This window comes from Phocoena phocoena, chromosome 3 (assembly GCF_963924675.1).
Source record: "Phocoena phocoena chromosome 3, mPhoPho1.1, whole genome shotgun sequence".
NCBI classification, from domain to species: domain Eukaryota; kingdom Metazoa; phylum Chordata; class Mammalia; order Artiodactyla; family Phocoenidae; genus Phocoena; species Phocoena phocoena.
The window spans coordinates 126,409,203-126,470,150 of NC_089221.1; the positions used below are offsets into that span (position 1 = coordinate 126,409,203).

General features: G+C 38.0%; 1 protein-coding gene across 5 annotated transcripts; it reads right to left on the reverse strand.

Moving 5' to 3' along the window:
* Positions 1-10,800: 10,800 nt before the first annotated feature.
* Positions 10,801-59,915, reverse strand: CSNK1A1 (casein kinase 1 alpha 1). 5 transcript variants are annotated; one of them, XM_065874955.1, is made up of 11 exons: positions 59,200-59,915; positions 58,471-58,577; positions 36,696-36,822; positions 33,342-33,440; positions 30,842-30,925; positions 26,343-26,482; positions 24,883-24,961; positions 23,833-23,907; positions 20,634-20,740; positions 19,437-19,549; positions 10,801-11,678 (listed from the first exon to the last, which is right to left on the reverse strand). In XM_065874955.1, the coding sequence occupies exons 1-11, from the start codon at positions 59,320-59,322 to the stop codon at positions 11,671-11,673; spliced, it is 1,062 nt and encodes a 353-aa protein (XP_065731027.1). In that variant the 5' UTR covers positions 59,323-59,915; the 3' UTR covers positions 10,801-11,670. The 5 variants fall into 5 exon arrangements, with proteins under 5 accessions (XP_065731027.1, XP_065731028.1, XP_065731030.1 ...); XM_065874956.1 differs by lacking the exon at positions 30,842-30,925 and having other exon boundaries at positions 19,401-19,549; positions 59,200-59,742; XM_065874958.1 differs by lacking the exon at positions 30,842-30,925 and having other exon boundaries at positions 59,200-59,722.
* Positions 59,916-60,948: the final 1,033 nt, after the last annotated feature.

Genomic DNA, 60,948 nt, shown 5'->3' on the forward strand with positions numbered 1-60,948 from the left:
CTTAAGTTTTCAAGTCTGCTTAAAGGGTCAGCACGGTTTGGAGAACGAATAAGAATTAAAATTGTCAGATTTAAGCAGGCCTGCAACACTGACCCTTTGAAAACATCCTTAAACACAACACACACACACACACACACACACACACACACACACACACAGACACACACACACACACGCCCAAGATCAAGTATGGGTAAAATTCCTTTTAACAGTCAGGGAGATTATAATTCTATTTTCAAGAAGCTTAGTCTCGAGAGCTTATCCTGGTCTCTTTTGGGAGTAGTATTGATTAATGGTGGTCATTTAAAAGCTTTGATTCTAAAATCATCAGCAGGCAGGCAAATTTTTTTTTTTTTAAATGTCCAAGATAGATGTGGCTTGGCAACAGATCTTGGAAAGAGACATAATGTAGGGTTTTGGGTTTTTTAAGTAAATTTATTTACTTTTGGCCACGTTGGGTCTTCATTGCTGCACACGGGCTTTCTCTAGTTGCGGCGAGCGGGGGCTACTTTTTGTTGCGGTGCACGGGCTTCTCATTGCAGTGGCTTCTTTTGTTCTACAGCACAGGCTCTAGGCATGCGGGCTCTAGAGCTAAGGCTCAGTAGTTGTGGCACGAGTTTGTTGCTCCGCGGCATGTAGGATCCTCCCGGACCAGGGCTTGAACCCGTGTCCCCTGCATTGGCAGGCGGATTCTTAACCACTGTGCAACCAGGGAAGCCCGATAATGTGGTTTTAATTGACCACAAATCCAATGAATCATCAGCATTCTACTGCTGAAAGAAAGCTAATACTATCCTGGTCTGCATTAACATTCAACAGCGGTTTTACTGATCATCTCCTTGTACTAGACTAGGGATACAAGGGAAAAAAACTTATGGCTTCTGCCCTAAAAGAAATTCCTGTTCTAGCAGGGTAGATACATACATACTCTTTTCTTCCTTATTCCTATGCCAACATGGAGATACAGCCCCTGCAAAGGTCAAACAGCTGTTGGTCATTTATGGGAAGGTTGCAACGTTAAACCCTCAGCAGATACCCAGATTATTTCTTGCTGTGTTTATGTATTCCCTAGCAACAGTGACTTCATGGCGTGTTTTCCTATGTGACTAGCCCTGAAAGAGAAGCGAGGAACCTGTGCCAGAGAGCCATCAGAGTTTATTGGCTCCAGGCTCTGTCTTCCTGAAGATCTAGCCTGGCTATCTGAGGTACAGAGGCCAGAGTCTGTTCTCTGACACACCCAACTTTCTCTATTACAGTACTTGCAAACCACTTGTGCCCCTGCATTTATAAGCCTCCTTTGCAGATACAGTGGGCCTGACTAGTTCTGGACAATGGTCTGTGAAAAAAAGTGACACGTCAATCCTGCTGAGGCAGTTCACTGCCGGTGTGTCTCCAGCAACTGGGCCCTGCTGCATCAGCTTGGGAGGATGGAAGCCTCCTCTACTCACACCGAGAAATTTTTTTTTGCATACAGCCATTATTCTAGACTTTGTTGCAGCAAGCAGCATGAAGCACCTTGACTAATAAACAATATAGCTTCCTTCTTGACCTCTTCATAGAACACTGATGACTTTCTGGATGTCCTCCTTTGTGACTACTCCCCACTTTTCTTCAGTAATTCATTATTCTTTATCCTTGTATCGCCCCAGAGTTCTGTGCTCAACCCTCTTCACATCCAGATGAAAAGCTGAGTCTGGAAAAACTCACCTAGTCCTGGAGTTTCAACAATCATCTCTGATGCAGTGGTAACTCTGTAATCAACACCTCTGGCTTGGGACACTGCTGGCCCCACGCCTTAAAGCTAGTCAAAATGTGTGCGTGTGCGCACGTGTGCAGTGCTTCACAGGATTCATGGACAATTGGTTTAGATAAAGTGAAGTCCTGTTAAGATGTATAAATCAGATTTCTCTCCTAAATTAACACTTTTTTAAAGTTTCCAACTTAAAGAGATTCTACCTCAATCATTATAAAAGTAATTTTAACTCAAGATGTGAGGACAAAGAAACTTGATAAGCTTTGTAATCTGGAACCAGTGGTAGGCTGATAAACTGATAGGGGATGGTGGGAAAGCCCTGGTATGCAGGGTTTTCTAATTTCCCACCACAGCTTTCAAGTCACCAACATGTCACCAAATGTGGAGTTGGGAGGAGATGCACAGTTTTCGTGAGCTAAGAGAATGCTTCAGCTTTCCACAGTCAGTGGCAAATCTTTTACCTATGAAGCAGTGTTACTCATGCTTTAGTGAACATGAGTTGAATACTTATGAGGTCTTCCTAAAAACACAGATAGCTGGGCTCCATCCCGAGTTCCATTAAGTAAGTCTGGAGCAGGGCATGAGAATTCACATCTCTAGCCAAGTTCCCAGCTACTGCTTCTGGTTCTGGAACTCAAGAGAACCACTGCCCTGTGCCCAGAGTGGCAATTTAGTGACAAGATGCCACAGCTGGGTTCTTTCCTAGCTCTGCCACTAATCAGCTCTGTGATCTTGAACAGGGTATTATTCCAAAGGAAGATCAGAGCTTCAAGATTCAATGACCTTATTGTTTACTTTCCATGCATTGCTGTTTTCTTGTTTATCCATCCTAGCCTGTTACCACTCCATGTATAGTATCTAGAGACAAAAAAAGCAGAGCTGAGTACCTCCACATTTTGCAAGCAGCAAAATATATCCACTAGGCTTAATATTCTCCTGGCTGACAATGCACAGTATTACGGTATTTTCCTTCCTAATGTTCAGTTATAAATACACCACATTTTCCTCTAAAGATAAAAACTGTAGACAAGTTGCATTTTTAAAGACATTACAATGTATTTATCTCACAGGGACAGATTATCAACCTTAACATCCTACAAAGACTTGCTTTAATATGCAATAGAACCCAAGGAGTCACCACCACTGATTTATGAAACCGTTATTGAAGCAACTTAGCTTCATGAATAGGACATTGTAGAGGGTTGAACTTGGTACAAAGGAATGAAGAAGATACTCTATTGTTGGGACTGCTCTGAAAACCATCCTATCAACAGCCCACCCTGCCCAACACATTTCCTTAAAGTTGAGTTTATGCTTGCTGCTTGGATTTTCTCAACTTATCACTCTCCTCTGCCCCTACCACTTAAGGTCACTTATGTCATCATTGCTCTCACATCTCCTCCTTGATGGCAATGCAAGGGCTTGTATAACTGTCTGGATAAGGACATGGCTGCATGGGACTTCTCCTACTAAACTTATGTATTATTTCAACTTTTTGTAGAAAAATTACATACGATTTACATATTACTCAGGTTATTTCCTTATCCTTCAAAATGCAATCCAGAGATTATCTTCTCCGATTTCCATCTGTTCCACTAGTATTGAATCCATTTTGGTAACATCCCATATTGCATAGCCTCATGTGAACTGTCACCCCTGAATTCCCAGGGAGTGGCAGTGTCTGGCACTTAAAGAGACTCATTAAATATTCCTTAATTTTAATCTGTTTTCAAGTAAAATTAATCCCTATTATAATTTTATCAAGTAAAATTACTTGATAATTTTAATTACTACTACTTAATTAGTAATTACTAATTTCTACTATTAATCTCTATTATCTATTAATCTCAAAACTTGCACTTTTGTACTCAGGCTTAAAAAATTATGCACACCATTATATAACATTCAAGATAAAGCAATAACTTAACATTCTTCGCCATTTTGCAAGGGGGCAGGATAGTCAAGGATATTAAAAATTGTCCAAAGTATTTACCTTCATGTTTTTTGGTAGACACACACACACACACACACACACACACACACACACACACACAAAATCTAGAGGCTAATTTATTCGTTTTACTGTGTCTAGATCTAGACTAAAACATTACATTTTTAATGGAGTTGCATGTTAGCACAGTGCAAATCAGTTTTGCAGTTAATAAAAAAATATTTACTTAGCAACTGTTGAGAGCAGTTTCTAAAAATACCTACCTCCCACCTTTCTTCCAATCCCAAAATTCTAATACAGCACTTCACCACCACCAAGATTTGTGCCACTGTCCACTGGCAGAGAACCAATGGATGGTTGCCTGACAAAATTGTTTCCAATGGTTATACAAACTATTTCACTTCTCTGCATCAGTCACGGTGACTAAATATGGTAATGGTAAGACAGGGCTATATTTTTCTACGTAATACATTCTACACCATAAATGAAATTATCAGGCTATAAATGTACTATGATACTAGCGGGTGAGAAAATACTAGTACATTAGAATAACCTACCTCTATAAACCTGATTACATGGAACTGCTCCAAAATTGTAAATGAAATGTTTACAACCACAGGCAAAAATAACTTGATCAAATTTATTTTTTATCCAGAAGAATGTGAATTTTATTTTTTAATATTTATTATTTAATTTTTGGCTGCGGCATATGGACTTAGTTGTGGCATACACGTGGGATCTAGTTCCGACCAGGGACTGAACTCATGCCCCCTGCATTGGGAGCACAGTCTTACCCACTGGACCACCAGGGAAGTCCCTGAATTTTATTAATGCATCCTACTTACATTAGATATGGATAACATCTTAAACCCATCCAATACTAACAACCTCAATCAACAGTTTTAAGCTGATTTTTAAAAAATTAATTTCAATTTTTAATAACTCTTTAGCAGCAAAACTGGCTGACAATTTCTCTTCCTAACAACACACAAGTGAGGTACTTGGTGATAACTAGGTAAGGATTGGCTGATAAATGCAATATATATATAAGAATCACTCTGGCTTAATGGCAAGTGCCACTAGGAAAACCTTTTTTTTTTTTTTTTTTTTAATGTGAACTGTACTGTTTGGCCTAGGTTCTAGTCTTGGTTGTGGGAACTTGAGCACGTCTGTACATCTTTTTGGGCTCCACATACATCAATTGATCTCTTAAGAGACTAGAGAATACAAGTTCCAGTATTTGGTCCTAAATGTGGACTCTACTAACAGCCCAACAGTTAAGTGGATGACTTGTTTATGAAACCCTTCCTATCATATAATTTTGGATTTTAACTCTGCTGATACCATCCTGTTTGGTACTCGTTTAAGACACACAGACAATATAAATTATGTTAAAAGGGGTATAGTTAGTTCTCATTTATGAAACCAAGAGTAACAGAAGTACCTCCTCCAACCCTCTGCTTTGGTATCTTCAAAGTAAAATGGAGACAGGACTTACCTTAGGGGAAGCTGTGACAATTAGGCATATCCAGGTAAAGCGTTTAGAAAAATGCTTAGCATATAGCACTATATAAATAACATTACCAATCTCTAGGTTTAAAATGGTGAAAAATGGGAAGGGACACCACTGCTTAACAGTATGAAAAACTAAATAAAATCAGCTTTAGGTTCTGGCTCTGCAAAACTTAACTCTTGCCTAAGGTAGTCCTACTGTCCTCAGTTATCCAATGGGAATAACAGTAACTGTTTCATACGATTGTTAAGAGAATTGAGATGATGTACATAATTTTGAAAATGATAAAGTTCTACATAAATTCAAATCTGCAGGACTTTTATGAAAGCTTAGTATGCCAATCTTTAAAATGGGGACGATCATTCCACTTTCAAACTGAGAATGAGGTTCAAAAAAGGCTAAGAATATTTTCTAAGTGTTCAAGCACTCAGTAGGTAGGGAGACACTTTTAAGACAATGTGAACGTTCTACTAGTCAAACCTGCGCTTGCCACTTTTTGCTAAATGACTTTTCTAATGCATCATTACTTTCACCTTTATTAGCTGACTTTCTACTTCCCCTTTTCATTTTTTGTATCAATATGTAAATCATGTGTTCTTATTCGGTAAGTTGCTATCATTATTTTGCTAATGTAATTGATAGATTTGGCCAGTAAGAACCCTTCAAGTGACTCCTGTGTCCCTGCCAACATGTACCCATCACTTTTTGAGATTTCCTTTTTTTCTGGCAGAAAGAACGTTTCAGGTTCATCTTGTACTTTCTCTGCCCAGCCCTGAAGTCAAACATTTCTCCAAGGAGCCATGGTTTCTTTTAGTATTTAGGAATCAAGATCTAGGTGTTAGGTGTGCTCACTGCTACTGTAATACCATGGATTCTAGGCAAGCCCTCAGTGAACACAGCTGGGAAGTAAATGAAACATTACTACATAGACACACACAAATACTAAACTCATTAAAGACAAAGGGTGGGGAACTGTCCCCAATTAAAAGACACTACACAACCAAAGCACAAGAAATGATCCTTTTGTTGGATCTGTGACAGAACTCGAAAAAAAAAAAGTTATGAAACACACTGGGGTAATTGATGAAACTGAACAGACTGGACTAGAAAGCCGGGTCAATATTAAAAATTTCTGATTTTGATAATCGCACCATGGTTAAGGTAATAACATCTTAGTTCTTAGGAAATTACACTTAGTGTACAGGGTCATGATTCTGCAACCCACTCTCAAATGGCTAAATGTATGTTTAAAGAGCAAACAGTAGAGTAAATGGTGCAAAATATTAACAACTGTTGAATCTGTGTCATGAGCATAAGGGGATCACTGTACTATTCTTGTAATTTTGTTTTAAATAATATCAGGATAAATTACAAAATGAAAAAGCTTAAAAAGCACCTTGTCAACTAAAGGACTATATAAAACACAGGGTCTTGACGTGGTTCACTAAGATGACCTAGTATTAAGCTCTTGCTTGTCTTGCTGGTTTGAACAATGACTATATTATTTATTTAGTAGATAAATGGGCAATTTATTTCATCAATGAAAAGAAAAATTTTTATCTTGTCTCCTGAGTATAAAGTTAAAGCAATCTGTGTTAACATTTTTAATGGCATCAAAGAAATGTAAATATGAAACACCTGAATTTTGCTAAAGGCAAATAGAGTCGTTTTTGAAGGTTAGCAACTCATAGAACTGCTAAATTTCATCTTAAAATGGAATGACCTCTTTCCACTTCCTCCAAATGAAATACAGTCACCATGTTGGAGAACTGAACCATACAAATGCCTCTAAAATACAACCACGATTCTTACTACTTTCAGCAGGTAAGATGCTTCACCATTTCTCATATGATTTTTACAGCACTTCTCATGATTTTCTAAGAACAATGGGAGTTCAAACTCCGTCCTCTTTTCAGTCCCAATGAATGATCTAATCCTCCCTTGCTATATTCTCTTTGCTTGGACTCTCTGGATAGGTTAGTTTCCTATTCAGTCACAGGTATTCCACAATGCTTTTCCTTTTGTGGAATGATCCTGGTCTCTTACAACAACTTAAATGGGTTCCCAACCTCCAATTTATCCCTCAATCAATACTTAGTGGTCCTTCCAAAGGGTGCTTTCAATATTGTCCATTCTTTAAATGGCTCTGTATTTTATTCTCTACCCGCCACACTTACCTATCTGTAGTTCACATCTTTCGTTTGCTGCTCCCCATCTAACGAATCTGCTCCCACACTTGCTTAGACTTCTAGCCTACTCTTCCAAAAGCCTTAAACAACGCCAAGAGTTAGATGTCCCTGCTAACTGCTCCCACAGCATCCAAATGCTCACTCTTTAGTAATGGTAACTTAGGGGCACAAAATTGCTATCTCCTCTACTACACGGTGAGTTAAAATGGAATTATCTTGGTCACCTTTGAATTCTGCAGCTGGTGCAGTTTCTGACATCCTAAAGTCAAACTGGAAGGTGCACTGTGATGGAAAACAGCTAAAATCATTTCTTCAAACTCTTCTTACAAATATTTACCTATGAAAAATGCACATGATTGGAATGATAAATGGCCAGATAAAAATCCTTAATTTAACTATCAGATGAATAACTATGATTTATATTGCTCTGGCTAGCCTCCGCACGATGAAGGACACAGATATACTGGTCTCTTTAAGACTCTCTCCACCTCCATTTTACTCTTCTGCTCATGTAGGAGTCATCTAATGAGTTAGGTGCTTTGACTCTCAGGTCCTGGGTGGTACTGACACCAAGTATCTCAACATTGCTCCCAATACTAAAAACAATCATTAATATTACAAACATTTCTTCAAAATTTCAATCCAGATAGATGTACAGGAAAGGCAACAACGTAGTAGGAGCTTCTTGAAAAACCTCTTTAAGTGATCTCGTTTGGTAAAAGGTATAATGAACAATTTGCCCCACCTGGCTGAAAAGGAGCAGAGACCAAACAACAGAATTAAGTGTGAATTCCCACGTCTCTCAAACTTGCTGCACCTTTGTTCTCATCGTAGAACTCCAGCCACCGTGGGTCCACAGCCCCAAGTGACAGAGTGAATCTGACCAACTTAAAATGTGTCTTGGGACAGCTAGCTTCTCTAACGGCTCTGATAGTGCTCAACATTTCCACTATGCCATTTGCATATGTCCTTAAAACTGGCCTAGCATGTCATTTCAAAATATAAATCATTTTACTTCAACAATATACTATCTGATGAATAAATACAAAATGCATAGCCTGATTAGATCAAGTTACACTCAATTCATCGCCATCTTAGGCTGTTTGAAAGATGAGAAGTGCACTAAAAGTTTGTCAATAAATATATTCCAGAGAAGAGTGGAAGTTTTTTTGGGGGGGGAATCCCCCAAATGTTGTGAGCAACCATCACGTGATTATAGTATAGTCTCACTTCAAAAGGAACAGCACATCTGAGATACCTAAAATTTTTATGTTTGTAACATTTTACTATACCTCACGGACCTACTTACACATTGGTCACATGGTTATCATTGCCTAAAAACTGACAAAGAGAAAACCTAAAATACTGCTCTGCTATCAGTCTGGCTCAGAAAGAGTCAACTATCTCACAAACTACTGGCAAATTTTTAGGAGGTAAGCTGAAAATATCTAGGCCACCCCCTCCCATGGTTCACTCTAGTCAAGTTACAAGAACGTTAATCTCAATATTTCAGCAAATGTTAAGAGAAAACTAGCTCAGTGGCTTGGATTCTAAAATCCTTTTTTTTGGTATTTTTATTATAATGGAATTAAATTTATAATTATTAAAGTATAATCTGCTCAAAACATTGCAAGGACTAGTAGAAATAGGAAAAATCTCTTAATATTTGTTGATAGAAAATAATAGTAAAAGCAATCCTCCAAAATTCCACTTGCAGGCCGTAGGAGCATGAGCACAACCATATGGGAGGAGATAACCAGTCTCTCCCTTCATATATATTCTTTTTTATTTTCTTGTTATACCTTCCCAAAACAGACATTCAACAGTAGTTAGAATGACCATCTCCCAACATTTAAAAAACTGCACCCCCCAATGGGTGAACAAAGTAAAGAGCAGTAACCTAGAGTTCAGCTGAGTAAGCCACTGCGGAGCCTTAAGTGGTGAGGTCTTCCAATTTCAGAGCGATGTGTCTTCAACTTGTATCATCATTTTAGTGGAAAAACATAATTTAATTTTGGTGAAATGAGATTCATCTCCCGACAGGATTAGTAACAGCATTCACTGAATTTCACATTCTTCTTTTGTGAACTGTGAAGAAAATGAATGGTAGCTAGAAGATCAATGGTATTCCAGCTCCAGCTGCAGATGGAATGACAATATACCAGGACAAAAACACCTATACTTTGATTTACAAAGCTAACAGCAGTTTTAAATCTGCAACTTAATTACAGACCAACTACACCACAACCTTTTCAAATGGCAAAAATACAAAAAAGTGTTACAAAAATATTTCAGAAAAAGTGCATAGTCTAAGTGCATAGTAAATAAAAGCACTGAAAAATATCTTGCTAGAGGGAGTTCAGCTTGGAAAAGTTATTACCAAAGCTAAACATTTTTATTTTACACAAACTATACTCAAAAATAGCTTTATGAGACTGATTTCTGGCTAAAAGTATCAAAGGGTTTATTAGTCAAGAAACAAATACCTTAACCAACACGGGTGGATAGAAAGGAAACAAAGAAGCTGCCTACCCCAAAGTTCATACTCATTAAGATTTCTGCAGTATGATGGTGCTAATGTATCTTTTAATGGCAGAATGTGGTCATCACTGAATTAATTATTGCTAACGTAGTTTTCAAATGAAAAGAAAAAAAAAAAAAAAGGAAGAAAACAAACCTGACACAATCTGACCAAACACATGTCAATTTCAAGGTTATTTTACAAAATACCTGCATTTACACAAATAGGCGCCTGGCAGCATTTTTAGACAAAAGTTCTTTTAACTTATCTTGATGTGCTATAAATGAATAAATTACACTAATGAATTAGTTATTAAGCTTTTCTTTCTCTTGGGTCAGAAAAAGAAAAGGGCCACACATAAGACTGAGCGATGAACTGCAGATAATTTATAGAAATGGGTGGGGGATAGGGAGGGTCAGCAATCACAAGAACCTCACAGGGTATGATGCTCTCCAAGGTTAGGAGTCAATCAGCTTAGAGCCAATCAACAAGGAATTTAAACAATAGTTTTATTTTGTAGTTAAACCCTTTAACGCTTTCATTCTTATTCAAAATCAGTCCAGCTGTTAGTCTGAGGCTGCAAAAGTTACAATACCAAGTGCTGGCAGTTGCAGCTGCAGCACTAGGTATTGTGCCTACAAGTCATAAAAAAAAAAAAGAAAAATGAAAGAATGCCTTTCCGCTTCAGGGAAAAAAAATATTTTTAAATAAAAAATCTGAGAAAAAGTCATGACACTAAATCTAAAATGATTCGCAAAGGAATATTACATAACAAATGACTTGAAGTAGTCTATTAAAAAATTGGGGAGATTTTGATTTCATAGTGAGTCAGCAAGGCATTTTTTTTGTTTAAAAAAAATCTCATTTCCTTAGAGAAACAGTTTATACTTTTTAATGAACTTGTAAACAAAAAAGCTCCCGTTTCAAAATAAAACAAAATCCCAGATCATATAGATGTTTACAGTGATTACATTTATCTAAGCAACATACATACATGTTCAGTTTAAGATGTTAACTAAATTTTTGTGACAAATATGCTTTTTTCTTGTTTTTTTAATACCAAGAACATTATAGAGTTAATGCAGAGTCCTAAGGATAATCTAGTAGTCACTAAGTTTTTCTTAAGTCTTCACTTTAGATGCTGTTATTTCTAGCACAGGTAAGCAGGCAGAGTCTTTCATATGCTCAAACACTGGAATCTTTGGTTGCTACCATTATCAGCTGGCTTACAAACAAGAAGCCAACCATTTTAAGAATGTTTTAAGTGAACAACTTGCAAACCCCAGGGATGGATAAACCCTAAGAATGCACAATTGTGAGCATTTACAACCATCACAACTGTGGCTGAAGACTGTTCATGCCGTTCTTCTGAAATGAGATCTCAAAGCAGTATAGTTCAAAATAAAAGATCTTAACAAAAAATTGGCATATGCACAATTTCTCCACCAATTTGTGTGTCAACCATTTAGTTAACTTTTCCACTTGAAAAAATGCAATAGAAAACCGGACACCATGTTTCACTATCTCAGTTAATATTCACAATTACAGCGGCTACAACTCAGGACACAGCAACACCAGTGCTGCCCAGAGCCAGTTTATACTGAAATTAAGTTCTTTACACCAAGTAAATGGTTGTCCACAACCACTGGCTAGTGTACATAATGAACTAAAATTTCTAGATTTGGGGAGAAACAAATGCTGCTCCGATCATCTGCTCTGCTTCTTCTGTTCCTTGATTCATGCTTAGAAACCTATTAAAAAAAAAATCAAAACAGAAAAAAAGAATGTTAAACTCCAAGTTAAAAAAATTTTCTTAACCACACCCAAAGTAGGGAAATAATTACTTTAGAATGGTAACTCATACGTTATTTTCATCTATTTGAAAATCACTAGGTCAGGTTAGCGTTTAAAATAAAAAAACCCAGAAACTTCTGTACTGGATGCCTCTAGGCAGGAGTGGTATACAGTGAATTAAAGCCTTCCCGTCCAGCATACAGTTCTCAAGAGAATTAGTGGTAATTCCAGTAAGCCTGTTTTTGTTTACTTCTGTATTTCTAGTACCTAGAATACATTGTGTTTATTAGTCAAATAAATAAAAAATAAGATTGCTTTATCAACTAGAAAGTAATTTTAATCATACTGTGAGCAGGAACTTTTCTGTACATTATTTGATACAAACGAGGAACAAAAGGCTTTAATAATAAATGTATTCAAGGCATAATTATCTGAGTTATTCCACTGAACACAAACCTGGTAAGTATATGATTTTTATACAGAAACCTTAGACCTTTAAAAATTCTTTATGTCTATCAGTTACACTAAAGAGACTAGTTTTTTTTACCACAGATTTGAAAATGTAAACGAGGCTTTCTGGCTTTACTTTCAAGCCTCCCCACCCTGTAAATACACTTCTCTTCCTCCACAAATTAGACCTCAGGGCTTCCACATAAAGGCAGGTTTGAATAGGAGGCTCAGGCAATAATAGCTGCATGTTCTATCTACAGCTGAAGGCAATCAGAGGAAATACACCCATTTCTAATACCTACAAGCTTTATCTATAGCTAAAGGGAATATGTTGTCTCAACATCATGAAAATCTCATCAGCACCTTCTCTCACCTACAGGCCTCCTTTAAGTCATCAATGACCCTTGGTCCAATCCCTCCTCTTATAGCCAACCTATATAGCTCATTCTAGCTCACTCTAATCACTCACTTCCTCAGCACAAACCATGTTTTTGTCAATCATAAGCTGCTCCTTTTTTGATACTTCAACATTTGCAGGATCATCTCCAGCAGGCTTTGTGGGATAAATGAAATAGTTCTGTAATTTACTTTTCATGCATGTATGCCTTGGTTTTTTCATTTGAGGGCAGAAAGTCATCTTCATTCATTTGAAAACTATATTGTGACAAGCTCCGAAGACAAAGATGTCAGTGTTATACTTCTGTCTCTCCACAATGCCTTAACAACAGAGTAGGTGCAAAACAGGCTTTTGTTGCCTGTCCTAGCACTAAGTTCATAAAGCAAATGCCAAAAGTGAAAGATAATGAAATTTTCTGAAAATGTACTTTGCCACAGGAATACTACGTTTCTGATGCATGTTATTAAATAGGATTAGCAGTGTAAAACCACAAAAAGAAAAGGCTGTCAAATCAAACCTGAATTAAATTTTTAAAAATCTGACCATATACTGTAACTTAGTTCCAATGTTAAAATACAGGAATATTTTAAAGCAAATTAAAACTATGGATTAGCTAAATAGCAATGACCCTTATCCTGAGGAGCATTTGGTTTCAAGTCCTGCAATTATCATTAAATACAATAAAAATGTTTTCACAACCACTAAAATTGTTGGGTTTTCTTTTACTGTAGCTTTTTTACACAATTACACGATACTGAATAATTACTGGTATCCCCCTACTTTTCAAAAAGTTCGCTTTATGCCACTTCACATTTTATGAAAGGCCTACATTAGTACCTGTTTTCACTAACCAAAGATTTTTTGCTTTTACGAAAAAAGCAAAAATAGCATTCAGCGTTTCACAGCAAACCTAGAGGCAGCATGCACCCTGAGTAGTGATAATGGCACTCCTGAGGAGTGATAAAGGCACGGCCAAGTTCTTTCCCTGGGAACTACCATCAGCCTCAAGCCGCCACAGCTTTGAACTGTGTCCGTTAGCATCTATGCATTATCTCAATTTATCAGCAACATGTATCCTAAGGTAACTGCTTCTTTGCTTTATGCCATTTTAGCTTAGGAGAGGTTTCGAATGCCCTACTTTCAGACAGGGGAAACCTGTACTATGTTGAATATCCAAACAGAATTAAAATGAAAACCACTGTCACTAACAAACTACAAAGAAAACATAAGTTACATTGTCAGTCAAAATATTAGAAAACTCTTGTGTCTTTAATAGGGATAAGAATTGTATCTGTTCATCTTTTAATCTGATATTTGAAGAACTGCTGGGTCAATTAATGATTACAATTGTTTAGGGGCTGGTTAAAGGCTAGCCTAACAATATTCCTGGTAGAATAGAGCAGTCAAATCCAGATTCAGACTGGCCAATGGTAGGATATTCCACCCAGGGATCAATGTTTTTCCGGTGAATTGTCCTAAAATGTTACAGATGCTTGTTTAGGAAAAATCTCAATAGGAGCATTCAGCAGGTATTCAAGATTCAATCTTCAAGTACTAAGTATTCTTTTCCTCAGTGTGCAATTAGTCCTTGGTTTGTCTTGTAGTTTAGGTGGTGTCTCCTGGTTTCTAAAGTCCAAAAACCCATCTTCACTGCAACAGTTAAAATAAGGAATGAAGGAATGAATCCCTTTGTTCCTAAAAAAGAGGGGGGGGAGGAGTTAAAACAGGGTTGGAGAATTAATGTGACAAATTCAGGACTTAATAGATACATTTAAGTTTTCTTTACAAATCTGCAAAAGGAGAAAGAATGTTTATTTTTATACAACTAACCAGGAGATCCTATCCCTCAGTCTGAAATCTGGAAAGTATGTATCCGCTCCTATCTGTAAATTAACTTCAGATTAACTTGATTTTGTTTTTCAACAGAACCACAAACTAGTTCAAAGATATATTTATGTAATAGTAAGGCTAGGAAGTTTGCGATGAGCTTTTAAAATTTAGAATCCTTTCACAGTATAAGACATAACTTTTAAAAATTAATTTTGACTATAATATTTACATTCACTATGCAAAGCCATTTATATTAACTAACTTTTCCTGTAATATGCTTGTGTGGTTTTTCTGGTTGTATAGAATCAGAATCAAGCTTGGAGAATTCTGAATCAGACTGACAGTATAAAAGTTGAAGGAAAAAACAAAAACTAAAATAACTCTTCCTTTTCCACAGAAATTAAAATAGCATTTAGTTGGGAAAGATAAAGGAAATAAATTTTATTTTTATCACTACAAATAAGATAAATGACAACTTAAGTATAGCAGGTACATCATCCCTAAGCTGCATTAAAAAAAGACTGATGACCTGATTTCTTTTGTCTTCTCTTTTACAGAATTAATTCTGCTACAGATTTCTAAGGATGCTGAATTTTAAAATACCTGTTACAACTGATTCCTTCCCCAACTGGTAGATGGTCTGCATTATACACCACTGAGTCACAGCAACACTGTACTCTTCTAGGTCTTCTGACAGTTGTTTTCAATCTGACAAGTTGAAAAGTGTGATAGGTCCAGCAAGCCTTTGAGATGTGGGCTTCAGATTACTTCAAATCAACTCTTAAGCACTCATCTTTATTTCCTGTTGGGTTATTTGGTTCTTTTCTCTCCAGCTTTATTGTCCACAGTGAAAAAAAGCTGACAAAAATTTCAGCAAACAGATGCAGCTCCTCGGCACCTCTTTGGATTGAGAGTATTCGGAGCAGAGCAGTCTCTCCAGATATTTCAAGGTCTTCCCCTGTGATATGGTTTACGTTGCTGAATGACCAGCCACGTTCCTAGCAGCAATTGGTGAAGTCAGAAAAAGTTAAGCTAGACATAAATGGTAAGTGAAGCCCAGTAAATACTGGAAGGTAAATCAAGGAAGACCATGAACATGTAGGATAATGTGATGGAAAAAATATTTCTAATCTATTAAATGCCAACAATTTGACATCCATGTATATTATGATAAAACTATGTTTAGTAGCAATGACTGGAATAGTGAACAGATGGGTTAAGATGATGAGAATAGTAGAATTAGGAGAGGATCCACCTTTGGCTTCACTACCTTCTGCAATTCTCCCCATCTCTGCCCTCAACTAAAGAAATGGTGAACTTAAGTGAGTTCTGAATGTCCTAAAAATATTTTTTTCCTTTACTTCTTATATGTCTTGAAAAGTACTTTCCTTATAATCAAATATAGTTGAAGAAAAGGGAGTGAAAATGAATTTGGAAGTGTATCAGATGTATTATCTTTTGCTTTCCTCTTTAACGTGTATAAAAACAGTAACTGTAGTCTTGTGGTACCTGAGCACTTAAAACCAGTACAGATCATAGTGAGCATTAGTGGAGACGCCTTGTAGTCTTTTGATGGCCTTCAAAATGGAATATTTCAAAAGATCTTTTCTTTAGAAGAGTAAATACAAGTCTATTACATATAAGTCCATCTTAGCTGAATAAGTCAGACTTTAAAGTCTTTGCACATTCTTATTAGTTAACTGCTAAAACAACTTATAGCTTTCAATGGAAGAAGCATCAGATAAAGATTTTTTCCAAAATTATCATAGAAAACATATTAGTAAAAGCGACCATTTGGGGGATTTTTTCCCCAGGAATGTATGTGTCTGCAATATAGAGATTTACCTGCTGAAGATCCATTTAAGATACTGAATCCTCTGATGTGGAAACCCCTGAAAGGGTAACTCGTGAATAACAAATGATATATTTAAAAAGCACATCTAAAATTTTAACTAGAAAAATGTAATACGATTTTTTTTCATCACCACGGAAAAGATTTCTTGAAATCAATGAATCATTGAGCTCTTCCTTGAATAAAAGCTTACTGTAGGGAATCCTAAGAGAATATGCTTTCAAACACCCTTATTAGAGACTGGAATCAGGAGTAAGTAAAGCTAGAGCAGTTATTTTCAAGCTCCAGGCTTCACAGGAGATTTCTTACTGGATGACCCATATAATGGGGTTGGGGTAGAGGTTAGTTAGCGGAAATAGACTCCCCATACTTATTTCACACCACCCTCAACTGTGCTATGCTTTCATGGCTTTATATATGGGGGGGGGGGTTGTGTAAGAGTTGTTTAGGGCACTAAGTTTTATATCCAAAATAAAATGAGTCAAAGATTAAAAAGAATTTTGTTCTTTGTATTGTTGAGTGGCATGTTTTTTTTTTTTTTTTTTTTTTTTTTTTAATGCGTTACGCGGGCCTCTCACTGTTGTGGCCTCTCCCATTGCGGAGGACAGGCTCCGGACGCGCAGGCTCAGCGGCCATGGCTCACGGGCCCAGCCGCTCCGCGGCATGTGGGATCCTCCCAGACCGGGGCACGAACCCGTGTCCCCTGCATCGGCAGGCGGATTCTCAACCACTGCGCCACCAGGGAAGCCCCGAGTGGCATGTTTTAATTGCAAGCAATATTTTGCTTAAGAGTCAAAACATACTGCCTGGAAATACATTTCTGAAAGCAGTCAGTGATATGTGGTGGGTTTTATGAAAAGTCCAAATTTTCAAGATTTTACAAATTCATGTCTGTATATTTGTATAACCCCAGTGTCTAATAATGCTATGAAATTTTTATAAGATTTTAAATTGCTTTTATGAAAAATACAATACAAAATAAGGATTAAACTTAAGTTTAATTACAGTTTTTTCCAATGAAACATACTAACTCAGTGGATCCAACTTCTCATCTTTAAGACCTAGATAAGGCAGGACAAAAATTTTGCTTGTTTATTGAGTAAGAGACACACAGTAAACTAACAAGGAAATTAGCTCAAAATAAGGTAATTCTTTCTGAAGGCTGAATGCCTGAAGTGCAATGTTCTAGGTCAGATGAGATTTCAACCTAATTTTCGTTCTAGAAACTGCAACTTGTGATGATCCTATTATCCCAGCTAACTTTAGTCAAAAACTGGTTTCATTTTGTGAGAAAAAGCAAATACACTGTAGGTGTCAGGTCCTCAGTTTAGAGTCTATGTGGTCTTACCTAAATGGCAGGACCATTTCTCAGCAATACTAGCCACCTACCTCATTAAGAACCTGTTGACAATATGATTAGTTATATAATGATTAAAACATTCAAAAGGGACAATTAAATTCCAACTATGATGCAGAGGTAGAGCACTGGGCAAGCATTAGTGTTTGTTATCTTGAGTTCAAACTTCCTCATCTAAGAACTCCCACTACATTAAACCTCCAACTGTGGATCCTTCCCAGAAACGTGGAAACGAAGTACCTCAACTTCATTCCTAATAGATGAGCTGCTGGGAGGAGGATGACATCAGTTAACTATACTACTTGAAAAGTATCCTCAGATTAGAGCCTATTTTTAAATTATAAAAATTTTTAATTGCAACAGTAAAAATATGGGCCAAAGAAGACCAAGTTCAGATCAGAGCAGTGATTCAGAAATTACGTAATTAGAAACCAAAAAACAAACCTTATCTGCCCACCACTTCCAGGAAGTAGGCAGGTATCAGGAGGTAAGCCCCAGAAAGGGGAAAAGAAAAACAGACAAAAAACATAAAACACAGGAGTTGAACTGTATGTATGGCAACAGTGATAAGAAATGGCACTGTGCCCTAACAGTTCTACTCCTTAGTAGCACTAAGAGTGCCAGAGAGATATAGAAAGGAAATAGACTAGCAGCTCAGTGGCATTTGCCCCAGTTTGTTTTTTTTTTCAATTTGCGAGGAATAACTGCAGAATTCAATTCTACAGTAGACCCCTAGACCCTGAATATTTGTACAATTTATAAAAAGTAAAAAAAAAAAAAAAAAAAAGTAACGCCCTAAGAAAAAATCATTTTGAAATTAAGAACACATGTAAGCTAAGCAGCAACTAAAAGAGAGATTTATTTTTGTGATAAGTAAGGATATATCGAGCTCTTCAGTTATTTGAGCATTTAAGAGAGTAAATGAGGGCTTCCCTGGTGGTGCAGTGGTTGGGAGTCTGCCTGCTAATGCAGGGGACACGGGTTTGAGCCCTGGTCTGGGAGGATCCCACATGCCGCGGAGCGACTAGGCCCGTGAGCCACAACTACTGAGCCTGCGCGTCTGGAGCCTGTGCTCCACAAGCGAGGCCGTGACAGTGAGAGGCCCGCGCACCGCGATGAAGACTGGCCCCCGTTTGCCACAATTAGAGAAAGCCCTTGCACAGAAACGAAGGCCCAACACAGCAAAAAAAAAAAAAATTTTTTTTTAATTAAAAAAAAAAGAGTAAATGAGGTGCTCTGCAACTGAGAAGATAAGACACTTCGGGGGCAATGCCAGACTCACCTCTTGAACTTAGATCATGTTCACAATTTTCCATTTTTAATTCTAAAGCATTAACATGCAGAAAAATTCTTAACACTGTTAGTTGGAAAGAAAGTCAAAATACCATGGCTAACCAGATTCATTATTAAAAATCAACAAGTGTTAGGTCTAGGATTTTGGATTGATTGATTATACCATATTCCCAACACCAAATGTTTATTTTGGAAAGGGTTAATGAATGAGTAAAAAAGATGCAGTTGTTAAAAATGACCCAAAATCCCAAGAGAAATGATAATAATATACACACATATATGTATATAAAAATACATATACATATATATGAATAAGGACATTTGGGTTTAAAGTTAGTAGTCAAATTTTCCAAGGACGTCTTTTTTTTAAAACAAAGAGCCAGATTTTTATGTATTTTAAAACCACCTCCTCGATCTAACACTGTTAGAAATGGATGAATTACCCAATTTTGTGTTCAATTTTTTTTCCCTGTAACGTCACTTGGTTCTTGGCTACTAACCTTTCATGTTACTCTTGGTTTTGTCAGTTTGCTTGCCTGTGGGGGTTTGGGCCTGCTGACCCTGCCCACTTGAAGAGGCTGCCTGCTGTGCTGCTTTCTGTTTTAACATTGTCCAATCAAATGTGTAGTCATATTGGTGATTCAGGGTCCTGGAAAATATAAAATTATATGTTAACCCACTATTAATAGGGTCCAATTAAATACTCCACAGAACTTTCAAGACAGTGAGAGCATTTTTTAAGGAAATGAATATCTTCTCTTAAGTGTGGTAGCTTCTACAAGATTTCTTTCCCTATAGATGACTTACTGTTCAGTTAATTCCACTTTTTACATGTCTCAACTGGGGGGAAATGATATCACCGCTTTGGTCTGCTGTATTCAAGAATAAATCCTCTCCCTTTTCAAAAAGAAGCTGCCTTTAAACTTTCTTGAAATGAGCAAGGGAGTGGGAATGAAAGGCAGCCACGAGGGAATTCTCTGGCAGTCCAGTGGTTAGGACTCTGTGCTTTCACAGCCGAGGGCGTGGGTTCAACCCCTGGTCAGGGAACTAAGATCCCACAAGCGGCACTGTGCAGCCAAAAAAAAGGCAGCATGAACAACAAAAACACTGAGTCAAGCTGTCAGTTATGGGGGAATATTCTTAACAGAAGGTATCCCCTAAAGACACATCAGAGTAGACGTGAGACTGTAACTTTGAGAGGGCGATGTCTATGCTGGTGACTTGGAAGACTTCTCTAGGATTAGAGCATTATCCCTAATTCTTCTCTTCCAACTAAGATTTTGAGCCACATGTACTTTATTTTTTCAAGACCAATTTTGGGTTGTATACCTAGGGATCCTAGAATTTGGGCCTACTTCCACAATATTATAAACTCCAATTATTGCCTGATATTTTAATTGCTATTCATTTTGGTATTGAGCAGGGTTGTCTACCAAGTTGGAGAGTCCCAACTGCCACCAACAGTCACTTGTATCTAATGTGAACTGTGTTAACTATTGTGGAAAACTTATATTCTACTTTGAGTTTGATTTAACAGTTTCTCCATCCCAAACGAAAATATTTCAAGGACATTTGGAAATGGAAAAATGTCAAACTCACAGTTTCTTAACATTTCGTTCATTTCATTCACTCACACTGGTTAGACCCACTTTTACTTGCTACTTGTCAGAGTAGATATGTTGGGCAGACTGAACTAATTTCCCTCACTGGAGTTTATAGTCTTAAAAACTGACCTGAAAAGAATGCGGAATAGCTGCCTCAGGTACATGTAATCCGGGGCTTCCTCAAAGCGCAGCCCACGGCAATAGTTTAAGTACATGGCAAATTCTGCAGGAAATCCCTACGAGTTCAAGAGTTAAAACACAAAATTAAGACAACAATAACAAAAAACTTATTTAAGACAGAAAAATCAATGTATTTAAAAACAAGCAAGAAATGTATTTAAGGATATTTTACTACTTTGCTAGAAGATCTGAGAACCTAAATAACAATAATATGACTTGGTATCCTCATAAATTTGACAAAATTTCTTCGTCCCAACCACCTTATTACATATTATATCTTTTAATGTTGGTAGAGGAAATATATATCTTTTCCTTGCAGTAACAGGTTCTTAAATAATTTAGATATCCCACTTGTTAACCTATTATTTTATCAACGTACAATAACTGCATGGCAATAAAGAATAAACAACAAAAATGAGGCCAGTAATGTTCTTTGCCAGAACAGGACAGTGAATGGGTATTCTCTCTCCATTCTGAAATTACTTTCTTTTTAAACAGCAGTACAGACCTATATAAAGAGAAGTAAAATCAAGAGTGCAATTATACAAAGCAACCATTGTTATGATATAGATCAATGCAATACCACACCCTATGAATATACTGGGTTTGTCTTTTCTTTTTTCCATAATCCAATGCTTCCTCCTATGAATAGATTGGGTTTGTCTTTTTTTTAACATAACTGTTATCATACTGCATACATAATATGTTCCCTTTTCCATTAAAAGATTGCAAGCATCCTTCTATGTCATTTCTAACCTCCGCATCAACTTTTTAGAAGTTCATGGCTGGATATTGTTTGACCTAATGAATACATCATAATTAACATGTTCCCTATAACTGGACATTTAGAGGATTCCATTTTTCTCTATTATAGACAATACTAATAAGTACATCTGTGGTGTAAACTGTTTCCACGTTTGGTTTCTTGGCAAAGATTCTCAAAGATGTATACAGATGTTTTTTAAGGCTGTTGATATTAGTCACCAAAAGGATTTTGCCATTAGGAACCTAGAAATGCAAAGTATTTAAACAAAAAAAATCCCCACATCTCCTCCCTTTGAGTAAATGTGAACGTGAAGGAAGATGAGTTAAAAGAGGCAGTCTCTTCCCAAAATCTTATGATTTTGAGAAATTTCTCACATCCACAAGTAGGATAGAATGTATACATCCACAACATTTATTTTTTATTGATTACAGTGATGGAAACAAATTTAATTTTTATAAAGTACTTTCTTAAAAATTTATTTTATCTATTTTATTTTTAGCTGCATTGGGCCTTTGTTGCTGTGTGCAGGCTTTTCTCTGGTTCCAGTGAGTGGGGGCTACTCTGTTGTGATGCGCGGGCTTCTCATTGCAGTGGCTTCTCGTTGAAGAGCACGGGCTCTAGGCGCGTGGGCTTCAGTAGTTGTGGCACGGGGGCTCAGTAGTTGTGGCTTGCGGGCTCTAGAGTGCAGGCTCAGTAGCTCGGTAGTTGTGGCGCACGGGCTTAGTTACTCTACAGCATGTGGGACCTTCCCGGACCAGGGCTCAAACCCGTGTCCCCTGCATCAGCAGGCGGACTCTCAACCACTGCGCCACCAGGGAAGTCCTCAACTTTTAATATACATTCACAGTCTGTATTAATAGTATTAATAGTATTCTGCATTTATCAAATGAACTTCCTTCTACAAAAGAAAACTACCAACATTTCATATGTATTTCATATGTAAAGTATGAACTGTTGCTAGACCATGCCGCTGGACCATAAGACTGAAAACAATCTCACTACTTTATAGTAATACCTAATACTTCGGTGTTCACTGCTCCCTTAATCAATTATATGTGTCTAATCCAGAAAGACAAATATAGTTCACGATTTCCAGATCAAAATTAAGATGCTGCACACAAGCAGAGAATGTACTAAATCCTCCCGTTCTCTTCCTGAATATTTTATTCATTAACCTAAAATGTATTTCATAATTTAAAACAAATCCCCAAAGAGTCTCAGAAAAGATCATAAATTTCTCAACCCATCCCCTCTGTTTCTGTAGATATGCAGAAAAAGAGAAGCAAATTTGTGGATGGGGAGACTCATAAAGACATCACCATTTACTCCCTTCCAGAGTACTATTTCAACTCATGCTGATTTCTCCCTTCTACCACCCAAATACGTAATTATATATTGTTTTCTAATTATTTCAGGTATGCAATTGTCACAAAGATGACCATGTGGTCTTCTTTCTATGGAAGAGACATCATGACAAAAGTATCTTTCCACTCTCAACTCACGTGCCTCTCTTCAAAGTTTGAGATTTCAGAGAAATGAGCCAGATTCAAACTGCCAACTATACTGTTGGACACTTTCTATTTCTGGATTGTTCTATTCTGCTTGCCTTTGTTTCTCTAATTCCTTGATATGCCAATTGTGGATATCCTTTCTTCTCTGGCACCAGTTTAAGAATAAGGGGAATATTTCTTAACTTAATTTTCTCATAAATTGGTTTTGAGGTTTGGAATTGAGGGTCTATTAGAAAAGTTTACCTCCTTCTTATTTTTCCTCCAATTTAAAACAGATCATAGGGCCTAAACCAGAAACATAAAACAATTATTTTAAAATGACTCATATATTCAGGTCATTCCTTTTTAAATTTTTTTGGCTGTGCTGGGTCTTCGTTGCTGCGCGCCGGCTTTTCTCTCGTTGCGGTGAGCAGGGGCCACTCTTCCTTGCAGTGCGTGGGATTCTCCTTGAGGTGGCTTCTCTTGTTGGGGTGCACGGGCTTCAGTAGTTGCAGCGTGTGGGCTCAGTACTTGTGGCACGTGGACTTCAGTAGTTGCGGCACGCAGGCCCTAGAGCATATGGGCTTCAGCAGTTGCGGTGTGTGGGCTCAGTAGTTGTGGCGTGCAGGCTTAGTTGCTCCGCAGCATGTGGGATCTTCCCAGACAAGGGATCGAACCTGTGTCCCCTGCACTGGCAGGCAGATTCTTAACCACTGTGCCACCAGGAAGTCCTCAAGTCATTCATAAAGATACCAAGAATCAACCAAAGTAAATTTAAAACAGTAAATAGCTACTCAATAGGATGCTTAAGTTCTGAGGCTGTAAAATAAAATGTTCCTTTTTGTTCCTGGATCATTTATATTAAAAAAAAAAAATCATCATGTACACTTACCTTACACAGAACTTCAACAGGTGTGGACATCTTCTTTTCGCTAATTTTTTCATACTTTTGCTTCTTTGTTGCAGCCTGTGGAGAATAAGAAACCACACAGATATACTTATTATGAGAAGAATTTTACTAGTTTAACATACTACACATAAAAGGAAACTTGAGATTCAAGAGAAATCATAACCTAGAATAAAAAAGAAATCAAAGTATAATACATGTAATCTCCTTTTCCTAAACTGTTAACTTTTCACATGACTTTCTGCTTCAAGAACGTTTTTAGCTGTTAGCAAAGGGTGAGTTTAACAGGAATATGATTTAAGTAAAAATGGGTCGAGTCAAATTTGAAATGAGATTTCTTAACCCATATTCAACAAGGGCAAAATAAGAAGATCAATACCAAACACATGTGCCTGCCCATCATTTAGTGACATTAATAACTGGTGTTATTTTTCCAGTGTAAAAATATTCACACTGGATAAAGCTACCCACACTGAGCAATTTGTCAAGCTCATAGATGCTCAATAAATACAGGGACCATTTACCTTTAAAGGACCAATAAAGCAACTAAACAGCCATTAAATTCTTGGACACAGTAATTTATCATTACCATACAAATACTCACAGAAGTAATGGTAAAACTCCTAATTAATGGAAACAAATAAAATGTTAGGACAATTAAATAATATAGCTAGTATTACTGGATAAACTAGTTCTACTGTACATAAAAGTACACATTTTCAACATAATGGCAACACATCAAAATGAGAAAGTCTCCACCTTTCTTAGCCCATGTCAAGTTCCTTCCAGGTAAAGCTACTGGTTACCAATGGGTATCTACTAATTGTCCCAAAGGAAACTGTTCCTCAAGTGTGACTGTGAGAGTCTACTAACCTAATTATTACCGAAACGATCAGATTTTATTTTACCAATAAAGGGTAAAAACAAAGTCATTCACTCTCAGAAAACCTCATACTTGAAAGGGACCTTAAAGGCCATCTCCAATGTGTATTTGTATTCTTAAAACAAAAAGCTGGTGATGTGAGTCTGGTTTACCTTTAGTCCTTGCCATGGCAGGCTGGTTCTATTAAAATACATCAAAACATATCCTAATGATTCCATGTCATCTCGGCGACTAGAAAAGAAAATGTAAATTTAAAGGCTGGAATTATTGTGAAGAACATGTGAAAGAAAGCCAGGTACACAAGAAAAAATGTTTCTAAGCAAGGAGAGAAAGTAATTTGGTATCTTGTGCAAGGAATTACTCAGTTAAGGTAATTTTTAAAAAAAGTTCCTAATGGGTTACTTCTAAACAAAATTTCCTCACAGAATCCAAAATTATAAAATCCAACACGATCCTGCAACTTAACTTTTAAAGAGCAAAAAGAATTTAGCTAAATAACTTTCTAAATGAGGTTAATAAAGATGGAAGAACCATCTAGCAGGACATAAGTTTTACAGAAGCTCACAAAGATTATTTAGGGATAACTCTGAAAAAATTAACAACTTTAAGCTAATTAAACATCTATATGAATATATACACAAACACATACACACTTACACGCATATTCAGACAGATACATGTACTTAAGGACTGGTAATGGCCTACAGAAGATGTGAAACTATAGTTTAACCAAGGGTACTCAGATATTCATGGCTATTCCCTAAGCTTAAAAGCTCATTCTCATGAAGTTCCATAACCTGGAAGCATATCATTTCTACGCTTATTTATTTATATATTTTTTGTGGTACGCGGGCCTCTCACTCTTGTGGCCTCTCCCATTGCGGAGCACAGACTCCGGATGCGCAGGCTCAGTGGCCATGGCTCACAGGCCCAGCCGCTCCGTGGCATGTGGGATCTTCCCGGACTGGGGCACGGACCCGTGTCCCCTGCATCGGCAGGCGGACTCTCAACCACTGCGCCACCAGGGAAGCCCTCTACGCTTATTTTAAGGAGCAAAAAGAAAAATGATTGACAAAAGATGAAAAACTAGAATTCAAGTCAGAAAATAGAAAGACCACAGAAATTATGACAATGTTTAAACTAAATCCTATTCATTTATGTAGGGGTGGAAGAGTAGAACGGGGATGGTCCACCAACCACATTTTGGTTTATTAGAAATCAGATAACATTTTCCTTGTAGAAATAACCAATACATTCTTCCCCTAAACTCAGCTTGCTTCACTAACATATAAAAAGCCCAAGATCAGTATTAAGAAAAAAAGTATTGTCTTTAGCTGCAAAAAGAAACATAAAGTTGCATTTATGCTTCTAATTTCCATCATGCAATATTTTCTCCTCAAAAGACAAGCTTCAACAAAGAAAACAAAAAGGCTGCATTTAATCGGCTTCTTTGCACTGTCCAAAGCAGCAGATAAAAGGATTAATAAGTGTCTTTCAAATCTTCAGCCAAGAAACATCTTTAGATATTGTAAGAAACTAATTAAAGTATTTTAAAAACCCATCAATGGCTTTTGCTATGGATTTGATAAACACATTCAATTTTCAAACTCACCTCTGTTCAATACCAAGATGTGCATTGATGCTAGCATATCGAGCAGTGCCAGTGAGATTTTTATCTTCTCTGTATGGTATGTGTTGCCTTGTCCTGTTGTCTCTGTACTTTTTGGCCAAACCAAAATCAATAAGGAATAACTTTAAAAGAAAATAAAGAGACATTAGGTTTCCAATCTTGTTCAGTTAAACTGCTTCTTACTCATTAAATGGCATCTATTCTATTTTGTTCAATTATATCAAAATAAAGCATCATAAACAGAACAGATAATGAACAAACTTAACACTCCAATAAGCTTTTATTAGTCCTCATCAATAAATCAAGTTAAAAAAATACAGTTAAGTCAAGTGGTTGATCCCTGTCAGCTGAACAATTTCATAGGCCAGTTCATTACACATTCAGGAGCCTGTCTTTGGAACCTCTAACACAGTGGAGAAATGTATACATGCTCAATATCAGAGTTGCTGACAAGTGTGCTGCATGCCATAATGAAGCCTGACATCCGTTACACTGGTAAACAAGCATGGGGTTTTAAAAAACTAGACATAAGCTATCTGGAGCTCTTCCATTCTACAAAGGCCACTCTTTAGTATGCCAACAGAATGCTCATTATCTAAAATAAGACAACTCTGAAAGTTGTATATTGACAACAAAACCAGGATTTTTATTTATAATAAATAAGCATTTTAAAACAAGCATGCATTTCATTTTATTTCCAACTGACATTTACGCATGTGAGCAGCTTAAGCTTCTGGAAAATATAACAAGTTGATCTAAAGTCTTAAAAAGCACTTAAGTATTTATTTATTTAAATAAAGGTGGCTTACAATCAGCAGTTTAAATGAGCTAACCAGAAACCAAGTAGTATTTTAGAACAAAATAATGTTTAGTGCTGTTTCATTTAAATGGTACACAGGGCGTAAGATACTCATTTATAATGTAGCTAATTTTTAAAATTAATTCAGGTTTACTCTCCATGATTAAAACTTTTATACAAAGAAGAAAAAAAACAAAAGTATTTTGGGGGGAAAAACCCAAAATATGTTCATATTTACCTACCTTCTAAATCAAAATAATCTTAACTTAAATTTTTATTTAGTCTTTATCATAAAATCACTTATCAAAAGTTATGTCTACAAAGTTTATCAAGCAAAGCAGGTCTATGTGCTCTTATACTATGTAGCCCTACACTATTCTTTTCTAGTTACACCTAAATTTTGCAGTTTTTCTTCCCATTAGGCTGACACTAGGTTCCTTCTGCTGCAGTTTACAGTCTGTGATATACTGGGAAACATGACCACCTAGACTGTTAGGGTTTGCGTCAAAAAATAACTAAAGCGGGCTTCCCTGGTGGTGCAGTGGTTGAGAGTCCGCCTGCCAATGCAGGGGACACGGGTTTGTGCCCCAGTCCGGGAAGATCCCACATGCCGCGGAGCGCCTAGGCTCGTGAGCCATGGCCGCTGGTCCTGCGCGTTCGGAGCCTGTTGCTCGGCAACGGGAAAGGCCACAACAGTGAGAGGCCCACGTACCGCAAAAAAAAAAAAACAAAACAAAAAACTAAAGCAAGTTACTGATTTAAGTGAAAAAGATATGACCAAGTGCTTCTTTTAGGAGGATGAAAAATGCCTATTTCAGGCAGGCACTACAACCTAGCCTTAGCTATACACTGGATGGGAAAGGCTGAGGTTTGAGCTTCTGTAACCGTATTGACAATGAAACACTTGTTTTCACCTGGTCTACTATAAAGAATGAAGATTAAATTTTCAGTAAAATGTAACTGGATAATGAAAGCTCTTTGTATGATTAAACTCACTTCTTGAACAACTGAATTATTATAAAATAGGGACAGGAAAGTTAATATTAAAACCACTAAGAGAAATAAAGCTCATACTCTTTTAAGTTTCTTTCGATATGAAAATTGGCTCAGTACTCAAATATTAAAATGAGCAAAATATACTTATGTTAAGCAAAACAAAAATTATGACTTAAGTTCTACAGATTCACACTGAAAAGAAAACAAGGGAAAAAACAAACCCAAAAGGACATCCAGCTTCATGGCATTTAAAAACTCTCCCAAAGAATTATGTGGGGGCTTCCCTGGTGGCGCAGTGGTTGAGAGTCCGCCTGCTGATGCAGGGGACACGGGTCCGTGCCCCGGTCCGGGAAGATCCCACATGCCGCGGAGCGGCTGGGCCTGTGAGCCACGGCCGCTGAGCCTGCACGTCCGGAGCCTGTGCTCCGCAACGGGAGAGGCCACAAGAGTGCGAGGCCCGTGTACCGCAAAAAAAAAAAAAAAAAAAAAAAATTATGTGGGTTATGAATAAAAAGTGATTAGGACATGAACTTTCTTCTAAGGATTATTTTCTAAGATTGCTTCCTTTAGTACTCCAAATGGAGGAGAAAACAGGAACAACTCTGACATGGTTATGTCTGATAGTTACATTCATGTCTAGATTCAACAGCTGCATTTGCAACTCAATAACCACTTTCTCACAACTAAAAGACTGCTTTATAAAAACTCAGTGTTCACTAGAGTTCTTTCCTTCTACAATTCTAAAGGACAAAAACCTAACTTATTAAGAACAAAAATGGACAAACACTACCTTCTGAAGTATCTCAATCTTTAATATTAAAGCAAAAAATTTTTTAATTTTCTCCTCCTATAAAAACTGAAAGAGTCAGGAAAAGTAATGTCACTGATAAATAAAGGTATCCCATTTTAAGAGCAAACAACTGAAAACTACTTAAAATTTAAAAATTTTAAATCTCTTGATAGTTCATTACCTTCTGGTACCTATCATGCTTCTTTAGTCGCTCTCTATGCACTGAATTTAAAACGAGTAAAAACATATATAATGGGAAATATTTACATGAAACCAAGTGATACCAAGGATACAACCCAACAGGCGCAGATATGTAAAGGTAAAACCAAAAAAGGAAAAGTCAGTATTCAACGTCATAAAATAATGTGTTTTTATAGGTCTGCATATACAAAGAGACGTTTAAACTCTTCGGTTGTCAAGCTGCTTTTCTGTGGATTTTAACTACATGTTCTAAGTAAAATTTGTGGCTGTTTTAAAGAATGCAGCATATTTTTCAAAGGAATGTGGAAATGAGTTAATGTTGGGTACGCTGGGATAACTCCATTCAGCAGACGTGCCATTTTCTTCAGAAACGCTACTGCCAATTTTAGTTTTTGGTATTTACAACAGTTTTTCTCCTAACCAGCAGTCACATTTTCCTGCCCTTCAGAAAATTCACAAGATTACTTTTCCTTATAACCCAGAAAACCTATTATTAAATAATTATGTTATAAAATATAAGTAAAATGTGTGAATGTATATGGATAAGTAAAAATAGGGCAGTAAAGTTGCCTTACAATGTACCTAATTACCTACCATCCTCCCTCTCTGCCCAACCAAGACCTAGTTACCACAGTTGGTATTTCTTTGTGAATAAAAGTAAAATTGAATTCCTGAAACCGTTTTAACAGTGGGAGAACGTAGTTCCTGAAATAATGCTGGGCAGTATGGAAAAGGATTAAGTGATTACCCAGGTGATACTTGTGGTTTAATAACGGAACTACAAAGTATGCTCACATATCAAATGCAACTTTTTTCCTTTTCTGATTACTTATGTCAATACTTACTTCTCAGTGTATACTAAATTGATAAAGATTCGTTCATTCAGAAGCTTCAAAGATTAAGTACCTAAATGGTGTGATTTTTAAAAATTATTTTCCCTTGTTTATCTGAAAATTCATACAGTAATAAAGCTATCTAACTTCTACAAAAGTAAATATGAAGAGTTCTGCTTACATTTAAAAAATATTTGGAAAGTTATTAGAGTGTTTAGCCTGCTAAACACTAAATCATCAGGTTATGCATCTGTTTATCTTACATATGTATTACTGATGGTAATTGATAAGTGCTTCAGTTATCGTTATGTTGTTAGAATACAGTATATTCTAGTTCCAGCGCATATAATGCTCTTTAAGCATTTTATGCCACTTGTTTGAAGCTGAGAGGATTCTTATATTGAGGTAATCAATTCTAGAAAAACTAGATCTGAGATCTGATCTACACTTACCTAAAGTACGCTAGGGGAAGGGGAAGAGTTGACGCAGAATATCATTCAGCAATAATGCAACTCCAAATTATTTTTAAAAATTGAACAGTCTATCTCAAGTTTACCATTAGGTAAAGAATTTCAATGGTAGATCAACATATTTCCTCATGTGGATGTTACAGATCTAAACATAATCCTGTTTTCATTTAGGTTTTCTCTAAATTTTACAAACTTTAAGCAAAAGCCACAAAGAAACATCTTAGTAATGTTATGTTTGCCAAGTATGTCTGAATAATGCCAACGTAAGAGGTGCTTGAGCAAGATCTACATTCTCCAGAATTAAAACAAAACAAAAATAATCAAAATAAAACAGTAAGAAAGAAAAGCACATGAATTTGGGATTGAGGTTGGAATAGGAGACAGTTTCAGACCTGGTTTAATCCTGAGAAAGATGGGTCCTGAGAAGAACTAACAGTCATGCTTCTTTTCCTCTTCCCCACTGGAGATTCTAAACACTAAACAGACAATAGAGGGTGGCAGTGCATCAAACAGTATTGCTTACATTGCAACAATGGCCGGCGCAGACAGGCAACACCGAGGCATTAGAGAAAGAACAGGGTAGCCAAATGCCATCCTTCTTCCACCAAGCACTGTAGCTTCTCAGTTTTCCAAATAAGAATCACATGCTTAAGAACATTTGAATTCTGGAAAATACTCAGGTTTTTAATGCCACTATATTGTGTCACTGCCTGAAACAGGGATAGCAATGGTGACATTTGGCTCTTTAATTTATTAATAAAAAAGGGGGGAATTTGGATCTGCAATCTTTGGTACCACAATCTGCCCTTCCCCTAAAAAAGATTGTACAGGGGAAAAAAATCTTCAGTAAGGAAGAGGTAGAAGGCATTTAGTCACCTTAAAATTTATTTTCATAAGCATGCAGGGCTGATTACTGGAAGAGATGAGCAAATTCACTATGATTGGAGTGACGACTACTAAATATCAAATTCAGAACAATTTTCCAAATAAGAAATTTGACTTTAAAAATCAACCTCAAAAGCGCCCCCCACCCAACTCTTTACCCACAAATAGAAAACTACTGGAACAAGCTGACCGAAGAATCCAGTCTCATACAACTGGCATATTTCAAACTACAATACAGAAAACACTAAAAACCAACTACATAAACAAAACACTAATCTAAAATGTTCAAGAACAACATTCAGAATTTGAATCTTAGGTAGAACACTGCACTTCTAACCCTAGGGTCTCTCTGAATCTGTTTAACAGCAAAGCAGCTTCACAATATTCTTTTTAATATCTCTAAAAGAGGATACAAGATTCTAAAAAGGTTTACGTATCACTGGTCAATTTGATTTTCTAACACAACTATGTGATTAATAAGCTATTTTAAAGGGGGGGAAAGCAAAGAGGTATTATCTAGGCCATCATTAAATTTAAGACAAAAACCATGTACTGCAATGTCAACATGCAGAACATGGATCACATGAGGATAATGGGTCTTTAGCAGGAAGAAAATGGGAAGACAAGGGCTGGGAAATGGTCAAAAGATTAGGGTCATACTGACAAAATTGCCCCCCAAAATTAAGACTAGTAATTTTTCAATTAAATTACCAGGTTTTATAGTAACAATTAAGAACCTGGATGCTTCAAAGAGAGAAGCCACATAACATTAAAAAAAAAAAAAAAGATGCAATTGGGAATGGCAAGAAAGGTTGTATGTAGATTTAAACACCTTCTATTATTTAAAGCTCAGCTTTCAACAAAAAAAGTTAAATTCCTAAAACTTGGTCAGACCAACATTAATGTCTCACGCATTAACAAATAACACCAGTTCTAATGGTAATGGCTCCAAGTTGGCATTCATACAGGCAAACAAAGGTAAACATTTATAGCTAGACCTAAAAACACCGAACATTCCCTAATGGTTTAATAAAACAAATGGGAATGTTCCTTCCAAAAACAAAACAAAACAAAAAACACAAAAAACAAAACCCCCCCAAGTTGTCCTGAAGTTGAGAATTTCTATAAGATCATCAGATCATAACATGCTTAGTGCATTGCCAATGCTGCCTGTCTGCCCGAGCTCAACATTGAATTAATAAAAAAAAGCAATTCACTCAGTACAACTAATCATTGCAGAAAAAATTCAACACAATTAGTTTTTAACTGCAATCATGCGTCACTAGCTAAAACCCAATCACCCCATAAATTCAATCATTCTGCAGCCCCCAATGAACACTAATTTCATTGTATGTATGTTCATTTCACTTGTCTACACTTCCCTTTGAAAAGGAGAGGGGAAGAGGGGTGGAGACCCCACCCAACTTGGCACCCAAATAAGAAACTGTCAACTACTTTTGAAGCAGGCCCAGAAGTTATCCTTTTGAATACACAAATCCAAGGACTGAAGAATTCTCATTATCAACCATGCTTAGTCAGCAAATGTTAACGCCATGGTGACAGATGGGTCAGTGGTTCCCACGCTGGCACAAGCACATATATTAAAAAAACCCACACTTCAGAGACAAAGGTTAAAATCTGATTTTTAGCATTCAGGAAGAAAAGTACATGGGGTTTTTTGTTTGCTTTTTGTTTGCTAGATATTCGAATGAATGAAAAATAGATACAACTGTTCAATAGTTAAATAATATAGATGATTACATTTCACTATAAGCCCTTGGAATTTTATATTTCCATATAAATAACTAACCTTGGTTGGGTAAGTTGGAGAGAATTTATTTCAAGTTATTAAGTTAATAGATTATCCTTCTAGTACAATCTTTTAAAGCAATTATCAATAGCAAATTCAACTTACTATGACTCTTAATTTAAAGACTGAAAGTTCACCAAAGCAATTCTTGAAGTTTTTTACTCTTTGTTCCTTCATGCAAAGAACATGTGACTAACCTTATTACAGTGACGCCCAATACCCATTAAGAAGTTATCTGGTTTAATGTCTCTGTGTATAAAATTCTTTGTATGCACATATTCAATTCTACTGATCATCTGGAAAAAAGGGGAGGAGAGAAAATTAAGTGATTTGTATTAAGTGACAAAAGAAAACATTACTTCTCACTTCAATATGCCAATTATTTTTCAAGATCACAGGTATACTTTATTAACTTTATTTAGAGTTCAAAAAGACAGTGCTAGTCAAAATTAAAAAGAAAGGGCAACCAGGCACTGCAATTTACCTCTAGACTGATGGATATATAAGCATAAACCAGAAGTGTTCTTTAGGCTTATTCTTTCACTATTAATGATTATAAACATGATAGTAGCAAAACATAACCTGATAGCAAAAAATGGTTTTATTTTTAAATTACAAAAGTAATACATTTAGAATTGTTTCAGTTGTTGTAATAAATTATATAAAGTAAAAGCCAATCCTATGCCTCCTGACGTACCTATATAAATATAAAAACAGCCTGCTATTGCCCAGATCTATTTCCATGCTCTTATATACATACACACATAAACTCACTTGTGCTTGGGAGTAAGGGGTGTTGACCAACTGATATAGTAGCTATAAGTTGTTGTTATTGCTTTAAATTGAAATAGAAACGGTCCACTCACTTTATTCTTGTTCACTTGTTTTTAACTAATTATAACCCAAACATTCCTGCAAGTTGGTACCATACAATGTAAGCATGTAACTTTTTATACAAATGGGGACATACACACGCTGGGGTTCCTTTCTTGCATGCTTTTTGGACTCTCCCATGATTTTTCTCCATACTTGTATGATCATAGTCCAAAATAGAATAATAAACATGCCATTCTAACAAGCTTTTCTTAATTTCTTGGAAATTCTGCCTCGTCAATTGGTATGGTCTTAGCATTCTTTTTTTTTTTTTTTTTTTTTTTTTTTTGCGGTATGCGGGCCTCTCACTGTTGTGGCCTCTCCCATTGCGGAGCACAGGCTCCGGACGCGCAGGCTCAGCGGCCATGGCGCATGGGCCCAGCAGCTCCGCGGCATGTGGGATCTTCCCGGACCGGGACACGAACCAGTGTCCCCTGCATCGGCAGGCGGACTCTCAACCACTGCGCCACCAGGGAAGCCCTTAGCATTCTTTTTAATGGCTATAAATATTCTATGGCACAGATGGAAGTACTCCCCAATTATCCCCTAACTCACAGTATTCCCATTATTTCCAATATTCTCCCACCATAAACAATAATGCTATTAATAGTACTTAAATATATCCTCACCTACTAGTGCTTTTATTTCTATGGGTTATAAATCCCATACTATTACAGCAGAGTTGCTGGGCTGAAAGGTATGTATTTTTTTCATTTTGATAGGTGCCATCAGACTGCCCTTCAAAATAGCTTATAACAACTCATTTTTTTCAGCAGTAGTGTTCTTTCTCCCACTAGCAAAGTTATTTCAGTTCTTTCTAAATTTTGCCAATTTGACAGGTACTGACCTCACTTATTTCCCTAACAGTTTGGAAACCTGCTTGTTTTTACTGACCTTTGGGATTTAGTACTATTCTATGAACTGTCAATCTATACTCATCCAGTATTCTTTTGGCTTGTTCTTTTCTTGCTAATTTTTAAGAATTCTCTGCATACAACAATCTTTTATCAGTCATTTGTTATGTAAATAGATTTAAATTTTGAAAAATTTGTCTTAACTCTGGCATCTCTTCTGTAATAGTTTTAATTTCCAAATTATCAACTATGTCTACCTTTTCTGTAAAATACTTACAAGTTGTATTTGAAAGTGTTTTCCATGTGCAAAGGCTGCCAACATTATCTTTCTACCCATATGTTCTTGCTCTTCTAGTAGTATATGTCAGGATTCTATTTTTTACTTGGCCTCATTTTCTCTAGAGCTTTTATCACCATGGATATACAGATTCTAAATCTTACTCCTCTACCTTGGCAAATGTCTTTTGAAGCCAAATTGTAATCTCTGGCTTAAATTATTCATACTCTCAAGGAAGTAGATGTATACAATGTTCAAATAGCATCTTTAGGTACAGCAGCAACTCATGTATTAAAGAAGTAAAACAAAACCGCTGGCTCACTTATGTACATATTTGTCCTAGCTAAGTAATACCCATAATTAAACTATGAGTATTAACTCACAGGGGAAATGTGGGGCAAAAGACAAATTAATAGCACATACTACAGACTACTTCAAGTGTTGCCTGTCATCTATGGGGCAAGACTCAGCTGTTTCCTTCTTAAACAAATGCTTTCCTGCAACCCCCTTTCCTAAATTACATTCTTTCTCTGATGTTACTAGTGCATCCAATATATAGACTTCTATGACAGAACCCTTCCATTTTTCTCCACTAAACTCTACGCTCCTAGAGGGAAGAGACTAGTTCTTATTCTTCTTTGTACATCCCAGTGTTAAGTACAATGGCAGTCCCCGAATAAATGTTCACTGTATGAATGCCTATGTGTTACTGAGCCTACAGAATACAAACTCTTATTAAGATTCATTCACATGTCATATTAAGAGGTTTTAATCATAAATTCCTTGACATTTACCTATTATCTTTGACCATATTATCTGTTTCCTCAAGGCTTGTTCCTGACCCTATTATTCCCCATCTTAAAATTCTTTAAAACTAATTTTCTTTTTTATTTCCTTTAGTTCAAAAAAATCTAATCTTTGGCTTTAAAACAATTTCATCTAATCTCCAGCCAATGAATAAATCTAATTCATGACATAAAAATTTCCCTGGTTTTGCTTAACTATTACCAATGGCCGAGAATCCTTTACTTCAAGAGCATCTACCTGGTCAAAAATTATTCCTTAAATTACTTCAGTACCTTATTTTCCTCAAAAATACACCTTTCATAAGGATTCAACACATAATACATAGCATTCAATTTGCTTAATTTAAACAAAATTTCAATATATACATATTTATCTATATTTATATACAAACACTCCAAATCCTTTCTTCAAACAAAATCTTATAAGGAAACCTGCTACATTCAACACTAAAACAAATACACTCTATCTGATGGGAGCAGCTTGAAAACTCCTAGTCTACAGGTGTAATAAACTAGTATAGTCCGTTTTTGTCCTATACCCATGGGAAAACATCTACAAGTCATATTAGAGTAATACACTTGAATGACTATACCTTACTATGGATCTTTTTTTGCTTATCCAAACGTTAAACAGTGATACACGGGACAATAATTCTCTGGTTTACACACATTTAAATTATAGTTAAGTAGTGGTAAACAGTAGTATTTCTTAGTTTTTATTCTCATAAAAGTTTCACATACCTGGTCAGCTAACATAAGTACAGTTTTCATTGTGAACCTTCTTGAACAGAAATTGAAGAGGTCTTCGAGGCTGGGCCCAAGAAGATCCATGACTAGCACATTGTAGTCTTTTTCCTGACCATACCACCTAATAAAATGAAAGGGGGAAAAGGGAGGGCATTATAAAAAGCTATCACTTAACATCACCAAATTTTTAAAAATTTGAATAAGATAGTTTTTCCTCTCTGGTTAGGTTTTATTTAGGCTTAAGTTTTCCACTATTCAGTTGATGAACTCACTGACTGACTACATTGCCCAACACAAGGTAAAGAGATTTTTTCCTGTCAAGCAACCCATTGTCCAATTAAGTCAGTACTTGTGTGGCAGCCTTAACATTCCTCTTAACCAGGGCAGCTGAATTCTATATCCATCCACCACTGATTCCTGAGACAATGGGCAAGTTTCTTAACCTCACCTGGTCTTACTTTTTAACTGAAGAAATGAAGGAGATTCTACTAGTCATTCCAAAACGTTTCAGAAAGCAAAGATCCCTTTTACTGTAACTCATGTTCCTTTTCCTACCAGGTTGTATTAATAAGGAGTCACATTTTTGCTTAGTTCTCAATCACAGAAAACAATCATATTACCACAAAGATGACATTTGCTTTTTACTGGAAGAATCATGCTTTAATTATCCGTTGCTATATTACTGTGGATATACAATTTGCCCCCAATAACTCTAGGAATATCAACTGCTAATTTCAGAGACTACAAGAACTGGAAATCACTGCAATAAATGATTTCAAGTTTCTATGTGCCTGTGAGTCTGGTAAGGGTAATTTCCTGAAAATAAGCACTACCATTTTTATTTCAAACTTATCTAGATTATGAATTTTGCTCGAGGGACATCCCTGGAGGTCCAGTGGTTGGTTGGGGCTCCGTGCTTCCACTGCAGGGGGCACGGGTTCGACTGCTGGTCAGGGAACTAAGATCTTTTATGCCATGTGGCACAGCCCAAAAAAAGAAAAAAAAAAGGCATTTTGCCATTATTTAAAATGTTAAAAAAAAAAAACAAGGAAGTTATTTTAAAGCTAGACTGGAGTGATTTCTTTGTTAACGCTAATAAGAAATGATACCTGGATTTACCATTTGAGAAGTTTATGTTTTAAAAATATTCAAAACAGGGAAAAAAGGCTTAAAAAAATCTGTGTCAAAGGCATTAATGAGTATCAGTTTAGTGGAAAACTGTTCAGTGTTTTTGGTTTGCTTTATAATTTTATTTATTTATTTATTTTTGGCTGCGTTGGGTCTTCATTGCTGCACGTGGGCTTTCTCTAGTTGCAGCGAGCGGGGGGGGGGGGGGGGGGGGGCTACACTTCGTTGTGGTGTGCGGGCTTCTCGTGGTGGTTGCTCTTGTGGAGCACAGGCTCTAGGCACACGGGCTTCAGTAGTTGAGGCTCGCGAGCTCTAGAGCACAGGCGCAGCAGTTGTGGCACATGGGCTTAGTTGCTCCGCAGCATGTGGGATTTTCCTGGAGCAGGGATCGAACCCATGTCGCCTTCATTGGCAGGCGGATTCTTAACCACTGCGCCACCAAGGAAGTCCCCTGTTTAGTGTTTTTAATGTTATTTCTTTTTTAAAATTTTGCTCTGTTATTCTGTTATAAAAGAAAATTAAGACTGAAACTAGAGAATGGGGATTTAGTATCTTAATAACTATATTTTTCTAGAAAATGCAAAACCAGCTACTTAAGCATGGTCTCATATTCAGATCCAATGAATACGCTCCCTAGAATCTTATGTAAAAGATCGTAAGGTGACTAGGCTTAAAAAGCTCACATTCCTTCCTACCCTTTTGCTTCAGCTGTTCCCAAGGACTACTACTTCGCAAACATGATACACGAATAACTACCATCGAACACACAAAGGAATTCATTTTCACATGTCTTTGCAGAAAAAGGTAGCCTGATGGGGAAAGTTTCTGCTTAACCTTACAGAGATTGTGCTCACTAGCCTAAGAAACGCAACAGATGTACCAATCTGCTAATGGCAGAGTTGATCTGCCCTTATTGTACCTAAAACTATGTTCAAAGCTGCTGCAATTATCTCTTTTCAATCCTTTATTTTCCATATAGGAATTCAACACCATTCACATACATTCCAACATTTACAACACTTGAAAGAAAAGCTCACAGTGGTGGGTTTAAGAATCTGCCTTCCAATGCAGGGGACATGGGTTTGGATCCCTGGTTGGGGAACTAAGATCCCACACGCCACGGGGCAACTAAGCCTGCTTGCCACAACTATTGAGCCCGTGTGCCACAACTACTGAGCCCTTGCACCACAAATAGAGAGAAAGAAGCCCGTGAGCAGAAATGAAGAGTCCACTCACCACGATGAAAGATCCCACGTGCCACAAGTAAGACCCGACACAGCCAAATAAATAAATATTTGTTTTTTAAAAAAAGATAAGTGACGAACAAAGTGAATAGCTTATGTTCTCCTTTCCTGATTCCTGTTTTGTTTTCCTTCTTTTATTTCTTCTTTCTTTACTTAACGGCAGAGGCAAATCTGTGCTAGGAAGCTGTCAGAAACTTCAAAACCAGTCCTTGCCATTATAAACATCCAATACTAAGAACATGGCAGATTTTTAATATAAAAATCTAATTTATTGGGGCTTCCCTCGTGGCGCAGTGGTTGAGAGTCCGCCTGCCGATGCAGGGGACACGGGTTAGTGCCCCGGTCCGGGAAGATCCCACATGCCGCAGAGTAGCTGGGCCTGTGAGCCATGGCCGCTGAGCCTGCACGTCCGGAGCCTGTGCTCCGCAATGGGAGAGGCCACAACAGTGAGAGGCCCACGTACCACAAAAAAACCTAATTTATCTAGGTTTTAAAGAAAAATAAATGACTCTATAAAAAAACACCAAATCCAGAAAGAGCTAAGGCAGTTATGGGAAGTCACTAAAAATCAAAGGCAAAAGAGAAAGCACAAATCAACTCTCGTAAGACTACATCTCATGTCTACATCAACAAATTTGTACCAATGGCTCCCTAACAAAATTACAATAAAGTGAATTTTACAACCATCCGATCCAAACTACAAACTTGATATGTCAAAGGCACAAATTCATACTTCACATCTTCATGCAATCACACAATTTCATAAAGCACTTTGTGGGAAGTCATATGTAAAGTAAGTCTTTAACAGAATACTCTCATAATAATTAGAAACAAGGGGGCATTAGATGAATTCAGAAACACACTTTTAAAAAAAACCAAACAAGTTATTAGGCATTTTTCTCCATATTGCTTAAGTGTATGAGTTTAAGACACAGCCCCTATTCTCAATATCAAGAAGACAATCCCTAAAAAAACAACTAAAACATAAATGATTCAAAGGCATTTTCCTCCATGGTGCAACTACGGCACTTCTAAAATAATTAGGTCTTTCCGCTTAGAAATTGGTATTATAACTCTTTAAACCTAAGTGACAGGTGTTTCTTTCATTCCTCCTTTTGATCTCAAGGAATATATAACTTATTTCTCTAAATCTAACATCTCACACCCTCCCCATCTGTGCTTTCCACCTATGTAACCCATCCCGACATTATTACACACAGATTAGGAGCCAGGAACAGCCTTCTGCTTATCCAAATCCTACTTACTCAGTTTCTACCTTCACCTCCACGTTTTTCACTTTTATTCTGCAAGCTGCTAACTCTCCATTTTCAATTGCAACATCCTAATACCCAGCTGCCAAAGAAATCTTCCTTAAGTAGCCTATCCCACATTGGTCTCCCGTTTCACAGAATACCTATAGCCACTGACTACTGCCTATATCCAAGATCTAACCCCTTGACAATACAAATCTTCAGGTACTGTTACTTTGGCGTTTCTCTCTCTACACCTGTAAGATAAAACCTACTGTTTGTCTTATCTCTTCATAGAACGTGGGTAACGAGCAAGCACTAAGCTGATTCTCTGAGATCATTTAAGTTTGCAGACAATCTGAAACCCACAAACATGAAAACCTCACTCCTATTCTCCACTTTCTAGGTGCCTTCAACCAGAAACTCAGGTCTTATCTTTAGACATTTTTCAACATAAGCAGCAATGTGTTGCTACTAAGTACACTATGGTAAAGTAATGTGCACACTGTAGGTAACTCAGATACTTATAAGATTAAAAACAAACTGGTTTGATTTGGACCTTATTCTTCCTAATAGTTTCAAAAGATGCAGAAGAATCAAGTAATTTAATGGATGAAAGCTAAAAAAAAAGGGGAGGGGGCAAGGTCTCATTTACTATTTGTTTGTTTCAAATCAATGTCTTTAGACTTAGTGTTGCCTGACCAATCAAGGAAGTAGGCCAAGGAATGAGCTCGCAACTTAGAAAACCATCATTTCTTACTGAGAGCATAAAAAAGGTACCTTAAGGTCTGAAGAAGATGCTAAGAGAAGGCAAGGTCCATCTCTCTGATCTTATTTCCTTCCTCTAAACCCATATCCAAACTAATTCTAGTTAAAAAATTAAGAAACAGATAAAAAGCACAAGCCTAAGATAATACATGCACAAGTCAATAGGGCTGACCAAAAAATGCTAACAGAATTCAGAAAAAGCAAACAATCAGTGGGAACTACATCTGTCCAAAGAAACCTAGTGAAAATGGTCTGTTACTAGTCAGATCCTGAAGGAGGGATAATATTTTGATAGATAAGGTAGAAAAAGATATGCTAAGGGCTTCCCTGGTGGCGCAGTGGTTGGCAATCCACCTGCCAATGCAGGGAACACGGGTTTGAGCCCTGGTCCGGGAAGACCCCACATGCCATGGAGCAGCTAAGCCTGTGTGCCACAACTACTGAGTCTACGCTCTAGAGCCTGCGAACCACAACTACTGAAGCCCGCGCGCCTAGGGCCCGTGCTCCACAGCAAGAGAAGCCACTGCAATGAGAAGCCCGCACACCACAATGAAGAGTAGACCCCGCTCACCGCAACTAGAGAAACCCCGTGTGCAGCAATTAAGACCCAACACAGCTAAAAGTAAATTAATTAAAAAAAAAAAAAAAAAGTGTGCTAGGCAGAGGCAAGAATAGACCATGGGCTCGCATAAAGGGGCGAATCAAAGTGATAGTTTGGGGCTATATTATAGACTCTTGAATACCAGGCTAATGTGCTTTAAATTCTATAGATAACTGAGGAATTATCAGTGGAGTATGGATGGGACATAAGTATTAAGAGTTGGCCTTGGTGTCGGTATGCAATATGGAAACTGGGGAGTAGGGGAAGGAGTGACAATGACATGAGAACCAATTAGAAGAGTTATATTATAGCTGAAGATGTGGAGCTAGAGGTTTCTTTTCTCTATTAAATCTCAATGAAAATGGAAATACCTTAGAAAAGAAACAAAATGAAATGAAATATTTTAGGTATTGCTATGAGACCCAAGGACTTCCAAGAATAGTAAATCAGTGTAATTATCGTAAATACTCAGTTCAGATTAAAGGACCTAAATATGCCCATCCCTATGACTGTAACAATAACAAGAGAAAAAAGAACATTTGTTTAACGTAGGTCTTCCCCCCTGACTCGATTGGTGACAGTTAATTTTATGCATCAACCCAACTGGGCTAAGGGATTCTGAAATAGCTGATAAAATGTAAAACAGTATGTGAAGGTATCTCCAGAGGAGATTAGCATCTGAATGACAGGCTAAGTAAAGAAAATCACCCTCCCTAAGGCGGGGTACGGGAACAGAATAAAAAGGCAGAGGAAGAGAAATTTCCCTCTGCTAGAGCTGAAACATTCATCTTCCATCTTCTGCTCTAGGACATCCATGCTCCTGGTTTTCAAACCTTAGGACTCAAACTGGGACGTAAATCATTGGCTCCCCTGGTCTCAGGCCTTTAGGCTTGATCCAGAACTACACTGCTGGTTTTCCTGGGCTTCCAGCTTATAGACCACAGGTCATGGGACTCCCTTTTTTTTTAATTTTATTTTTTTATACAGCAGGTTTTTATTAGTTATCTATTTTATACATATTAGTGTATATACATCAGTCAAAATCTCCCAATTCATCCCACAACCACCCCCACCACCATCACTTTACCCCCTTGGTGTCCACATGCTTGTTCTCTACATCTGTGTCTCTATTTCTGCCCTGCAAAGCGGTTCATCTGTACCATTTTTCTAGGTTCCACATATATGCGTTAATATATGATATTTGTTTTTCTCTTTCTGACTTACTTCACTTTGTATGACGTCTCTAGATCCATCCACGTCTCTACAAATGACCCAATTTTGTTCCTTTTTGTGGCTGAATAATATTCTATTATATATATATGTACCACATCTTCTTTATCCATTCGTCTGTCAATGGGCATTTAGTTTGCTTCCAGGTCATGGGACTTCTCAGCGTCCATAATCGTGTGAGCAAATCCCTCATAATAAATCTCTTTCTGTCTACCTATAAATATATCTCGCTTTATTGCTCTTTGCAGGTATCATGTTTTTTACAAACTGTGGCAACCCTGCCTTGAACAAATCCATCAGCACCATTTTTCCAACAGTATATGCTCACTTTGTGTTTTTGTTACATTTTCATTATTTTTATATTTTCGTTATTATTATATTTGTTATGGTGATGATCTGTGATCTTTATTTTTGATGTTACTGCAAAAAGTTACCACTCGCTGAAAGCGCAGATGATGGTTAGCACTTTTTGACAATAAAGTATTTGTAAATTAAGGTAGGTACAATTTTTTTAGACATAATGCTATTGCACACCTAACAGACTACAGTATAGTGTAAACATAATTTTTAATGCACTGGGAAACCAAAAAATTCGTGTGACTTTGCTTTATTGTGGTATTCTGGAACTGAACCCATAATAACTCTGAGGTATGCCTGTATATATGATCCATCGGTTCTATTTCTTTGGAGAATCCTAGTATAATAGGGGCAGCCATTTTATGTCTTGTTCACAACTCTATATTCCCAGCATCCAGCACAATGCTTTACATGCAGGAAATGCTCAGTAACATTTGCTGAATTAAAGAATAAAAAGCTGTATTAGAGGTTTTTACCAGGCTAGGGCATGCTTGATGTGGCGGATGAGGAAAACAAAAAAAGGAATACAAAAATACTACCTGTACCGAAAGTATAAAGTCATCAGGAAGCATCTATTCATCTTTGATTCAAATAAGTCAAATAATTATAAAAGTTTAGAAGTGACAGTCGTAACAGATAAATGTCTTTTCCTATGCCATTTATCTTCCCATCTTTAGATTATTGTCAGAGTCTTCACTGAACTAAAAGTATGAGCACTGAATCAGTGCTGTAATATACCCATTTTCATAGCATCTACATTCTCAAGACAGTGTATCTCAAACTTAGTCTCTTGCCAAATTATCATCATCCAACTTTTATGTTCCTTTGTACGAGGGTAGAAATTAAGGACCTGGTCTAGTACAATCCCACTCAACTCTAAGAACTAGCTCAAATTCCCCCTTTAGGTTGCTACTGCTAACAGTTCCAGCCACCTTACTCTCTTTAGTCTGAATTCCTTTTAATGTTCCTATACATTAATATTTATGTGCACCATCCTTAACAGTAGAATTTTGCCTTTCATAATATTATAAAAACTATAGATAGCTCTTCTTCCCATCCTTCAACAGCACCCAAATTACCATGGGCCAAAAAAAGTCACCTACAAGGCAATTCTTGTTTATCTTTTCCTGTATCTTTCTTCTTGCTTCTCATTGTAATCATGCCACGTTGCCTTCTTTTCCCTTTTTGTTCTGTTTCTGGCATGAGTGTGTTGGGGTTAACAATTCATTTAAAACAGTTAAGAAAGGCACTTCCTTCTCCCCCCTCCTCCTAAATTACCAGACTTCAACAGCAGGCGACCCTCAACCACAACACAAGCCCTCAATTCTCAATTTAAATTCCTGAGTCTCAAAAGTCACCAATCCTCAGAAGTAATGAACTACTGCATTCAATAGTTCATTACTTCTGAAAGGTGGAAGCATCTATGAACTTGAGTCTTAAGACACTGTAACCCTTTAACCTAGAATTGTTAGTACTTATTAAGCTCCATTTTATTAATGGCATTCATCATGAAAACAGAACTATGATGCACAGCTTTGACTACATTTTGATTCATGTAACTCTTCGGCACTTCTGAAGAACTAGACACAGGACTAAAATGTGGGTCACCTCCTGATTTTCTATTAACTCTTGGTATACAAGATTGCTGTGTAACTCTCATTCTCCTTCTCTGCCCATATTTGCTCCTTAGATTTGTGGCCTGCGTTTTACTTTGAATACCTAGGTACCTAGAATTTAATGAACTAAACTTTTCTCTTGCCATCAAAAATTTAAGACCAGGCTTCCCTGGTGGCGCAGTGGTTCAGAATCTGCCTGCCAAGGTAGGGGACACGGGTTCGAGCCCTGGTCCAGTAAGATCCCACATGCTGCGGAGCAACTAAGCCCGTGCGCCACAACTACTGAAGCCCTTGTGCCTAGAGCCCGTGCTCCCCAACAAGAGAAGCCACCACAATGAGAAGCCCGCGTGCTGCAACGAAGAGCAGCCCCCGCTCACCGCAACTAGAGAAAGCCCACATGCAGCAACAAAGACCAAATATAGCCAAAAAAAAAAAAAAAAAAAAAATTAAGACCATCAATCTATTTCCTCCTCTTGCAATTTCATTTAAAACACAATTCATATTTTATAAGGTCAGTAACACAAAATTTTTATTCATAATGCTTTGGATTTACAACTTGCAGAAATACCTTTGAAATAGTTTGGGATCCAGAGCATTTTAACTAGAGAAAGACACTCATTGCTGCTATTTGGCTACTGCAGGGAACTGGAAAATCAGGTTTAATAAAGAAAACAGACACTAAGTTTTCTGGTGAATTAAGCAACTAGAACCAGAAACACAAATACCGATTAGACCGATTTCTCCATACTAAAAACTGATTTAGACGTTAAGTAAGGAAAGAACCACAGTTTTAGCTGTGGGTATGGTGATCAGAGTAATAATTCTGATAATGTGATGATTTCAAGAAATTTTAGATATTAATTCTATCTTTTACTTCACTGAACCTTTCCCAGAACTTTCCTAGGTCTTCCAAACCTTTTTTAATTGGCTAATTTCCCCACCCTTACAATCTCACACCCCTGGGGAGGGCACTGATAAGCATACAAGTAATTTAAAATTGAACAAGACTAGAAAGGGGAAAGAAAATAAATACTGGAAATCCACCAACTGAGAGACCAATCCTGCATCAATGTATTTAGCTACAATAACCAAGAACTTGCCCAAACAACTTGTGTGGGTGGGTGGGAGGTGCTAGTTCTACACCGAGTGTTCTGAATCTTTTTTGTTGTCATGGATCCCCCACTTTTGGTAGTCTTATGAGGCCTACTGATCCCTTCTCAGAGTATTTTAAATGCATAAAATAAAATATATAGCATTATAAAGAAAACTAATTTTAGAGAAATTCAGTTACCATAAAATTACTTTAAAATCAATCTTGCTATAGTAATATACATGCTCCATATTAAAGCATTAAATAAATTTAGAGGCAGGTCTAACTAGTACTATAATTTTGAATATAAAGACTATTTTGAGTTACATGCAACAATAATGTAATATGAAAATACCTGTGATTTCTATTGGTGACAAAGCCATAGGTACTGCCAAAACTAGTGGGGACTGGTTGCCTACGTTTATAAAAGAAAAACTAGGTTCAGTTAGAGGTACATGAAAATAAAGGTGGAATTGTTTTCCTATCCAATTCACTGACCTTGTGGAGGGTAAATCCCTGAACCAAGTTAAGAACCCTGTTCTAAACAGATTTTTAAGGTAAATAGACTGCAGAATAAGATCTAAAACTTGGGCATCATATGTGTTTCACTCAGCAGTAATAATGTCAACTAAGATGATTCGCTTTCCTTCTTCATCCTAACCCTCCTAACTGCTACTACTAATCCTTTACTCACAATATCATCCCTAAGATCTTTGAATTATGCTGTAGAAATCCTATCCACATCAGTCCCCTTGTTCCTTGCCCTCTGCCTTAAAAGATGCATAAATGTTCCTTAACCCGAAAATTTTAAAAACACAAACAAAGGGCTTCCCTGGTGGCACAGTGGTTGAGAGTCCGCCTGCCGATGCAGGGGACACGGGTTCACGCCCCGGTCCGGGAAGATCCCACATGCCGCAGAGCGGCTGGGCCCGTGAGCCATGGCTGCTGAGCCTGTGTGTCCGGAGCCTGTGCTCCGAAACGGGAGAGGCCACAACAGTGAGAGGCCCGCGTACCGCAAAAAAAAAAAAAAAAAAAAAAAACCACAAGCAAAAAAATGTGCTTTGATACTTAGTAGTACTAAAGCTCCTATTAATTTACCCTTTCAATATTTATGGTGGCTAACAAGACAAAACCCAATAATTCTTGCTCTCATAGCTTACAGCACAGTCTGTGTAGGCAAACACATATGATGAAAGAGAAACTGATGGTGAGAAGGTACAAATTATGGGGACCCAATAGATCTTTCAGAGGGAGGCATTAGGAAAAGCTTCTTGACTAAGAAGTATGTTGATTCTTGAAGCATAAACGGAAGACGGCCAGGTAAAGAGGTGTGTCGGGGTTAGGAGTACGCATTAAGCTTGTTATTCACAAGAAACTGAAAGTACCCAGCATAGTTGGTTCATAGTAAGACAAGATCATCCGATTTTCTTGTTCACAGTTAACTTGCTGAAAGTCTAATTTCTATTTGCCATCTTACTCTCATTTTTTGTTCTTGGTTCCCAGTATAATGGTTATCATTCTCATCATACTACCCAAAATTATACTTCAAAGATCACAAATGGTCCTTGCTGTCACTGCTCTCTCTAGCCTTGGTCATAGTAGTACTGGAAGACAGTATGTGGAGAACTGGAACCTCCAGAGGAATACAAGTATTAAAATATACTATTCCACTGGGAAATGGGACAATATACCTGTAGTTTCACAATACCAATTATAAAGGGTTGACCAAATCTTTTCTTTTTATTTATTTATTTTTGGCTGTGTTGAGTCTTCGTTGCTGTGCGCGGGCTTTCTCTAGTTGTGGTGAGCAGGGGCTACTCTTCATTGCAGTGCGCGGGCTTCTCGTTGTGGTGGCTTCTCTTGTTGCGGAGCACAGGCTCTAGGCACGCAGGCTCCAGCAGTTGTGGTGCACGGGCTTAGTTGCTCCACGGCATGTGGGATCGTCCCAGACCAGGGCTCGAACCCGTGTCCCCTGCACTGGCAGGAGGATTCTCAACCACTGCACCACCTGGGAAGCCCCAAATCTTTTCTAATAGGCAAATGTATAAAGTAGATTAGCAGCTATCTAGGCCTGGGGGGATATGGAGAGTGATTGCTAATGTGTTCAAGGTGGGTTTTTTTTGGGGGGGGGTGATGAACATTTTAAAATTGGATTATGGTGATGGTTGCACAACTGCACAAATAGTAAAAACCACTGAATTGCACACTTCAAGTAGATGATGCTTACACAGGTAAATTATCTCAATAAAACTGTCCATCTTTTACCAAAATCTGCTCCTCCAGTCTCTGTGTCAACACTTATTAAGGACCTACTATGTGTGTGATACTGCTGATAAGGATGCCATAAGCAGCATAAGACCTAAAAGAACAGATAAGTGACAAGTACAATATAAAAGCGACAATAAAGTAAATATAAAACACAGAGGAGGGCTTCCCTGGTGGCGCAGTGGTTGAGAGTCCGCCTGCCGATGCAGGGGACACGGGTTCATGCCCCGGTCCGGGAAGATTCCACATGCCGCGGAGCGGCTGGGCCCGTGAGCCATGGCCGCTGAGCCTGCGCTCCAGCAATGGGAGAGGCCACAACAGTGACAGGCCCGCGTACCGCAAAACAAAAACAAACACACAGGAGCAAGCAATTTATTCAGAAGATAAAAGGGAAGGCTTCTTAGAAAAGTTAGTATCTGAGCTAAACTTTGAAAAATGCCCGTTAACCTCTCTACATAGTCTCCTACTTTCAGTCACTCCTCTACAGTTTCATGGTGTCGTTTCTCTGCTATGAAAACCAATGCCCCTCCCTAATTACACACCAAAAAAAGCAAAGTTTCATATATATATATATATATATATATGAGGAACTCCAAAAATCTGATCTCTGCCTATCCTTTTTTTTCTCTGCCTATCCTTTAATTCTATATCCTTATTCCCTCACCAGACTGCCCTCAGGCCATATCACTGAGTCAACAGTGACTTACTAAGCATGACTGTATACTGAGCTCTATTCCAGCCAAAGCCCAAAGCCTTACAGTCTCATTCCTTTTCTTTCTCTGGAATAGCTATTACCTCCTCCTAAAAACTGACTTCCTTTAACTGCAACACCCCATTATCCCAACTCTCCTCTTGCCTTGATTAACTATGAATTTCCACCACAGGGTTCAGTCCTCACTTCTCAATTTCCTTTCTTCACTATCACTTCTATGCTGATCTTGCTCAGATCTAACACCAGTCCTAGTTCCCTGGCCTAGGATTAGGTCTGTATTTTCTGCTAACTTAATTATACAAGAGCTAAACTTGGGATATGCTGTGCCTTAAACTCAACATGTCCAAAGCTATAACCATCCACCCTACTTTTAAAGTGTTTAGGACTTCGCACTCCCAATGCAGGGAGCATGGGTTCCATCCCTGGTTGGGGAACTAAGATCCCGCATGCCGCATGAGGCAGCCAAAACAAAACTGGGCCCCCTTTTCCTTCTTCCTAATTTAAATCTCAAATTCTCAAGGCTAAAATGACTTACCTCCACTCCTTAAGAAGAGAAATATGAGAAAACGTACATTAAAATGTTAGAGCAAGGGACTTCCCTGGTGGCACAGTGGTTAAGAATCCACCTTCCAATGCAGGGGGCGCAGGTTTGATCCGTGGTCGGGGGAACTAAGATCCCACGTGCTGAGGGGCAACTAAGCCTGCGTGCCACAACTACTGTGCCCACACACCGCAACGAAGACCCAGTGCAGCATGCATGCATAAATAAATAAATAAATACCTTAAAAAAATGTTAGAGCAAAAAAGTAACAGAAATCAAAATATCTCTTAGTACACTTCAGAGACCAAAAGGTTTCCTTTAGGGTGCTTTCTGCACTATAGGAATCACCTGTATTAAGACAGTTTTACATATAAAGATTTAAGAGAACAAATAATTTTGGCTAGATGAAACATTCCCCCCACCACATTCTACAGTAATTAATTTGCTTAGCAAATCCTTAAGTAGACAGATTCTAGGTTAAAAAAATTTTAACTCAAATTTCTCTGTATTAGCAAATGAACACAAAAGAAAACAAACAATTCCAAAGTTTGATATAATCTTTTAAAAGTAGAATAGAAGAAAGAACACAAAGTCTGGGCTTGCAATGTTAATGCAGATATAGGAAAGGGGAAAAATGGAAGAGGCAACGCAAGCTATTATAAAGGAACGATCTAACCTGAAAGAAAAAAAGCAATGAATGAACACATGAATATCTATCCATAAATTTAAATTCTATGTAAACCTGAACTAATAATATAGAACTATGCAATATATACTTATAAAAATAAGCCCTTCGGTGACTAGACAATTAAAAAGTGGCCCAGTAAACCAGAAGTTGGATTTGAAAATGGGAAGCTGGTTGAACTCACAGTATATGCAATATAGTGCAAAGAATAGTGAACCAGCAGCCAAAAAAAACCAGGTTCTAGTTCTGGCTTTGCCATTTTCTTACCGGCATAAGCCATTTTTGCTCACTGATAAACCTTTTTTTTTAAAAGAACAAAATATATATATAAATATATATTTATTTATTTATTTGGCTGCACCAGGAATTATTTGCAGCACACGGCATCTTCGTTGCTGAGTGCAGGATCTTTAGTTGTGGCGTGCTTTAGTTGCGGGGTGCAGGATTTTTTTGTTGCGGGCATGTGGGATCTAGTTCCCTGACCAGGGATCCAACCTGGACCACCAGGGAAGTTCCACTGATAAACATTCTTAATATAACTTATCTATTATACCTATCAAGAGATACAACAGTAATTATGACATTGTAAAAGCACTACACAAACAAAAGGATTACTTTCATTACAAAAAGCAGTTGCCCAACAATTATGCAATGGCAACAACCAAGACAACAATAGTCAGAGCCCTCTCAGCAAAATAATCACTAACTACCCCCAACTGCTCAGTACAATGGAGTGTCAAAACCTCAACACAGTATTTCCCAAAGCATGGTTCTGCGGTCTTTAGCAGAAATTATCTGAGGTTACTTGTTAAAAACAGACTCTTGGGGCCCATTCCAGTACTGGTCAAACAAATCTGGGGGTGAGACAGTAAACCCTACATTTTAAACAAGCTCTGTAGGTAATTATGCATGGTTGATGTTTGAGAAATGCTGACTAAGCAGGATTCACAAGGAGACATAATGGGGTCCCTGCTGACCTCTCCAATCAAGGCAACCTCTGCATGGTTCAGAATGCTGTTTGGGGCTCAAACTCATATTATCCCTTTGATGTTAAGGGAAGGTTCATGTCCTTACAGGAGATTTAGATATCTTTACTCCTAATTTTCAGCAAGAGACAAATTCACAATTATATACATGTCAGGTACATGGCAGATGCTCAATAAGAACGTAAGCCTCACAAAATTTTTGTCTGTTCACTGAAATGTGCCCAGTATCTGAAACTGCCCACCCAGTATGTAGTAGGCACTCAAATGTATGTATTTGTTGACTGAATGAAAAACGTTTGCTAATTCTCTAGAAGGTACTGTACAGGTACTGTAAAGTTCACTATCACTCTCCAACAACAGAGCTTTAATTTTTAGAGAAAAACCCAACATCACTCCCTTTCTTAAGAAGGATACAAAGTATTAATATTATGGAGGTCCAAAAATGAGAACACTACGATTTCAACAAGTGAAGCTTAGTGGTAACAATAATTTCAATCAAGTGAGAAGAGCCAAAAGCAAAACAACCTAACGTGAATACATAGTGAATAGGGTAGTAAAGGAATGGAAAAGGAAAAGAATGGTATTTACATAAAGGTATAAAATCCAGTCTTTTAAGAATTTCATTATAGTGTTACCAAGGACAATGTATTAGACTTATAATATAACTGAAAGACTTGGAAAATTTGGAACTTAAAACAAAATTTACAAAAACTTCATGCTACTACTTTCCAACAAGGCAGCTTTAAATCAGATCTCACACTCCCCTTGCCATAAAAGCCACCTTAAGTACAGAATAATCTGGCAGTGTAAGGAAGTGTAACAGATAAGTACTCAGAGCAGCTTCCAGACAACCTGAAATATAGGACAGCCTCAATTTCAGGTTAATTTGCAAACCTTGCCATTGCACACTTAAAGATGGCACAAACAAAACATATGATGTGTACTATGTATGCTTAGTCACTGTCGCCATCTTGTTTCCCTTTAATAAAAAAAACTTCTGTACAAAAACTGCAAGTCAGAACCAAAAGAAATTCCAAAAGGCCAATTCACCACTGATAAATACTTATGCTGACAAATGTCCACCACATTAGCAAGGCTTTACTGTGAAATTAATAGACACCAGCATTTTGATATGGTAGTATCTTTGTATCAGGATTCAAAGCTAAATCAACTAGTACAGCCATATTTCCATTTGTAAATTGCATACCACCTAGTGAGTTCAGCTGAGTTCACTTAAGAAATACTAAAAGTGGGAATTCCCTGGTGATCAGTGGTTAGGATTCTGTGCTTCCACTGCTGGGGGCCTGGGTTCAATCCCTGATTGGAGAACTAAGATCCCAGAAGCCGAAGGAGGCAGCCAAAAAAAAAAAAAAAGAAATACTAAAAGTCATACCCTCAAATCAATTAAATCAAAATATCTGAGGTTAGGAGCCAGGTGTCAATATTTTTTTTTAAGTTTTCTAAGTGATTCCAATGTGCAGCAAAGTTTGTGAACCACTGAAAGAGGCAGTAAGATCTATTCAAATAACACATCAGCTGTGTGACTCTAGGCAAATTAACCATTTTGACTCACATTTTATATAAAACCTCAACTTACAGGATTGTTGTAATGATTAAATGAGACCATGTGCAATGCCTGGATATTGGTTGATTCTTTTTTTCTTGCGCATAGATGGAAAAAAGAATGTTTAGCCACACTAAATTCAACCAACTACCCACTTATTTCAAAGTACATTATCAATGTTATGAATAAAAGGCAACTAAAACAAAACGTCATTGCAGAGAATGGAAGATGCACCTTTTATTCTACTGATCCCATCAATTTATATAATGCATTAAAAAAACTCTTAAGGGCTTCCGGGTGGCGCAGTGGTTGAGAGTCCGCCTACCGATGCAGGGGACACGGGTTCATGCCCCGGTCCGGGAAGGTCCCATATGCTGCGGAGCAGCTGGGCCCGTGAGCCATGGCCGCTGAGCCTGTGCGTCTGGAGCCTGTGCTCCGCAACGGGAGAGGCCACAACTGTGAGAGGCCCACGTACCGCAAAAAAAAAAAAAATATATATATATACATATACATATATATATATATATATATATACATATACAAAACCTATGTTGTCACAAAACATAGCCTACCAAGGATCAGCAGTATTAAAAAAAATCAAATATTCTTTATCTCATTAGGGAGTGTGGGTTACATCAGTGTATGCATTTGTCAAAACTGAGTCAATGGCACATTGATCTATATATACTTCACTGTATGAAAATTACATCTCATTTAAACAAATTCCATTAAGACATGGATAAGTACATGTTATGTGATTACTAGTTATTAACAATTTTCAAGAGCCACCTGAGATTGTATTGGAAATACAAACAGTAACAAAAAGCATAATTTAGACTAGTTATTCATTTATATTATGAAACCTATTAAGGTACTCATTTAGCCTCAGAAAAACTTCTGTTAAAACTCAAAGGCTGATTTTAAGAATAAAATGGAATAAACCAAAAGATTAGATTTATAACATTTGTTTCAAACTCTAGTTTTCTCTTGTATAGACTTCTTGACATTAAAGTTTCTTACTAAACAGGACAGATCATGAGAAAACATTACTAAATCATACCTTAGGTACAGATTAAATGTACTTGGAAACAAAATAATCTAGCTCTGAAATCGACTAAAGCCAAGGTAGTAAAATCCATGGACTATACAAGGGTTTACAAGTATTTACTCCACTTTAAGATACAAATTAATAATGTCCACAAAAGCTCTCATCCAGCAATCCATGGATTCAAAAGGGAGAATAAGAATCATAAGGATCTAATTAAATAATAATACAAACAATAGGTTACTTACATTTATCAGTTTTTCTGTATGAGACCAAATGCCATAGAGTGAAGGAGGCAAAATATGGCTCTGCAGCATCAAATGAAAAGGTGTGGGTTATGTGAGCAGACATGATTTGACCCTGACATAAAGGTGAAAATGGCTCACAGGAAAATTGAAAGTTAGGAGATTTCTAGTAACCCCTCTGAGACTCAACAGTCTAATTTATATATCATGAAGTGTTGAGCTATTATCTCTCAGGGTTCATCCAGCTCCAAATGCTATCTAAGCATCATTACATTATTCCATTACTAGAAATCCAGCATAAGCCAATATAAGTACCCTTAGTGTACCACGGATTCAGTTACTGTATGAATCCTGTGATCTGTAATGTTATCTCTCTGATAAAGACATACCCAGTGTAGACATCATCTTTGTTCTCTGATAAGAATATTAGAACTTATTTACAGGATATATGCTCAGTGCCAAAAAGCTAAGATGAAAATTTAAGCTGCTTTTAACACTGGACAGTAAGGATTAACTAGTACTTTATAAATATCTCCTAGAATATTTGACATTCAAAGAGGGAAAAAAAAAAGTGGTGAAAGAAACAAGACAACTGGGACCTCCCTGGTGGAGCAGTGCATAAGACTCCGTGCTCCCAATGCAGAGGGGCCTGGGTTCAATCCCTGGTCAGGGAACTATATCCCACATGCATGCCGCAACTAAGAGTTCACATGCCACAAGTAAGGAGCCCACGTGCTGCAACTAAGACCCGGTGCAACCAAATAAATAAATATTAAAAAAACAACAACAACAAAAAACAAGACAACCAAAGTTATCCTATGCCCCTCCTATTTTCTTTATCATGTTTTCCTATAAAAGTATATTCCATTAATTTACTTTCTCCTAAGTAGTAACCTATGGTTTACCTGATACAGGTAGCATTTTTAAGGTCCTGAATGGTATCTCACTACTAAAATATCATTCAAAGGTAAGATCTAGACAAAACACCAAATGTGATGAAATGCTTTCTAGGTACCATCATCTGAAAATAAATCTTAAAATTCAGAGTTGAAAGTTCTGAGATCAACTAGGCCAGTGACTTAAGTAGAGAAACTTGTTCAAACAAAACCCTACCCAAAAGCTCAGCATGCAAAACTAGAAAATTACCAACCTGGCAAAACCCTCTTTTGATTTCAAAAATGAGGAAACTGATATGCCCAAAGAGGTTAAGGGACTGACAAACCCCAGATCACTCAATCAGTACCACATAGCAGATTTAGAGCCTGGCTATAACATAACTGCTTCTTTAGAGAACAATTTAATTCAGTTCAAAGTGGCACAAAGAAAGGGAGGGTTGTAACAGAAACACAGTAATTTAAAATGAGCTGCCAGAGGTCAATTCACAAGGCCCAAGGACTTTCAGTTTCTTAAAAATATCAAGAGACTGAATGCCATCCTCTCATTCTTGCTCTTTACACTCACTGGATGCTATGCTTCTGCACAATAGATCCCTTAGTAAGGTCCTTACACACTAAGGACTTGATAAGGCAGGTATGCTATATAGGCTAGGTAATTTTCAGCCCTTGTTTTAGAATATCCCATAGTATCTTTAAGAAAATTGCAGGGTGTGGGGTAGATTGGGGGAGGAGGGAGATATTAGTGTGGTATAAATGCAGCAAATCTAAAAATTTTTAATTAGTGTCAACATTTCTAAAACAATGGGTAACAGAAGAGACTGCCCTTTTAATCTAGCTAAACTGAATAATTTAATTCAATATTTCCCAAGTAAATATTTATTAAGTGTATACTATATATAGTTGATGTGGAAATAGTGGGGAACAAACAGCAAAGGGGAAGATGTTGCCACCCAAAATAAAGAAAGCTTATGTAAGTCCTTATCTTTTCCACTTCAGTGGACAAACAGTTCTCTCACACTGTACTTTAAAACCAATGATCCATTTTTTGTTTCTATGTACCTGGACTCTACTACTCCTAAAACAAATTTACTCTTTCCTCACCCTCATGCAATTACTACATTCTGCCTTAGAGACCACTCCCAGAAGCCACACTTTACTCTTGGATGCCCTCCCCAACCAGTTCACCAAGCTTTCTTCCTTAGAGCCAGATCCTGAAGTCCCATCTCCTCTCCCAGGAAGTCTTAACTTGAAAGTCAGGTTAACCTCTTTAGCTCCATCCAGTTTATAACTACCACAACATCCTCTGCACTCAACCTCTTAGAATTTTGCTCACAAGTCAATTTCATTTATTGATGTGTGTAATCAGTATATTGACTATTGCCCTTGTTGGTCTGTATCAGTGTTGTCCTTAAATAAAAGCTACCAAATAAAAGTGCATGTATTTAATTTGCGTTTAGCACTGAAAATGCCAGATGCTTACTGCCTTTTTTTTTTTTTTTTTTTTTTTTTTTTTTTTGCGGTACGCGGGCCTCTCACTGTTGGGGCCTCTCCCGTTGCAGAGCACGGGCTCAGGACGCGCAGGCTCAGCGGCCATGGCTCATGGGCCCAGCCGCTCCGCTGCATGTGGGACCTTCCCGGACCGGGGCATGAACCCGTGTCCCCTGCATCGGCAGGCGGACTCTCAACCACTGCGCCACCAGGGAAGCCCTTACTGCTTTTTTGAAAATGATTTCAAATACATTAAGTTTAACCTGATTTGTGAAATTTATAAAACCTCCCAACACAGATGAATCTCAAAAGCATTACGTTAAGTTAGAGAAGCCAGACACACATGACCTCATACTGTATGATTGCATTTACATGTAATTCTAGGAAAAACTAGTGATGGAAAGCAAATCAGCGAGATCCAGGGTGGAGAGATGAAAGTAAATGCAAAGGGAAAAGAATTTTAAAATTTTAGGCGAATGCAATTGATATTTTTTATTTTGTGAAGAAAAAAGCTAGATATTTTAATCAAGGTTTTCACTTTTCCACAATAACAAATTTATTTTCCTACACAGCAGGGTTTTGTTTTTTTTAAAGGGATGAGAACCATTAAAAATCTCAAATCTGGATTATCTCAGATTTCACATTAATCTTTACCTCATAAGATAAACCTGGAATTTTCTTCCTAATAATTTATTTTGACTTTGAACCAATAGAAAATCGTATCACTCAATTTCTCCATTAAAAATGTCTATCAGCATTGGAAAATTTTTAAGTATAGTGTCACTCCGGTTGTTTCCACATCAGAATTAATGTATATAACCCAGTCATTAATTCAAGATTTGAGGAATAAAAGCTGGGATAGTAAAACAGGCTACAGTAAATACCATTCCAGTTAATTCTCAACTACCTCCGTATCTTTTTGCAAATGTTATTTTTGAGTAATTGTTGGAAAATGGTTGAGTCTTAAACTATATTTTAGTCTCTACTCTGGAAAGAGGCTCTTTAATCTCAAAAATCAAACTATTCTAAAATCCTTTAAAGTTAACCATTTAAAAGAACCCAGTGTCTTCATCTGGTCATCTTTTATCCTGATTACTATTTGCCTTCACCAATATCACATCTCCAAAAAAAAGCCACAATTTCCCAGATGTGAGGAGCTACTGACCAAGTAACTCAACAGGTTAGTTACTTGTCAAACTGCGGTTACACGATTAAGTTTTCTTTTAATACGACGGAGTCAATTTCAACATAGCGCTGTTCAAACTGCCTTTGCCATTTCCCACAAAATTTAGTACACAGATTGAAATGTAGCAAACATTACCATCCTTTACAGACTTAATTAACACTTCTGGAAAGACTATGAAAGATTTTGCAGAGTAAATTTAATTTCACATCGCATCTGCTGCAGAGATCAGACTGTCATTATGGCATCTCCTTCCCTGAACCCCACCACTGTCTGCAGCTTTATTCTGGGCTTTTCAAAGGTTTAATCAACTCAGGGCTGCTAAAGAGGGTCTCAAGGAAGCGTAACTTATGAACTCAAGCAGAGAAAAGGGCAGGAATATGCGGTTGAGTCACGTCGTTCCGCCATTTTCTAAGCGGAGGAGGAAGACATGTTGGAACAAAAACACAACAAAAGAGCAGCCATTTCCCAAGCCAGCTCCAATAGCAACCCGAACTGGCCCAGCCCGGTGACTTCGGCACCCTCAAATCCACTTCACCGGACAAACCCAAGAACATCTGAGGTGCAGACGGAAAGAAAACAGCAGGCAACCCTTCCGCGTTGGGATCAAAGATGAGCCGCATACTTTAACCGCAAATGAAAGCCTCGGGAAGAATGACGGAAGCTTTGCAGCCGAGTGTTACAAACTGAAATTCTAAACTAAGTTGGCAAACTAAAATTTACTCTGTGATTGTGGTGACTTACGCTTCACAGGAAACCCAGGTAACTCAAATACCAAGAGCCGGCTTCAGCTGGCCCTATCACCTGCCTCGTACACATCTTCCCCGTTTCCATACTTCCCTCAGAGGATCGCCTATTTGCTTAAGGATTCTTACCGTATGTGGGGGATGCCAACCCCACCTTGAAGAATCTTATAGAGTTTGCTCTCGTACAGCAACTGGGGATGCCTGGCCTTCTGAGATTCTAGCTTCACTGCCACTTCCTGCAGGGGAAAGAGGGGATGATGGCATCAACATCCTTATGGATTCAATGTCATTTGGGAAAAGAGAGGGAAACACGAGCAAAGCTCCAACTCTCGACTAGAAGGTGGAAGTGAGAGGCTGGGAAAAGAAGGCTCTCTTTGTAATTATAAAACGAGGCAACCAGCCTCAAAGGCCTCTTCAGGGGGTAGTGACGAAAGCGGCACGTCCTCTAAAGTGCAGGAAAACGATTCATCCAGAAAACGTAATGAGAGATTATGAAGAAAGCAGGCGATCGGATGCTGTCCTAATGGGAACAAAAACGCCGGCAGAATTAAAAATATAGATAGAAAAACATGGGGATCACAGGAATAGGATTTTGCCGTCCTCACCTTAAACGACGGTTTTAAAAGTTCGATTAAGGTGTATTTTTAACAAGCTGGGAAACTTCCTACTACACCCAACCTTTATCTTGGGTTCTTTCTTCCCTTTTAGGGAAAGAAAGCGGGGGTGGTTCCTAAGGCAGGAAAACTGGCTCCCTCTGGACTTCCCAGTGCGGCATGCGGTGGGAAAAGGCCCGAACAGTTCGCGGGAGGGGGGGAGGGCAGGCGCAGCGTAGTCGTGAACCCCACCCCAGGTGATTACCTCGCCGTTGGTGATGTTGATCGCCAGGTAAATGTCACCGAAGGAGCCAGACCCGATCTTCCGTACCAGTTTATATTTCCCTCCGACAATGAATTCGGCCTTGGAGCCGCTGCTGCTCGCCATCCTGAGAGACGAAGATGGAGGCTGGGGCTAAGCCCCGACACCTCTAAGGGGAGAACGGGAGACCTCTAGGGCTCGTCCACGGAGCAGGGCTCCGGAGGGCGGCAGGAAAACGCTGGCTCTTTTCTCGGCGTTACAGGGCCCAGAGTCGGCCAAGGAGAACCTAATCACCGCTGCTGTCAGGTTTTCTTTCTGTCAGGCCGCAGATTGTTGAGGGGGTTCTCACGGTAACCAGGCTGGGCCACTTGCTTCTGGCGGCCGCCGCTGCCTCACTTTCGCGGCGACGTCGCGGGCTGGAAAAGGAGAGCGGTGAGTTAGGGCGGCGATACCGCTGCCACCACTGCCGCCGGCTCCCGCCCGGAGGGACCCCTGTCACTCCGCCGACGCCGCCATCTTGTCACTCCGGCTCCAGCCAACACAAAATGCCCCCAGCACTCGGGAGCCGCTTCTTCACGGCGCAGAGCACTCTGGGAAAAGGATCGCGGGCGCTAGCCCCGGACGGTCGACAGCGAGAAGGGAGGGCGGGATCGGATCCGTGAGAGTCACGGCCCACGCTCCGAGCGTCACCCCGTCACCGCCCAACTGCGCACGCGTACTGCAACCCCGCTGACTGCGCAAGCGTGCCGTGGAGTCTCCTCATCCCCGCCCGGGGCTCATTTCCACTTCCGGTCGTTGGCTGTTTCACTGCGAACTACCTGTTAATCACCTCAGAGCCGCCTGGTTTCTGAAAGGCCACGCGGCCCCAGGTCTCGAGAACATGTTATGGAGGAGTCACCTTCATTTTTCGTGGAAGATGGATACGTCAGGGCTTGGGAGTTGGGTATTGACCTTTGCTCTTTGTTTGAGGTGGTTTTTAACCTTTTGATCTTTACGGGGTCTACTCCCCCAACCGGCCCATTACAGCTCAATTTCTCTTTTGAAAGAGGCTATCGCCTCTAGTGGAGAGAAAGAGAAAAGCATCCCTGTGCGGGCTGGGTTTGTTCAGGGCTCCCTGTTTTAGCAGTCTAGTTGATTAGTCTTATTAGAGTTCTGCGCTTTACGGAGTGTTGGATTCCCTGTTTTTACAGGAGGGGGAAAAAGAGGGAAAGCAGGAATTAACCCTGCCGCTCCGTGTCTTTGTGTTGTTTACCCACTGATGATATTTGATTCCCGAAGGGAGAAAAAAAACATATTCGAGTAATGTTAATGGCCAGTATATGGTGAATAGAAAATAAGATTTACTGCCGTGAAAAAACTGCCCATATGAAAGTTATCTTCTTCGCCCCCGCCCCCCCGCAAAAGAAACCTTGAAGAATCCTATTTTGGTCAAAGCTGTGTGTTGATGCTATCATCTGCAATATGACTCAAACCCTGATAAATGAGTGAATCAAAACCTCAGTTGTGAAAATTTAAGCAAAATCTATCCCAAATAAAATAATTTCATTAAAACTGGAAAAAATGTAGACTTAACTGCAAGTTTGAAAGCTGATGAAGTAGTTAGTAATGGGGTTCATCCTGGAAGATAACTGGAATTCCTACATGTTTCTGACTTAAATATTTGTATTCATAAAGCGCTGACCTAAATGTCTTGAATTTGAAAACAGAGGGAAAAGACTCAGGGTTAGCGTGAAGTTTTGAGGCCCAGGCCAC

Excerpts from the sequence above, each read along its gene's own strand:
- CSNK1A1 (XM_065874954.1), bottom strand. The coding sequence starts at position 59,322 with ATGGCGAGCAGCAGCGGCTCCAAGGCCGAATTCATTGTCGGAGGGAAA. Across the intron at positions 58,578-59,199 it reads TCAACATCACCAACGGCGAG|GAAGTGGCAGTGAAGCTAGA; the intron begins GTAATCACCTGG and ends TTTCCCCTGCAG. Across the intron at positions 26,483-30,841 it reads CTTTCTCAGGATTAAACCAG|TTATTCCTTATTGATTTTGG; the intron begins GTCTGAAACTGT and ends TTTCTTTTAAAG.